Source organism: Grampus griseus, assembly GCF_964374135.1.
Source record: "Grampus griseus genome assembly, chromosome: 19".
Classification (NCBI taxonomy): domain Eukaryota; kingdom Metazoa; phylum Chordata; class Mammalia; order Artiodactyla; family Delphinidae; genus Grampus; species Grampus griseus.
This window is the reverse complement of record NC_139013.1, coordinates 30,146,136-30,202,527: the sequence shown is the minus strand read 5'-3', so window position 1 is coordinate 30,202,527 and position 56,392 is coordinate 30,146,136. Positions and strand designations below refer to the sequence as shown.

At 44.4% G+C, this 56,392-nt stretch overlaps 1 protein-coding gene and 1 long non-coding RNA gene across 3 annotated transcripts; both read right to left on the bottom strand.

The window, feature by feature from the left end:
- Nucleotides 1-5,038: 5,038 nt before the first annotated feature.
- On the bottom strand, nt 5,039-7,767 carry LOC309836429. Of its 2 annotated transcripts, XR_014298146.1 has the most exons (4): nt 7,640-7,767; nt 7,059-7,256; nt 6,052-6,216; nt 5,440-5,542 (listed from the first exon to the last, which is right to left on the bottom strand). It is a non-coding gene; the product is annotated as an uncharacterized lncRNA (long non-coding RNA). The 2 variants fall into 2 exon arrangements; XR_014298147.1 differs by having other exon boundaries at nt 5,039-5,542; nt 7,059-7,717.
- A 1,769-nt stretch (nt 7,768-9,536) lies between these two features.
- On the bottom strand, nt 9,537-50,911 carry AMFR (autocrine motility factor receptor). Its single transcript, XM_082676418.1, has 14 exons — nt 50,557-50,911; nt 43,168-43,260; nt 39,711-39,875; nt 38,198-38,350; nt 35,436-35,476; nt 35,138-35,270; nt 32,993-33,126; nt 32,036-32,146; nt 24,515-24,705; nt 22,598-22,701; nt 16,640-16,774; nt 14,867-14,950; nt 11,418-11,602; nt 9,537-10,645 (listed from the first exon to the last, which is right to left on the bottom strand). Exons 1-14 carry the CDS (start codon nt 50,821-50,823, stop codon nt 10,498-10,500), a joined length of 1,944 nt encoding a protein of 647 aa, XP_082532544.1. The 5' UTR covers nt 50,824-50,911; the 3' UTR covers nt 9,537-10,497.
- Nucleotides 50,912-56,392: the final 5,481 nt, after the last annotated feature.

The following is a 56,392-nucleotide window of genomic DNA, read 5'->3' as shown; positions in this document are numbered from 1 at the left end:
GAACAGCTCTCCCTTCCCCCAGAGAGCTATATCACGAGGGAGCCACCTTCCTGTGCAGAAACGGGTTTGTACACAGAGAACAAACTGCCAAGGAACAGACTGCCCAAGTTCATGTGCCTGGCATCCCACAGTAGGATAAGTCCGTCCTTGCCCCGGACAGAGGGCTGTCCCCTGGGATCCTGCTTGATTTGGAGTGCCCATTGTGTTCACTCATTTGCTAAATGAACTCCTGTGCGCAAAGCAGTTCTCCACGTCTGCGGTGCTTAAAGCTCCTCGCGTGACCAGTCGTGGTTGAGTTTGACCCAGCCCGAGGGGGTATGGCCAGAGCCCCAGGCACTCCTGCAGGAGCCTGGCGTGACTTCCCCTCAGACCACAGGAGGGGCCTAGAGGCCCTCACCACTCCCAGAGTACACCCCAACCCACAGGTTAGGCCCAACAGGACAGGTCTGGACAGGAAGGGCCAAAGCCCGGCTCTCAGGCTCCCATCCAGCAACCCCCACCCCCCGCCAACACGCACGGAGACCTTCCCGTGGCTGGAGACTGCAGACTGGAGAGCTCGTCCTCAGCCTCACTCAGGGAGCCCGGGTTGGCTCCCAGTCCAGTCTCTGCCACCAGCCCTGAGACAGGGGTGTTGGTTGCTCTGAACGCTGGAGATGCGAAGCTCCATGCTGTGCGAGAACGTTCTGTCAGCCTTCCGAGGAGCTGAGGAGCCGTGGGGGCCCGGGAGCCCTGCCTGAGCTGCCGAGTAGACCACTTCCTCCCTCTCAAGCCTAACTTCCATCTTCTCTTTCCCTGTCTCCGTGTCTGTCCCTCTCGCTGTCTGTCTGGCTCTCTCCCTCCCCGCCTGGGGCTGCAGAACCGCATGCACGAGTCTCTCATGCTCTTCGACTCCATCTGTAACAACAAGTTCTTCATCGATACCTCCATCATTCTCTTCCTCAACAAGAAAGATCTCTTTGGTGAGAAGATCAAGAAGTCACCTCTGACCATCTGCTTTCCTGAGTACACAGGTAGGTGTCGCGCGGACCTGCCAGGGACCTGTGTCTCCCCTGCGGGCACGGGTACCCCTGCAGGCAGCTGGCAGAGGGTAGAGGAAGAGGCAAGGGAGTGACCAGGTCTGGCCCCTCCCAGGGCACTGCCCTGGGCGTGGTGGGGAATGGACCCTCGTGACGCGTGTGGGTTGTGAGCAGGCGACTCCGGAGAGACGTGGCAGGATCAGGAGGCAGGACAGGCGCACAGCTTCCCCCTCTTCTTCCGTCCTGGTCCCCTGCCTCCCTGGTCTCCCCCCCCTCAACCCCTGCCTGGGCTGCCTCAGCCCCGCCCGCTTTCTCTGCTCCTGCTTCGGTAGCCCTGCTCGTGCCAGCAGAGCAGTTCCCCCGCCCCACGGCATGGGGCCTGCTCTCCCCACCTCCACCCCCATCCCGCCTGCTCTTTCCCTGCTCTTCTCCGCCCCTGTGCTTTTCCCCCAAACCACCCCTACTTTCTGCAGGCCTTCTCCATCTCCGCTTGCCTCTTTTCTGCCTTCTCCAGGGCTTTTCCTCTCCTTCTGGCTCCAGGGGAGTGTGCCCCCCCCCCCAATGGGAAGCTGTCTCTGGCAGCGGATGGAGGCTGGCTGTGTAGGGTGGCCCGGCTCTGGGCTGCTGCTGAAGGCTAGGGCAGCGCTGACGGGAGGCCGGAGCCCAGCCTTTGTCGCTCTGGGGACTGGGAAGCTTCTAGAGGCCCCTGGGGCGTGGCGGTAGAGAATGTGTCACAGGTGGGCTCAGTCTGGAACCCACTCCCTGACAGCCCCAGTGAACGATCAGGGCTTAGGCTCAGCTCCCAGGGTGACATGGGTCCCCAAACCCAGCCAGATTCCAGAAGAGATGGATGCTGGCCCCTCCGCCCTCCTCCACTCCTGGGGAGGGGGGGAGTCTGCCCTCACCCTTGGGTGTGGAGGGCGCATTGGCTTGTTCTGAGCGCAGCCTGTCTCCACTGTGTGAATCTGCCAGCTTCCTGCCCTCCCCAGGGTGCAGAGAGGGAGACAGGGCAGGCTCTCGGGGCTGACAGGCGTTAGGAGCATGGTGCAGGCAGGCGGGCAGACAGGCAGACAGGCAGGCTAAAGCAGCTTCTGGACCCAGACTCTGCAACTTGGGACAAGTTAATCGCCTGTGCCTTGTTTGTCATCCGGGCACCACAGCAGATAATGATGCCCACTGCTTGCGGGGCTGGAGGTGGGGGAATGAACGGAGAGAATGGTGCCTGGTGCCAGGTCTGCACCATAGGTGCCATCACTGCCCTCGTACCATCCAGAGGATGGAAACCAAGCAAGGGGGATTGGCCGTGGAGGAGGCGCCCTCTGCGGGTGGGGTGGAGCGAGTCCATGCAGGCACAGGACAGGCCAGGGAGGGCCCTGCCTGTGGGTGGAGCCGGGCGTTAGCCCCCTTGGCAGCCATCTCTCCCAGCCTCAGCAGAGGCCCTTCAGGACCAATTCGGGTCTTTAGATAAAGTTGCGGTGACCGGATGGGGCTCGGAAGTCTGCAAGCTCCAGCAGGCCCTCAGGCCAGTGCCACCTCAGGGGGCCGGCCTGAGCCTAGGGCTCTTCCTTGTCCCCAGGGACCTGGCCTCACTGGAGCCCGATTTGGGATGTGGCCCAAGGAGCGGTCAGTCTCACTGTCGTGTTGTATGGCGCGCCGGATGCACCCAGGGAAAGTCGGTCTGAGATTGGGAAACATTTGCATTCTTCAGGGCCTCCAGAGGGATCCAGTTTGAGTTCAGAGAACACGCTGGATGACAAATGGTCACCAGTGAGGTGGCCCCTGGGGGTACCTAGGCTTGTGGGGACAGAACAGGCTGGAGGGGCTGGGGCGTGCAGGTGGCTGTCTGGACGTCCACGGGGAGCTCTGCAGGACCGCCAGGCCGTGTAAGGGCGCGGACTGAGCAGACGCTGAGAAGGCGGGAACTGGACGTCCCGAGTTACTCCTGGGCGCTTTTCACCTCCATCGGTGCCGTCTTAGCACCCTCTGGGCAAGAAGCTCCTTGATGGAGTCCACTGTGGGGTTGTGTCTAGTCTGCGAGCTGCCACTAACTTGATGGCTTCACCGTGTTGGTGGCCAGCCAACGGTGGCATGGAGGAGGCTCTGCCCCGTGGGCTGTCAGAGCTGCTCTCCGCCCTGTCCCCACCCACCCAGTAGCCCTGACCCCGCACACTTATCTGGCTGCGGACGCCTTCCGGCACCCAAGCCCCAGCCCCACTGTGGCTCACACCCAGCCATTGGAGGATGGCTGGAGGATGGCGCAGGCCGGGAGGGGGCATGGCCCACCCCCTCAGCATAAGACCGTGTCATTTCCATATTGGCCAGCTCCCAGGGGCACTGCAGAAAATGGGGCAGCCTAACTTGGATGGGCTTTTAGGCAGTTCTCTGTTGGTCCACGTTTTATGATAATTGAAAACTACAGGACAGAGCCACAGGGTTTGGGTTACAGCTGGTGGGCAAACTGTCCTTACATCATGCACAGATACCCCCACCAGACCCCGGCCAGGATCAAGGGAACACTCAAGGAATTGCGGGGGGGGCCGCGGGGCTCCAGTTGGCATTACAACACTGCCAGCCCCTTAAACGGCCCACCTGGAGGTTCCCAATGCCCCCTGTCCTGGCCACTCACCCAAGAACGGGGACGGCTTAGAGACAGTCCCAGCCCTTCTCATTAAGAGGAAGCATCCAGGAAGGAGTGTAGGCGCAGCGCCCCGCGGCCACCACCCCGCAGGGAACTCATGCATCAGAAGCAGTAGGACCGGTTTAGACCAGGGGTGAGTGTTGTGAATGGCGGACTGGCCAGCCTCAGTCAGTGTGCTCATCTAGAAAGCAAAACAGACAGCCTGTGGCTGCTGTCCGCCCAGGGCTCCTGGGGGGACCCTGTGTGAACACAGAAGGAAAGACCTGGGCAAGTCAGAAGCCAGGCCAGTGCTCAGCTGCATGTGGTTTCCAGTGTAAGATGCGACTCCACCTTGGAGAAGGGCCCCAGGCAGCCTCCTGGAGAAGGTCACGGCCCACATCTCCAGCCCACCCACCCCCTCTCACCAGGGCCTCCCCCCAACTCTTCTGCTCTGTTTCGTTACAGGCCCCAACACCTATGAAGATGCCGCCGCCTACATCCAAGCACAATTTGAAAGCAAAAACCGCTCACCCAACAAAGAAATTTATTGTCACATGACTTGTGCCACAGACACGAATAATATCCAGGTGGTATTCGACGCCGTCACTGACATCATCATTGCCAACAACCTCCGGGGCTGCGGCTTGTACTGACCTCTTGTCCTGTATAGCAACCTATTTGGTAATGATTCCAGCATTCACAGAAAAGCTTGCACACATACACACTCCACTAACAAACAAATGCAAGTTGGTAAATTAACTTCAAAAAGGCATAACAAACCTTATATATAGACAGACAAATATATATTAAGTTTTTTTTTAGTTTGTACTAGAAGGAGCTTCAGACAGAACTGACCAACATTCCATTGATCATTAAGGTTTTCCTGGGACAGCACCTGAGCATGCACTTACACACACACACACACACGCACGCACGCGCGCGCGCGCGCGCGCACGTCACGATGGCAGTCCTGATTTGGGAGTCCATCCTTTTAAGAACAGCCACATGATTTTACACTCTGAGACCCATTTCTGTGAGCAGGGAGAGGGCAAGGAAAGGCCTGGCCTTAGTCCAGCCTTTTCCTCTGCATCCACACGCTGAGGCTGTGTGCTGTCAGTTCTGTCCTGCTCTTGTGCGAATTCCAAAACCCTTTAAAAAATGGCCAGCATCCCAAATGTCTCCCTGCCCTATACTCCCGACAGAAAAATTAAGGATGCTTCTCTTTTGGGTGGTAGAGGTGGTTAACTTCAAGAATTTAGAAGAGTCACTGCTCTGCCCAATCCACTCTCTGTCTCCTGAGTTTTCTTTATTCATGTTAACAAGGCAAGAGTCAGAGAAAAGGGAGACTCTGGCTGCTTTCTGCAAGCAGCTGAGAGGGCGGGCCGTGCAAAGCACAAGGTCACCTGCAGAGCTGAAGCTGCTCCTCCCTCCAAAAGGGCTCCCCCTCCAAGAGGGCTGGCAAGAGAAGGGGAGTGATGTGGAGAACGGGCAGGAGTGGCTGAGGGGAGGGCAGATCTGCAGACCTGGCTGGGTCAGGGTCCTGAGGGGTGAGGCCTCCCAGGAGGCCCAGGCTAGACTTCCCCTGGATTCCTGATCCCCCTGCGATGCTGCCCCATCTTGCCCCACCTCAACATTATTAAACATGTTGGAGGGTTGGTTGGTTGGTTGGGTGGTTGGTGTTTTAAATCAAGGAAAATGGTCAGACTGGACCCCTTATCTCTCTCTCTACAGACTGCTTCACGGACTCTTTGCTGTTGACGTTGATCTCCTGGTAGCATGACCTTTTGGCCTTTGTAAGACACACAGCCTTTCTGTATCAAGCCCCTGTCTAACCTACAACCCAGAGTGACTGACGGCTGTGTATTTCTGTAGAATGCTGTAGAATCCGGTTTTAGTTGAGTCTTTACATCTAGAATTTGAAAGGAAAAGAAGAACATTTCCCATGTGCTTTGTAGCTTAAAAAAAAAAAAAAAAGAAAAGGATAAAGGAAAACTCAGCATCTCATCCATCTTTTTTTCTTTCTGAAATAAACACCCACAGCTGCACCCATGCCCACCCCATCCTACCTGCAGAGGTGCCGCCTGTCCGCACCCGGGGCACCGGTTCCCGGGAGTGTGCTCAGGCCACGCTTTCCAGACGCGGCCTCACCGTCCACAGCCCTCCCCCCGCCCAGGCCCGAGCCACTCCAACCACACGCTCACTCCAGGTTTGCATAGAAAAAGCACAGCTCTCACGGGCCAGTAGCTGCCCCAAAAGAATATGGAACATATATATATATATATATATATATATATATAAATAGAGCCCTATAGGAAACAGTTTCCCCCAGCTCCCTTTCTAGAGAGTACCTTTATCATTTTTTTTTAGTTTTAGATTTTGGTTTTATTTTTGTCCTGATGAGAACTATGTATTACATACCAGATCAGCTTTCATAGTCTTTGGGAACCGGGTTGTGGTTTTTCCCGCTGACATTCTGCTTCTCCGTCTCTCAGATGGATGCTCCCTTTGTGTGCGTGCGCCCCTCCACCTTTTCCTTTGTTTCAGTAACCTGTGTTCGCTCTTTCTCATGTGGGGATGTTTGTGCTGCAGATAAAAACAAAAATTTTTAAATACTACAAGATGGAAAAAACACAAAAAAAATTAAAAAGATGGAATGTAATGTTTACAAGAAAGCCACAGTTCTCATGATCAGTCCAATGTCATTTCTACTTTGACTAGTATCCAAACTCCTTCATGGTTTCACTTTTAAGACTTAATATTTGCTGAAGACCAGTCACAGCCATTTCAGATAAAGAGGCAAAAAGACAAAACACAAAATATTTAAAATGCAGAAAAAAAAAAACTTGGGAAAAAAAATAGCCCACGGGTCTTTCTAAGCCTTTCTATTCCCAATCGGTGAGGTTTCTGTGATATCTTACACACTGCCAGTCTACTTCTCTGACTAATGGAAAATTCATGTGTAGCTCAATAAAGAGAATGTTTGTCTGTATTGCTGAGTCTCGCCCTCGGGCTTCATTCTGACAGGAAAGGGAAGGAGGGATTTGACTGGGTCGCAGATGCTGGGAGGCTGGTGGGTAGGGCTGTAGGTGCCGGATAAGGATCCCCCGCACCCCCACCCCCACCCACCATCAAGGGGAGCCAGCTGGGTGCAGCCACCTGGGAGCAGGGCGGGCAGAGGAATGGGTCTCTCGGGCCTGCAGGTGCCCTCTTCCTCCCAGCTCCGGCATCTCCTCATGCTCGGCTGGTTTGGTTTTCGAGGGTAGGATGGAATGGAGCATGGGGAAGGGGGGGAGGGCAGGTGATCCCAAATCTCCTGCTAATACGGGATCCTGTACCCAGTTGCTCCACCACAGCAGAATGGGTGGTCCCGAGAATGAGGCCAAATTGCCCCAGCCCTCTGTACCCAAGGGGTCTCGTGCACTCACTTGGACAGCTTTAAAAGCCTCTCCTGTTGCACCTGGATGCCAGAAGTCCCCGGCAGGCTGAACACACACGGAGCAGCTGAGCACAGCGTGGTGTACGGAATCTGGTTCTCAATTCCTCCAGGTGGCAGGTCTCATTACCTCTCCACTGGGTTGCCAGGTTTCTACTGCAGTTAGTTGCACATCAGTTGAGACTGAGACCTGGAGGTAACACAGCTCATCAAAATCATTGCATCATGTCCATGGATCGCTTACTAGCCAAGCAGTCGAGTGCTCCACCTAGGAGATGGCGGGGTCTGGGCAAGGGCAGTTAATTGTAATCCTCCGCACACCAAGAGCCCAGAAGTCCTCTCCTTGACAATTCCAGTGGCCTTTTGAATCTAGTGAGGATGGAAAGTGGGGGTTGATACTGCTGCAGAGACCGTGGCGTAACAAGAGGCTAGTCCCCTCCTGTTAACAAAGAACAGATCCGGGAGCTCCTCAGCCAGGACAAGCCTGCTGGTGAGCCAGCCAGGCCCACCCCTCCCCCAGCACTGCTCCCACCAGCTCCCCTCGCCCCAACTTATCTGCAGAGGGAGGCTCACAGCCATCTCTGTTGATGGGAAGCCTGCGCTCCTGGCCACAGCTTGACTTCAGGACACTGGTCTGGGGGGATGCAGACGAAAGGCTGCAGGATGCCGTGACTTCTACATATGGCGTACCTGAACTTCTCTTAAAAAAAATGAGCCATAGAATAACAGTTCTTGCATATGAATTTTGTAGATAAAAACAACGGAAGCTTCTTTGCCTTATCTTCCTTAAAATGGGATCCAGAAGCATTTTCTTGGGAAAGGGTGCAGGGAAAGACCAATTCAATTAGATGAGACACGTGGCGGCACAGCCTACGCATCATAGTCTCTAGGGACTCCACAAGCGAGTCTAAGGTGCAGTCAGGGGCACCGAGAGATGGAGACATTCAGGTGACGGAGGGCCTTCAGGGCAGGCAGGCGTTGTTCCCTGACCAGCTTGGCGGCAGGGCCACGGCTCCTCCTGCAGGTGAGGCCCTGCTCCACAGAGCTCTCCGCTTCCTCCCCGTAGTGGGGAAAGGCGCACCCAGAGAGGACCACGTCTGCCGGCTAAAGATAAAAAAGCATATTGTCTGCACAGCTCAAGTGGGAAACCAGGTCCAAGTGGCCACCTGGGCACCCTGGATTTATATCAACACAAGAAATACATCCACAAGGACCATCGATCTCTACAGTACATAAAAGCCTCAAAATTAGGGGGAGAAAAAAAAACAAAGCAAGAACCCAAGATGTCAGCAGAGCCAAAAGAAAATGGAGGGAGTGAGGGAGAGCACTTCCAAAAGAGCCCAGAGAGGGCAAGGGCACCTCCACCACCATTCACAGAGCACCCAAACACTCAGTTTACAAACGTGAACCAGCAGCCTGGCCTCCGCTTTGGGCTACGTGGCGGAGCACGAGGACAGGCTCCCTTCCTGGAGACGGCCAGCACAGTGAAGGGGCCATGGGATGGGGACCACCTGATGGAACGGGACACTGGTCTAGCCTCCTGCCCTTGCCCTTGGCATCTGTCGCAGATGCCCTCAAGAAGTGACCAAACTCAAGAGACAATACAATTAGTGCCCAGAACCCTTTACTATCCAGGTGTAAAATCTATGGGTGAATTTAGGACTTCTCTTTTGGGGTCATTTTAAAGGCATGGCTCCACTTTGATCACTGTCATATTGCTGTATTCCAATGTCTCAGGACCCTCTAAAATTGACTCCAAAACATTTTCTCTTTTCACACATCTGAAACATAAGAACACATGGAATTGGTATCATCTTTAAATGTGCACAACATGCACACATATATAATTATAAGGATGAAAAAACCCTCCAACCAGAACGGAACACACAAAATCAAAACGCGCTCTAATCTCCGCACCTCCGAAAAAAACTGCCTTACCTCCCAGCCACACACAACACACTAGGAGAGTTTGCTTTTTATTATCATTATTATTGTTTTACAATAAAAACAAATAGCTATGCTCTCAGCAAAACCAATTTAAAAAGAAAAATAATCACAGAAATTTACTAACAGCGTTTCAAGATAAGGCTTTTGAAAGATGTATTGAAATAAATTACCTCAGCCTAAACATCACTCTATTTTCAGTTACTTCTCAACATTCTAAAAACTTTGTTACGTAAAATACATTTAACTTTGCCAATAATTTTAGATAATACTGGATTCTTCCCAGAAGGACTACCATAAAACTATGCTTTCAAACATTAAAAAAAAAACTCAATCCAGTAGGACATAAAACTGAACTAGGTAACCTATGATTGTGTGTTTCAAATCCTTCAAGTTAAATGTGTCAAGGATTTGAAAAAGTTCAGACCTGGGTCTGCTCCAAGGCAGGTGGACTCAACATCTTACCTTTCTATGTTTAATTAAACCAACAGGAACACAGTTACAAAAATGAAGGGCTCCGGGGAAGAAAGATACAAAAGATGTCTTTTATTTCTTCAATAAAGCCCTCCAAAATTTACTCTCCCATCTTTAAGGCCCACGTTTTTTCCAAGGACCAAACCCACAGCCTTTGGCATTGCCTAATTTACTTTAACAAGGAATTAAAACGTTCATGAACCAAGGCTTGCTGCTCAACCCTTTCCCCGTGTCTGGGGGTGTGGGGGGGATAATGAAATGCAGAGAGGAGAGGACACAGCGTGTACTCGTGAGATGCGGGAGCACCAGTGTTAACGGAAATAAAGCCAACTTTGGATAGGGGGCTCAGAAAGCTAGTCCCGGATGTACTGGGACACGATGGATCACCTCCTCACGCTACGTCCCTGGGCTTTCCTCCCCTCTGCTGCAGGTATCAAACCAAGCACTGTTCTTCCAAGATGCCCTGCCGGCCCAGGGGTCCAGGAGCCCGTAGGTCTGGCCTCTGTGACATTCTGAATGCCTCCGCGCCAAGAACAGCAGTGTGACAACATAAATTACCCAGTGGCGTGAAGTCAGGCTCAGGCTGTACACCTCCACACCGCTTTTTATGGATCCCGCCCCCTGCGCCTCCCGATTCCCCCCCCCCCGACCCCCCCACGCCCACTTCCTGCCACATTTGGAGCTAAAGACACCAGCATTTGTTATGACTTCTGCATAAAGCTGTCATGGAAGCAGCCCCCTTCAGGGTCTCTGGCTGCCCACTTCCTCTTGATCCTCCCCCACCCCTACGAAGTCCAGTCAACGCACAAGAGATCATGCTTAGAGTTAAAATGTGCAGTGTTTCTAAAGGGAAGAGAAATGTCACATAGAAAGTATTACAAAAAAGGATTAAATCTGTCAGCTGTCCACACACTATTAAGACCACGTGCTTTACACAGCGCAATGCAGTTGAGCCCACTCCTTCACTCAGCAGGCAGAGCTGGGGACAGGCCTCTTCGGCTCGGGAGGAGGCGCTAGGAGCTCTGCTGCTTCTGAAGTCTCCGCTCCGCGGCAGCAGCCAGCATCCTTCGACGCAGGGTCATGGGGTCAGAGGTCGTGCCTTCTGAGGGGAGGCAGCTGTCCGAGGCTGAGTCATCTTCAGAACTTCTGTTCAAGAAACGCCTACAAAAAACAAAGGACTTGAATGAGGAATCAGGGAAGCTCTGGAACATGCACACACAGAGAAACATACAATGTGCTTCTTTAATTCCCCCACTTTCCCGGCACCGTCATGAAGCTGTCACTCAGCACCACCCCGTGAAAAAGACACCTGTCCCTGAACAGAGGGGCAGAAGTTCTCCACATCAGGCGGCCGCTCCACTTACACACACAGTGCGAAGTCCCCACTCACAAGGCCTGTGCTGGGCACGGAACCCACCCACGGGAACAGAACACCGGCCCCGTCCCCGAGAGTTTAAGTAACGAGCACCTGCGCAGCGACAGAACAGTCCCGCTCCGGCGGCTCCCGCCTGGGGCTGGGGGTCGGCACTTCGAGGCCGGCTGCACGCAGAGTGGCCAAGACGGAGGACTCAAGAGCTGGACATCAGGCCAGTGTTAGCCTCTCTAGGCCTCAGTTTCTTCAGCTTTAAGTCTGTCTAATGGGTGTAATTACCATGCTCCCTCTTAGAGTTAAGGGAATTAGAGTAATTAACATAAAGGGTCTAGAACACACTGGCACAGAAGTGCTAACCGTGTAAGTGTGGCGGAGAGCGTCCACAAGGAGACGCCAGCAGCACCAGCCAGAGGTTACTACCTGGGCCCAGTATTACCAGATCCTCAGGTTTTTCAACAGAGGTTTGAAACCTGAAGTTTTAGCTCACAGGTGATAGGTTTTCAGCGTTGGCATCCATGACAAGGGCCTTCAGGCCTGGCGGGGGCTGTGGAACCCGCTCACCTCCGCGCCTGCTGCAGGAGGTCATCCTTGCGCTGCACCAGCATGCGCTGTCTCTCGTCAGCGGACTTGGAGAAGCGGCTCCCCCGGGCCTCAAAGTCCTCCCCTTCACTGGGCTCCGCTTCCAGCTCGCCAAAGTCCAGTGCCTCCTCCAGCCGAGGACTGAGGTCCAGCGGCACCCGCTCGGTCTGGACACGCAGGAAGCAAGGGACCACCGTGAGCAGGGGCTGCCCTGCCAGGCAGATTCCCCATCTGACCGGTGCCCCAAATAATGCTCTTCTGGACCCCAAAGGAGGCGGGCTGCCCGGCAGGGAACCGCGGGCACATGTGTAACGGCAGACATGGGCTCCTGAAGGGCAGGACCTGACTCACATGGCATGTTCAACATTACGGAATAAGTGAATGATTACCATTATGAAAACAGAAGCACCTCGAAACTGTACTCTCAGAAGATAACAAAGTTAACTGCTTATTTGCATTCTGGGAATTTTCTGTTCAATGCTACTTATTGCTCTAAAATTTAAACAAGTCTTATCACATATACTGCACTAATTTTATACCCTTACTTGACTCTGAGAACAGTTAGGCAGATAAAAAATGGTAAATTCTGGGCTTCCCTGGTGGCGCAGTGTTTGAGAGTCCGCCTGCCGATGCAGGGGACGCGGGTTCGTGCCCCGCTCCGGGAGGATCCCACATGCCGCGGAGCGGCTGGGCCCGTGAGCCATGGCTGCTGAGCCTGCGCTTCCGGAGCCTGTGCTCCGCAACGGGAGAGGCCACAACAGTGAGAGGCCCGCGTACCGCAAAAAAAAAAAAAAAAAAAAAAAAAGTAAATTCTAAGTATCTTTGTTAAAACCGATATAATATCATGTGGTTCCTCGCGTAGCAGGATATAATAATGGGACTGTCTCTGTCCTGGCTGCAGCTGTGAAGGCCAACACGATGCCCAGGAGCCCCCAAAGGCTCAGGCAGCTGCCTGGCCATCTACTGCTCACGCTCCCAGACTCAGGCCCAGACCCAGGCTGGCCAGCGTCAGTCCAGCACCCACCTCCAGGCGACAGCAGAGTTGAGGAGGAAGAGGCTGAGAGGCTATTTTTAAGAGTTCCTGGTGTGTGCGCTTTTCTCTCCCCACCCTCGCCACCTCTCCTTGCCCTCAGGCAAGCGAGTGAGGGACTTCAAGAGAACCATGTGGGGACTTTCCTGGTGGCGCAGTGGTTAAGAATCCGCCTGCCAATGCAGGGGACATGGATTCGAGTCCTGGTCTGGGAACTAAGATCCCACATGTCACAGAACAACTAAGCCCGTGCACCACAACTACTGAGCCTGCGCGCCACAACTACTGAAGCCTGCGTGCCTAGAGCCCATGCTCCGCAACGAGAAGCCACCGCAATGAGAAACCCGTGCACCACAACGAAGAGTAGCCTCCACTCGCCGCAACTAGAGAACGCCCGCGCTCAGCAACGAACACCCAATAGCCAAAAAATTTAAAAAATAATAATAATTTAAAAAAAGAGAACCATGTGGCCTGACTCATGTGCCCTAGAGTTTGGGGGACACACAGACTGGTGGTGACTAACACACACCTGAGAAATCTAAGAGGAAGAAACTGGCTTGTAGCAGATTTTAAAAACGCTTCGCTGGGAGCCAGTTCAACTTCCACTGACTGTAAGGCACTGCTGTGTGTGTCCTGGGGGAGGGGACATAGGTCCTGCGGGAGAACCAGCCTGAGGCTGTTGAAATTGACTTTGCCCAAGAGGACCACTGGGAGGGGTGAAGGGAGCCTCATGAAGGAAGGGGTGGTCATAAAAAGCCAGCCCAAGCTCAAACTAAGTATAGTCGAGGCTTCTGGCGCTAGACAGGACAGGGAGAGCTCTACAATAACAGCTGTAACACATATATATACAGCTGTGCACATGCGCGCGCGCGCACACACACACACACACACACACACACACACACACACACACACACACACACACACACACACACACACACACACACACACACACACACACACACACGCTGGGGTCACATGGCCCATCTTAACCCTGAGTCCGACCCTAGAGGAAGTTAGAAAGAAGAGCTGGTGAGTGGAGGTGGAGGTGGAGGTGGAAGGAAGGGAATGGAAGGCCACCCTCAAAGCCTGATTCATGTAGGCCTGAGCTTGGGCAGAGGGGAGACCCCGAATTAAGCAACGGGCAGATCTGATCTGATGACTGGGATAAACTGTTTATTAACTGTTATCCAAGAACTTTTTATTTCCTGAGAACGGCCAAAAGTGTTATATAGCAAGCTTCTTTGTGAAGCAAGTGCTTTCCTTCCACTATGTTAAAAAAAATTCAGAAACCTTCATGCTCACTCTAAAAATAGAGATGGGGAATCAAGACAGAAATCGAACGTGCTGTACCCAAAAGGCCCCCAAGCCAGCCTAGTATCCAAATCTGAGCTAAGCCAGCTACGAAAACTGGAAACACAATGAGCCCCTTCTTCAGAAGCCAGATGCCATTTTACAAATGCTGCACGACCCAATTACAGATTTGGATACGAAAATTTTAACTCAGCAACAGATCTGAAGAATTCTTAGGAGTTTTTACTGTTTCCTATTTGCAGGGAAAGGCACGTGAGGTGAAAGCAGCCTGCATGTCACTCGTCAGTGAAAGCAGCTGCTTCCAGCAGAGCCCTGACCAACGCTGGCAGAGACGGCGGCGCCATCCTCAGGCCCCAGCTCCTGTGTGGGAAGCCCCACGTGTCACACCAACAAGGAAACACAAAAATAGGGCTGCCTGGGGCTTCTTCAGTCTCTTAAGAAAACTTCTGCAAAGCACGGTAATTGAATAAGCAAATGGGAATTCCAGAAAAGGGACACGAACCGGAACCCCAGGCTGCGTGGGGCAGAGCATGGGGCGGGGCTGAGGCACCTCTGCCCTGGAAGCCAGACCCGGGAGCTTCCTCCGGGTGCACGCAGCTACCCCGGGTCACCCAGCGTGGCTATCTAGGCAAACCTGGTTCCCAGGAGAACCACACTTCCCCCCACCCCAGGGGTCTCGTTTTTGTGAAATGCATGAAGTCCCTGCAAATGCTGAGGTGGACAAGCGAGGCGTGGGGGGAGAATAAGCTGAGGATTTCGGCCCTAGAGAGCGGAGCCCAGCGCAGTCACCCCGGGTCCTGGGCCCAGCCTCACGCCGCCACTCAAGTCCACAGCGGCAGGGCCAGCCCGGCAGAGCATGACTCTTTTCTCCTCCAGGTCCTGAGACCAGTCCCCAGGGAGGGGGCTGCAGGCCACGCCCAGGCACAGCAAGGTCTGTTACCCTTGGACACTGAGACGACGCTGGCATACGGCCTCCTCCCTACTCTCGCCCTCAGCCGTACAAACGTCAGAGGCAGGGTGCAGACCCCCGCCAGGTCCCCCGCTGCTCCCCATCCCGGACACGCTCTCTCTAGTATGCAGGCCTTACCTGGGTGGAAGCTTCTCCGTCCTCCTGCTCGCCGTTTGGCCTCTCCATAGGACCGTTCAATGCAGGCCTAATGCTCTCTGACCGCTGAAAGAGAGACAGCAGCACCGACGGTGCAGAGCCATTCTGAGCTCAGCGAACGGGTACGGGGGGGACCTGGAGCATGGGGGAGCTACGACCCCAACCGTCTGAGTTCAGCAAATCCCACAGCATCGAAGACATGAGAGTGCTACTGAGCTTAAAGACACAGCAAAGGAGCCTGAGGCCTAAATCTGAGAGTCATCAGTGGGCCCACGTTTAATTTCCTTTTCAGTAACAGTAACTGCACAACAATAACAAAACGACAACAGCAGTTAACACCGACAGGACACTTTGGAAAAGCACTGACACCATCATCGCATTCATCTCCTTAACATCCTGTGAACTAGGTACTGCTGTTCTCACTTTCGTCCAGGCTGAGATCCCGGCCCACGCTGCAGACACCTCGGGGCCCTGCGCCTGTCCCTGAAGGTCTGCCCGCTGCATGCTGGCTGCCCAATTTCTGTATTGCATCACCCAAGGACACACTCTGGCTGTGTGAAAGAACCTGGCCCCCGCTGGAGGCAGCCCTCAACCAACAACTGATGGGAACTGGTGTATAAGCACCCCAGCTCCTCCCCGCTCAGGAGGAACAATGCATTCTACACTGGACCCCAGAGGCCTCCAGTGGGCTCAAGCTCTAGCTGCCCACGATGGTAACTGCTGGATAACAAACCCTTTATCCACTTTACAGCCCCACCTGCTGCCTGTGTTTCCTGGAATACTTCCCATGTCTCCTGGAACACCTCCCAAATTAACTACTGGCAACTGGATCCCTGTCTCAGGGTCTGCTCCTGGGGAAACCCAAAGTCACAGCCAGGTCAAACAGGTAAGGACCACTGAGCCACCTCTAATACCTCAGCCCCTTTGACTCCCAAGTTGAGGCTCATTCCCTCTTCCAAGATTCTCATGCTTGAAGATTTTATTAACAGATTTCCATGTTTTTGCATACCTAAGTTGAGTAATTTCTTGGTATATGATTCCCTAATCACATATATCCTTTAGTCCTGCCAGAAAGCTTTCTTTAAAATGTCAATACTTTTGTACCCATCAAAGAGGTTACATGATGGGCCAGGAAATAGGATCTTTAAAAAAAAAAAAAAAAGAAAGTCAAAAATATAAGCCTCACAGATAGAAATTATACCCAATGGAAAGCCACACCAATGTGCAAAGCCAGGGACAGAGGGCGATACCTCCTATAGCCGGGGTTAGCAAACTAGAGCCTGTGGGCCAAGCACTCCAACAGTTTTTGTAAACAAAGTTTTACTGGAACACAGTCATGCACATTCATTTACATATTGTCCATGGCTCCTTCAGTGCTACTGCAGGAATTGAGAAGTTACAACAGATATGCATGGCTTGCAGGGCCTAAAATATTTCAATCTGTTCTTTATAGGGAAAGACTGCCAATCCTTTTCCGAAAGGAACCGATGCTAGGACCTCCTGGACTGGCAAGGGCAGGCTGGTTTGGGGTGTATATCTGCACAAAAAATTAGGCAAATAGTTTTGTCCTTGTCTTAATCCAAGCCTCTTGGATGGGTCTGTTCTCAGTCATAATCTGGAAAGTTAGGGAATTCACAGAAACCCTTCATCAAATCATAAATGATATTCAGCTGTTAAGTAACTAGAACGTTAATCTAGAAGATAAAACCTTTGTGAGGACAGAATTCATTTGTCACGTCTGAAACCTCAGTTTACCTGTGTGGGAAAAGGTACTTGAATCCGTCCTTCTAAAATGTTGTCTGTTGTTATTTCGACTGAGCGTGTCAGCTGGAGGTCCTGCAGTACTAGGTGGTATGGAACCTGGGGAAACATCTCTTGAATCTGATGAGCCTATAGGAATACAAACAAAGAAGCCATGAAATGTTCACTCTCAACAGTTACTCACTGAGGTCATGGGGTAAGGCAGCCTCTGGGCACTGAACCTGGTGACCTGCCTTGCAAACACAAGTAAGGGGCCACCTCTATGCCACAGATCACCGTCAAACTGCAGGTTTTTTTAGTATTTTTCCAGAATGCCAAACAGAAAACTTGGGGACAACATCAACTTCAAATAAAAAAGCCCTGAAATCCACTGAAGCCTGAGACAGGCTGAACTAGAATATTCCAGTTTTAAAAAGCATTCATTTTAAAGCTCAGTAAAATTCAGGTATATAAACGTGTTCTGCTTAAAGATTTAATTCCTAAAAGGAACAAACTTCTGATACACACTACATGGGTGAAATTCAAATGCATTAAGTGAAAGAAGCTCAACTCAAAAGGCTATGTACCCTATGATTCCATTTATATGACATTCTAGAATAAGCAAAATTACAGAGACAGAAAACTGATAAGTGGTTGCTACAGGCTGGGGGTGGGAGAGGAAGTGATTACAAAGGGGCATAATGGAATCTGGGGGGAGGCGGAAAGGAACTGTCCTATATTTTGATTATTGTGGTGGTCACATGACTGAATGAGTTTGACAAAACTCAGAGATGGAAACTAAAAAAGGTGAATTTATTGTATATAAATTTTACTTCAACGTAAAAAAAAAAAAAAGACTACAAAAAATGTAATTGCTAGGACTTCCCTGGTGATCCAGTGGTTAAGAATCTGCCTTCCAATGCAGGGGACGCAGGTTCGATCCCTAGTCGTGCCACAACCAGAGAGCCTGCATGCTGCAGCTACTGAGCCGGTGCACTCTGCAGCCCACACGCCACAACTAGAGAAAGCCATGCGCCGCAGCGAAGATCCTGCATGCTGCAACTAAGACCCGATGCAGCCAAATAAATTAAATAAATAAATAAAAGTAAAAAATAAAAAAATAAATGTAATTGCTAATGTTGCTCTGGAGCTGCAGTTTTCAAACTGTACTCTAGAAACGTCTCGGAGGCCATCAGGGCTCTACGGTGGGTGCGTGTACAGAGGGGAGCAGGCAGAGATCTCGGCGCACCACCACCGGTACGTTCATCCGAGCAGCTCCAGACTTTTTTCTCATACGTGTATATTTATTTTGCAAATGCTTATGTTCAAGGTTTTATTTGTGGAAAAGTCCCAATGATCAAAAGAAAAAATGACAAGGAAACATATAATTCCTTTGGGGGCACAATAAAGTCTACTGTTGGGATAGTGGCTCCCAAGGAATATGTTGTCATGTAGAAAAAGAGGAACGTGTCCCAGTGTCAGGCCTAGAGAGAAAAGACCGGGGTGAAACCTGTGCAAAGCTTCGCTTTGGGTCATCGTTGGGGCAGGGAGGACAAGACAAGTGTGTAGGACAGAAGGACCCGGAGCTCCATGGACCTGGGATCCCCTCTTTGTTTCTATGAAGGTGAGTTGATCATTTTTAAAAACCCAGGTCAAGTCAAAGCTAACTGGGCAAGAGTCCAAAACAACCTCAATAATCAGATAACATTCTCCTCTCTTCTTAAAAAGGTCCCCTCTTATTTCCCAAATAAAATAAGTCCAAGATTCAGTTCACTGGGCCAAAGCTTTTCTTCCTGAAAATCCAGCAAGTTATATATTAGACTTTTATAAAAAATGTATTGTGACAGGGCTTCCCTGGTGGCGCAGTGGTTGGGAGTCTGCCTGCTGATGCAGGGAACATGGGTTCGTGCCCCGGTCCGGGAAGATCCCACATGCTGCGGAGCGGCTGGGCCCGTGAGCCATGGCCGCTGAGCCTGCGCGTCCGGAGCCTGTGCTCTGCAATGGGAGAGGCCACAACAGTGAGCGGCCAGCGTACCGCAAAAAAAAAAAAAAAAAAGTATTGTGACAGTAAATTAGTTGTGCTAAAAATAGGCTATCCCAATCCACCATGCAACGGGAGGAAGAACACCAGGGCCTGCCTGAGAATTCTAAACACACCAACTCCAAGAAGGTAATTCTCATTCCTGGGAGGGTTACATGTCCATGAATTCTGATTTTTTTAAGGGGGCAGGTGAGGTGATCCACCTGAAGAGCTTCAACAGCTGCCCGACCCTGAAGTACCGATGCAGAGCCTGACCTGAGCCAGTCGTCGGCCACGCAGGGCTGCGCACTCCCAGTCCATCCGCCCTCACAACGTCACTCTCACTCTCTGCTGATGACCTGGCTGAGTGCTTCACTGAGGAAGCAGAAGCCCGCGGGAAGCCAGGTCTTTTTTTTTTTTAATGGTCAAAATCATATAACATAAAATTGCCCATCTTAATCATTTTTAAGTGTACAGCAATGTTAACTATACACACACTGCTGTGCAACAGGTCTCCAGAACGCTTTCATCTTGCAAAACCGAAACTCTACACCCACTGAACAGCGACCCCCCCACTCCCCCTCCCCCTCCCCCAGCCCCTGGCAACCACCATTCTGCTTTCTAAGAGTCTGAGTAATTTAGATGGCCCATGTAAGTGGAATCACACAGTATTTGTCTTTTTGTGACTAGCTTATTTCACTTAGCATAGTATCCTCAAAGTTCTTCTTTTTCAGGCTGAATAATATTCCACTGTGTGGACAGAGCATTTTCATAATCTATTCATCTCTGATGGACACTTAGGCTGCTTCTACCTAAATGGTTATTATGAGCCATGCCTTCTTTTTAAACCGTATCTCAAAACGACACGCCTGTAGCTACGTCCATCCCGCCTCCCAACAAAGGTGAGAATGCTCCTCTCCTGGCTCCGGCTCCCAAGCCCACCCTCCACCTCAGGTCTTTGCCTTCAGTTAACTTTTCTGTTTGTTCTGTACCATCAATCTCTCCCCCTCCAGTGATCATTCCTATTCGCACACCAAGCATGTTTTAGAATCTTTTTAAGAAGACTCTTGGGTACTCAAAAGAACTGAAAGCAGGGTCTCCAAGAGATATTTGTACACCCATGTTCATAGTGCCATTACTCACGATAGCTAAAACATGGAAGCAACCCAAGTGTCCACCGACAGATAAACGGATAAGCAAAATGTGGTTTATACATACAATGGGATATTATCTAGCCTTAAGAAGGAAGGAAATTCTGACACATGCTACAACATAGTTGAACCCTGAGGACATTAAGCTCAGTAAAATAAGCCAGTCACAAAAAGATAAATACCGTATGATTCTGCTTATATGAGGTACCTAAAGTAGTCAAATCCACAGAGAAAGAAAGGAGAATGGTGGCTGCCAGGGGCTAGGGAGGAGGGGATGCGGAGTTATTGTTTACTGGGTATATAGGGCTTCAGTTTTGCAAGATGAAAAGAGTTCTGGAGATGGATTGTGGCTGATAGTTGCACAAGAATATGAATATACTTAATACCACTGAACTGTACACTTAAAAATGGTTAAGATCATAAATTTTGTGGTACGTGTATTTTATCACACTTTAAAGAATAGAAAAAAAGAAGACCCGTGGAGAAAAGAAAAAGAATACATACTTAGCATTTGCTTATATGTGTATGTAAACATTCTGGAAAAGCACAACACAGAAGAAACTAATTGAAGTTGTTATTGCAAGAGAGGAGGGTGTCTGGGCGGATGGAGGAAAAGACTTCACTGGATACTCTCTACAGGTTTTGAAATTTGTGGATAAATGGCCTGCCCAAAAATCTTTAAAAAAACATGTTAACAAATTCCTCTGACGGCACACCCCTACCAAGCCACCTCCTTACTTCTCCACTCCCTCTTATAACACATTGCCAGCTACTGGGTATCTTCAGCTCCCACTCATTTTCCAATCCAACAATCTAGTACTCAGCACCTCGAGCAATGGAAACTTCTTGCTCCTCTCCAGCTGATTAACCACCTCCACTCTGCCAAACCCAACATGCACTTCTCTGACCTCATCTTCTAAGAATTCCCACATGGCTGACTTGACGCTTCTCCTGGTTTCCCTCCTTCTCAATCGCTGCCATGGCTCCTCCCATTCAGCCAGACCTCAGTCCTGAGCCCTCTTCTCCTTCTGAGCTACCTTCTTTCCCTCGAAGAGATCCAGTCCCCTACAGACTAAAGCTCCCAAATGTCTCTCTCCAGCTGGATCTCTTTGCTGAGGTCCAGAACTGTCTACATGACATCTCTACTTGGATGTCTCATAGACACCCCAACTTCCCCAGCCAAACAGAAGGCTGAGTCCCTGTCCTTCATCTGTTCCTCCTCCCGTCCTGCCCATCTCATACATGATACCACTGCTCATCTGCCTGACTGAAAACCAGCACTCCCCTCACCCCACTACCCCACATCCAAATCAAAGCACTGTCAAGTCCATCAGTTCATCTTCGAAAGGCATCTGAAATCCGCCACTTCTTTTCATCTTTATTTCCAATGCCCTGGTCCAAGCCACCATCTTTTTTTTTGCCTGAACTACTGCAACAGTCTCCTAACTGGTCTCACTGGTTCCATTTTTGCCCCTCTAAAATTCATTCTCTCAGAAGTAAATTATTCTCTATTAACTGTCCTGTCAGTCCCCTGGGGGAGGAAAAAAAAAGCCCTGAATGGTCTTCTCATACTTTCATTACAGTATCTAAACTGGACTGTAGCCTACAAATCCCTGCATGACCGGGCCCTGCAACCTCAATTTATGTCACAATCTTGGTTCCGACTCGCAGGCTCCAACCACAATCACCTCTCTGTTTTCAGAACATTCTCACCTCATGGCCTTTGTACCTACTGTTTCCACTGCCTCTTTCCCCCGATCTGCCTCCTTCTCTTCTCAGCCTTCATGTCTCAGCTTAAATATGACCTCTTGAGACTTCTCTGAATGTCTCCTCTGGAACAGCCTTTACCCACCCCTCCACCACATCCCCTGCCCTACTGCCTGCAGAGTCCTCATCCCCATCCGCAACGATCTTATCTGTTGGTGTTTATAATCAGCCTCCTCCCCCCCCCCACCCCATGTAGAATTCACACTTCTTAAGAGAAGGGCTCCTGTCCACCTTGTTGACACTACAGGTGCTACGCAATTTGTTGACACTGCACAGTGCCCGTCTTGGGAACAGGCTTTCAGTACACGTTTGTTGGACTAACACAGGTTGCATTTTTAAGACCCCTGCATTTATCATCACAATGAACACTACATTTCAAAAACGGTGAACCATGTTTCTCCAACACTGTAAAATAAAAATATACACCATATGACAAAGCTTTAGAAAAATACGAAGAATCTTGAAGTGTGTGGAGAACATCCTTGAACCAAGAGCATGCTTGAATATCTCAAGGGGCGTGTGTGTATATATTTATATTTATATATGTATATCCACAGGCATGTATGTATGTATAAGTGTGTATGTGAAGGTATACTCATTTATTTACTTTGGGAAGGGGGGAGAGGGCGTTAAAATAACACATTCAGTAGGCCTACGACAATTTTTAATAAAAGTCACATCATTCACTCCAGCCAGTAACTCCCCAAATATTTTTTGGTGAAAATCAAGAGGTGTCCCAACACTAGCCTAGATCATGAGAGTGAACTTAGTAGTGCTCAGAAAAGGTTAGATTATCTGCCACACAAGTAAAATGAAAGCTGGTTTCCAAACCAGTTTCAAATTTTAAAGCGCAGGGATTGAAGTCATCCCAGTGAATAAGATGCTCCTGAAAATCCTGCCGCATTTTTTTTTAAATCCCACCGTTCTGCCAGAGCAGAGTGAGACCAACTGAGTCATGCACACTGCACACGTTCTCCAGCTTTTCCTTCCCTCCCGATTATTAATCACCTTTTCAAAGCAGTGAGCGGTCCTTACCATTGCATTAAGCTGGGAGTTGCTTGCCTGAGTAATTCCTAGAATGTTGGTGGTGTGCATCACTTCGACTGAAAAACTTGGCAGCCAACTCGCAATCCGGGACCCTAAAACAAACAAGAAGCCAGCACAAGTCTTAGAGACCTCTTTCCCCTGTCAGTTGCTCTGCAGTCGGCCACTCTATGGTACCAGCCGGCACTCACTGAGGGCTTACTTTACACCAGGCCTTTTGACCAAGTGTCCCATGTGGATTAGCTCATTCAATCCCCACTAAAACCCCACATGGGTTTATTATTATTATTATTATTCCCATTTTACTCTTCTCAGAGATTTGACTCTAGTGCTCTTGTTGGTTCCCCAAGGCACTCGGAACTGAGGTAACTTGCCTAAGATCACAGCATTTAATTATGGTGGCCAGGACTTGAAGCCAGAGAGTCAGGTTCCAGAACACTTCACCAGGGGGCTTTCCTACTTTCCAGTGGCCCTGGATCCACACGAACTCAATCCCTCTCTCAGGCTACACGGTAAGAAGGTTTTCAGGGCTCTAAAGCTGCTACAGTAGATGAGAATCTGCCCCTCTCTTTCACGCTACACACAAATACTACGCGTTTGGAGACATCATTTTCATGAAGTATTTTTTACTTAATAATCTGATTTAAAGACTTTAGTTTTCTGATTCGAAATTCTTTTCAAAGAGTTCTATAACATAGGTTTGCGGACTAATGGTACCAAGAAGTCTGCTGCTTCTGCCATTTCACTAAGGAAAGGGGATCCTAAGATATACCACCACCAGGTGTCAGCAGTAAACAACTCCATTATCAAGCACACATTTAAGGAGGACTTCCCTTTCCTTCACAAAGAAGCACTGAGGCCTGGAATGTAAAACAAGTTCAATGGCCATCTCAAAGATCTTGCCTGGATAGATTGTACCCAATAAAAAGCTGGGTACTTAGTTCATGTACTTACTAGGGAGAAATAAAGTTACCTTTATCTATTTTGACTAAGTTTTCAGTAATAATTCATAAAATAATAGCTTACATAACCATGTCCAAGATCTGCTAGTCTATTTCAGAAGTCTTACGTGGTAGAGGCCGTAATTAGCAGCCACAAAGCCACAAAGCAGCCCCTCTACACCTGCCCAGCATCCCTGCCCAGCCAGCCAAGCAGCCATCATCCCCTCCTCTCAGAGACTCCACTATACTCCTTCGGTCCTTCCTATCAGGGATTTCAATGTGTTGCCACTCCCACCATGCTCTACCCTTAGAAACTCAAATCAGAGACCTGAAGAGCACTCCTCTTAAACAAACAGTCCAGGGATACCTACTTTAGAGTAGGAAATATGAACCCACAGAATTTAATGGTATTGGAATTGATGAAAATCAACAACAGCCTGATGTAATGTGAATCAAAGGATGATCAACCAGCCCCTGACATGGTGCCCATGACCTCAGAATTTTAAGTGTGGTTTTTATTATAACTCCTTTCAATATTCTGGAAAATGGAATATTCGTATTTTATGGGCAAAGAAACAGGGTTCTAGTTCTGATTCTCCTTCTGGTACCCACTGGAAAGGCTGCTCAATGACCCTTCATTATATGCTTAAGTATCACACGGATTCAATAAACTACTAGCAGTGGTTTAACTACTAAGCTGATTCAGCATGCTCCTTGCGGTCACGACTGATTCAACTGTAACTACTTTCACCTCCTCGCACCCCCCGTCCCCCCAATTCACACAGAATCTAGCAAAATGCCTGGCACAGAATAACCCCTCGGTGCTGTCTATACTTACCGAACATTTTCAATTAAAACTGAAATATAACATTGAACTTGCCCATACAGGGCAAGTTATAATTAAAACATCATCCCCTAAGGGGAGAAAACCCCTGGCGGATGGTTTTAGAGGTTGAAACCAACTAACCATCGAAGTGGAAGAAGTGATTGTGTTGGTTTAAGCGAGGTCTGCCTTCAGCTGCTGCTACAGGAACCAAATTCTCATCCAAATTCTCTCCTTGATGCTCTTCCCTGACACGATTATTGTCGGCAATATTAAGAGACATTCTGCATGTTGGGCAGGAGGTGTCTTGTTCTAGCCACGAACGAAGACAGGAGCTACCAGAAAGTCCAAAATAAGATATCCTTAGCATATTTTGTGAGAATTCACCATAAGTACTCTGAATGTATCAATGAGTTGCAATTTTACTTTCTATTTACCATTAGCAAGATTTAAACGTTGAGAAACACTTGCTGACATTACCTCTTTGCCCTGCTTCACTCTAATGTACTTCTGGTGTATCTTGCTCTGAACGTTAATTTGTTAACATACGTGGTCATCTACCAAGCTCCTGGACATGACCCTTCTTCAGTAAGACTTCGTCACCTGGCTCACCATCCTCCTCTCCAGCTCTATTTGACTAACTTAAGATCCATGTGGCTGAACCATCCAACACCGTTGCCTCTCATGTCTTTGAATCCTCTCTTCCAATGATCTGTTCTCTCACTCTACTTTAGCCTCCACTAACCTTGGCCTTCTCTTCAAAATCACGACTTCAAAGATCTCACTCTCCAACTAAAGCTCCTCTCCTTCCAGCTTGCCTCTTATTTGCTAAGATCTCCCATCCATTTTTCATCAAGCATCACACCCCCCCAGAGCCTTACTTCTGTCTTCACCCAGCATACCTACAACCTTACGTCCATAATCCCAACTTCTTCAACCCTCTTATATTTGTATTCTGCTTTCCCAACCAGGCTGAAAAGCTTCTTGTGCCCTTTTTCAGGAGATGATAATGCCCTATTTAAGGTAGTCTCTCAATAAATACTGCCCATTAAAGGAAGTATACTAAAAAAAAAAAAAAATGAGAAGGTTGGATGAAGTGATCTCCAAGGTCCCTTCCCAATTTATAATAATACTTATCTTTCTCCTAAGATTTCAAGGGGCCTTCCATTCCATAATAATATATTATCTTTCTTCTAAGAGTTCAACGAGGCACTGAATAAAAATGCTCACTTCCTCTGTGCCTTTTTTTTTTTTAGTATCTGGGAACATGTGCACACATAAGGTTACACAGGAGAACCTCACTAAAACGTGATGATCCTCAGCGTCTCTAGCAACCAAATGGTACTTAAGTACCAAAACTTTCCCAGAGGCCAAGATGAAGCTACTTCTTACTCTCTCTCTGCTGGAACAATGTATGACAGTAATGTTCCAAAATAATGAATGTGTACATTCAACTCTATCACATTTTGAAACAATAAAGTACCTGTAATTTCTGTTTGTGATCATGTAACTATTAGCCAAATAAATGATTATATTTTTTAAAGTTCATTTCCCCTTAATGAACACCCTTAAATCACACCTCTAGTAAAATCAGCCTTGTGGGAGACTACCAAAATGTGTAAAATCTTTGCCTTCCAATAATGCTACCTGTGACACACTTTTCATAAGCAAATCTAATTTTACTTCATACTTTGCAAAAACCTCCCACATTATGTACAATAGCCTAAAAACTCCAAGTGAGTACAACTGGTCAGATATAGTTGCCTTCCTTGGGGAAAAAAAAAAGCCAAACTTACACAGCTAAAGAAACCAAACTTCAGAGAAAACAGTTGTATTTCTATATAACTATAATATTCTATTGAAGGATTCTTTCTTCTCTAAGTATGACACTTCAATGTAATTAAATATTTACTGGACTCTGAAATCTTGCAAAGACATCTCCTACAGCAACAAATTATCTAGCTATAATCTGTTGAAATCTAGACATTTAGCTTTATGGCAAATGAATCTGTCATAGATTATTATCATACAATCCTGCCCCAATCTATTAACCAAAGCTATAAAGTAAAGCAAACCAAGAAGAGATCCTAACAATTGTTTGCTCACTCAACCCCAGGCAGACAGGTGTTTTAAAAATTAAATCCTAACTCTTAAACAACCACTAGGTCAAGAGAAAATCACTTGGGCAGTTAGAAAATACTTTGAGACAAAAGAAAACAGAAGCAAAAGCACAATATACCAAAACTTATGAGATACAGCAAAAGCAATGCTCAGAGGCAAATTTATAGCTAAAAACGCCTAAAAAGAAAACAGATTTCAAAACGACAACCTAACTTTATAACTTATGGAACTAGAAAAAGAGCAAATGAAACCCAAAGCCAGCAGAAGGAAGCAAATAATAAAGATTCAAGCAGCAATAAATGAAATAGAGAATAGAAAAACAATAGAGCAAATCAATGAAACCAAAAGTTGGTTCTTTGAAAACATCAAAGCTAAACTGACAAATTTTAGCTAGACTGAGAGAAGATATAAATAACTAAAATCAGAAATGAAAGTGTGACTACTACTACCAACCTTACAGAAATTTAAAGGATTAAAACAGAATACTAGAAATAATTGTACTCCAACAAATTAGATAATACAGATAAATTAGATAATACAGATTAGATAATACAGATTAGACAAATTAGATAATACAGATAAAACGGACAAATTCCTAAGCAACACAAACCCTAAACAATACACACACAAAAAAACTACCATAAGACTAATAAACAAATTCAGTAAAGCAGCACAGTAGAAGAGCAACATGGGGTTTCCCTGGTGGCGCAGTGGTTGAGAGTCTGCCTGCTGATGCAGGGGACACGGGTTTGTGCCCCGGTCTGGGAAGATCCCACGCGCCGCGGAGCGGCTGGGCCCGTGAACCATGGCCGCTGAGCCTGCGCGTCCGGAGCCTGTGCTCCGCAACGGGAGAGGCCACAACAGTGAGAGGTCCGCGTACCACAAAAAAAAAAAAAAAAGCAACATGAAAAATCAGTTATGTTTCTATACACCAGCAAGGAACAATCCAAAATATAAATTAAGAAAACAATTCCATGTACAACAGTATCCAGAAGAATAAAATGCCTAGGAATAAATGTAACCAAGGAGATGAAAGACTTGACACTAAAAACTATAAAAGATTGCTGAAAGAAATTAAAGAAGACCTACATAAAAGGAAAGGAATCCCATGTTCATGAACTGGAAAACAATATTGTTAAGATAGCAATCTTCCCCCCAAGTAATCTACAGTTGCAATGCAATCCCTATTCAATTTCAATGGCCTTTTTTGCAAAAATGGAAAAGCGGCTCCTCACTCAAATTCATATAGAATTGCAAAGAGCCCCAAATAACCAAAACATATAAAAAAAGAAAAAGTTGGAAGATGCACCATTTCCCAATTTCAACTTACTACAAAGCTACAGTAATCAAAACAGCATAGTACTGGAATAAAGATAGACATATAGACCAATGGAACAGAATTGAGAGTCCAGAAATAAACTCAAACGTCTATGGCCAAATGATTTTGCCAAGGATGCCAAGACCATTCAATGGGGAAAAAAAGAGATTCTTCAACAGATGGTGCTGGGACAACTGGACAGCCACAAGCAAAATAATGAAGTTGGACCCTTACCCTCACTTCATGTACAAAATTTAACTCAAAATGGATCAATGACCTAAATGTAAGAGCTAACACCATAAAACTATTAGAAAAAAACTATCATGATCCCAGATTTGGCAATGGATTTAGATTTGACAGTGAAAGTATGACCTACCAAAGAAAGAATAGGTAAACCGGATTTCATTAAAAATTTAAAACGTGTGCATCAGAGGACATTACCAAGAAAAAAGTGAAAGGACTTTATAGAATGGGAGAAAATATTCACAAATCATACATCTGATAAGGGTTTAGTAACCAGAATACATAAAGAACTCTTACAACTCATCAACAGAAAGACAACCCAAATAAAATAGGATAATTTGGCTTGAATAGATATTCTCCAAAGATGATACACAAATGGTCAACAAGCATGTGAAAAAATGATCAGCATTACTGGTCATTAAAGAAATGCAAATCAAAACCACAATGAAAGATCATTTTACACCTCAGGATGGCTATTATCTAGTGTAAAATGTAAAATGGTGTACTCGCTATGGAAAACCATATGATGGTTCCTCAAAAAATTAAACATAGAATTACCATATGATCCAGCAATTCCACCTCTGGGTATATACCCAAAAGAATTGAAAGCAGGGTCTTGAAAAGAAATTTGTACACCCACGTTCGCAGCAGTATTATTCACGATAGCCATAAGGTAGAAACCACCCAAGTGTCCATCAACAGAGGAATGGATAAACAAAATGTGATATATACACACAATGGAATATTTTTCAGCTTTAGAAAGGAAAGAAATTCTGACACATGCTACAACATGGATGGACATTGAAGACATCATACTAAGTGAAACAGCCAGACATAAAAGGACAAATATTGTACGATGTGCTACTGTGTGAGAGCAGTCAAATTCATAGAGACAGAAAATAGAATGTAGCTGCCAAGGGCTGGGGAGAAGGGGAGATTGAGGAGTTACTGTTATATGGGTACAGAGTTTCAGTTTCAGAAGATGAAAAAGTTCTGGAAATGGATGGTGGTGAAGGTTGTACAACAATGTGAATGTACTTAACGCCACTGAACTGCACACTTTAAAATGGTTAAAAAAAAATGGTTAAAAGCTAAATTTTATGTTATGTATTTTATGTTATGTATGTATTTTTTTTACCACAATTAAAGCATAACATTTGAGAATTATCATTTTAAAAAACCCACCATAGTGCGTCCCTGGTGGCACAGTGGTTAAGAATCCACCTGCCAATGCAAGGGACACGGGTTCGAGCCCTGGTCCAGGAAGATCCCACATGCCGCGGAGCAACAAAGCCCATGAGCCACAACTACCGACGCTTGCGCGTCTAGAGCCCGTGCTCCACAAGAGAAGCCACCGCGATGAGAAGCCCACGCACCACAACGAAGAGAAGCTCCCAATCGCCGTAACTAGAGAAAGCCCACGCGCAGCAACGAAGACCCAACGCAGCCAAAAATAAATTAATTAATTAAAAAATAAAAAATAAAAAACCCACCATAATGAAACACCACTTCCTACCAACTAGGTTGGCTATAATAAGAAAAACAGAAATACATATTGGTGAGGATGTGAAGAAATTGGAACCTTCATACATTGTTGATGGGACATAAAATGGTGCAGCTGCTGTGGCTAAGTCTGGTGGTTCTTCAAGAAGTTAAACATAGAATTACCCTGTGACTCAGCAATTCCACTCCTAAGTATATACCTAAAAGAAAATCAGGTACTCAAACAGATACCCGTTCACAAATGTTTATAGCAGCATTATTTGCAATAGCTAAAAAGTGGAAATAACCCAAATATCCATCAATGGAAGAACGGATAAACAAATTGTTTATTATTTTAAAAAATTTAAATTCAGCCATAAAAAGAAATGAAGTACTGATACATGCTACAACTTGGATGACTTTGAAAACTCTATGCTCAGTAAAAGAAGCCAGTCACAAAAAAGTCACATATTATATGATTTCCTTCACATGAACTGTCCAGAAGAGGCAAAGCCACAGAGACAGAAAGCAGATTAGTGACTGCCAGGTAACACGGGGAGGGAGGAGTGGGTAGTGACTTACCTTAATGACTATGAGGTACTACTCTGGAGTGATGAAAAGGTTTCGAAACTAGAGAAGAGCGGTGGCCTGCACCACACTGTGACTGCACGAAATGCCACTGAATTGTATACTTTAAGATGGTTAATTGTATGTCATGTGAATTTTGCCTCAACCAAAAACATTAAATCCTAAAATTAATCTAATCATGTGATTGAAAACATTTCTTCTGGGGTGAAATACACTCTTTTGAGTTAGTCTTCCAAACTGTCCCCAAGCTCCTTAGGAACTACCTGAAAGTTTTTTCAGAAATGTGTGTGAATTCTCTGGTCTTCCAACCTCATCAATCAGCACCACTACCCATCCAATCACACAGCTGCAAAACTAGGAGAATCCCCAACACCTCATATTCCTCGTTTTCTCACAGCCAATCTAGCACCACGTGCTTCCTAATCCTTCTCACGTCTGTCCACCCTCCTCCAGCTCCACTTCCACCACACCAATCCACACTCCTCTCAGCACATACCCGAACCACTGCAGCCCTTACTAACTAGTCCCCCTGATCTTTTCAAACTGCATCCCTGACCCCGAGCCCCCACTTTAACCCCGTCAAGTGGCCCTCAAGCCCCTGCAGGGTCGCTCATGCCTGCTTCTCCTGCCTCAGCAAACACCACTCCTCCTCTGACATTCTGAGCTCCAGCCACATGGGTTGTCTTTAATTCCTTGGATACGCCACACTCCCTCCTGCTACAGACATGTTCCCTCTGTCTCAACTGCTCTTCCACCTGATCCCTTCTTCTGCTGACTTAACTCCTACTCATCATCAAGAGTCACTTTCTCCAGGTGGGAGTCAGGTTCCTTTGTTACAAGCTCTCAAGGACCATGTTCCTTTTCTTTAGAGCACTTATCTCAATTCATCATTACATGCTCATAAACGCGTGTGGTTAATTCATGTCAGTCTCCTCCATTAAGCTGAAAGCTTCGTGAAAGCAAAGACCACATCTGTCATTTTAATTTAATTCCCCAGAACCCAACACAGCACCCAGCACATTAAAAAAGAAAGAAAGAAAGAAAGAAATGTGTTGAGTTACTGATACTCCAGCTCCAAAGTCCTTGTAATATTAAAAAGGAAAAGAAAAACCATTTGGGAATACAAAATAAGGAAAGGAAGATTAAAGATGTAAAGATTATAACTTTCTCAATATGCAAAATTGACCACAGAACAAAAGGCCAAAAGATACCTCAAGGTCCATCAACACCAAAAACATCCAATCTATAAACAGAATGATCTAGGTTAGACAGACACAGTTCCTGTGAGATCTCTAAAAATGAATAATATAAGGCAGTGAGGACTACAATAGAGACAACAGGACCCTGTGAGAACGGAACAGCCTGTACCACACACAGATCTAGTCCAGTCATGAAGGTTTGCAGAAGATCCCATTTTCTAATTCCTGATAACACAGTCACAGTTCTGGACTGCTTAGTGCTTCTCATCTGATCCCCATCTCAGCACACTTCCCTGGTGTGTTTTTTTATGTTGCCTTAGGGCATGTGCAAAATGCAAAGATGTATATTCTCACCAGGGTAAGAATAGGGAATAAGCTGTCAGAAAGCAAGGATCCCCCCACCTCTTTAAGTCTTACAGGCGTATTTGCTATATCTCAGAACTTAAATGGAGAAGGAATATGAAGATAGCTAACACACCCAGAAACTAAGATGGCAACCTGTGAGTGGGGAACAGTCCTGCCGTGTAGGGAAGAGGCTGAGGAATAAGGAAGACACACCCAAGCTCCCCATCCCATTCAGTACCAGCACCACGGCCAGTCTGAGGGAACGTCCCCACTCCTTGGCTAAGGCTGGTCTTAAGCCCCAGCACAAAAAGCACCCACATGCCCCTGGACAGAACACCAGTCCCATGTGACCCTTTGCAAAGCTCCTACTTGTGGAAAAGATGTCCACAGGGCAGTTTCCTCGCAGCCTGCATGGAGTCCCAGCAGATGGCACAGTCATCGTTATTGACAGCCAGCTCCTCTGGAGTTGCAACCGCAAACCTGCAAAAAACAAAGTGCAACTGGCAGGGATCTCCGTCAATTCCACGCACAAATACCGAGCACCACTTACTTCATAGACTTCACCTTTAACAGCACAGTTACAGAGGAATCATGTTCAGTAAAAATTCTCCACCCACGCAAAACACTACACCTGCATTCTCTTCATAGCCCACCAAAGAGCAAGAAATCTATACACAGAAACTGACTCTGTCTTAACAATGGCTCCTGTTAGTGATGACTTAAGCGAACATTTCTGGGTAAATCAGAGGAGTTAAGACCCCTTGGAGAGCCAAACTGTTCCCTTGGACACAAAAAGGATACCCATTGATCTCACACTTTCAGGCTTGGTTTAGCCTCAGGATAAAGGAGTGAGTACCTCCTCCACTGAGGTTAAAAGTATGAGAGAGAGTATGTGTGTGTGAGCACGCATGAGTAAGGAAGAAAAAGGGCAGAAGCCAAACGAAACATCCATTTAATAATAATGATGATAAAAATAATGACCTAATAAAAGAACCTAATCTTTACTGAGCACGTACTATGTACCCAGTACTGTTCTAAGTAATATTACTTTCATTATCCCATTGAATCCTCCCAACAGTTCCAGGAAGAAGGTTCTGCTCTCATCCCTAGACTTAAGCAACTGAGGCACAGGGAGGTAAGTAAATTGCCCAAAATCACACGGCAACTAAGTGGGGCTTCAAACCCAGGCAGTCTGACTCCAGAGCCTATACTCTTCACCATTCCGTTAACAGTTTACAAAAGCACGTTCTCGTATAATCTGGGATCCATTATTATTAAAGATCTCAAATGAGTCAACATGAGCAACGTCAACTTGTGCTTACTTACCTGGCTTCCATGTTTCCAACCACTCGCAAATAGTTCTTGTGCCGGCGGATTCGACGTTGTACCTCATGAAACAGGTAACGCAGCTGCATAAAGATGACCAAGCTGGCCATGGATAACCAGATGTTGCCAAATAACTTAACAAGAGGGAAAGAGAATAAAATATACAATAAAAGTGAATGTGAACTTGCTACTGCTGAGAGTGAGGTATGCAACAGACGCTCTGAATTGTGGACGAAGGTGAACTGGAGCAGTCATTCAGAAAGCAAATGCGCATATTTCTCTCACTACCCTGAACAATGTACAAGCTCTTTGGCCTCGTCATTCCATCAACAGCAATCTTTCCTGAGGAACTAATCAGAAATTTTAAAGTTTTATGAAAATAATGCCCCTCCATACAATTATAAAACAGAAAATCAGGAAATGGACACAATGCCCAGTAGGGGAATAATTATACTGTAAACTCATACAATGTAACATTATATACTCATTATATTTATTATAAAATATAATTATATCCTATTATTGTATTTTATATATAACATTTTGAAGACTAATTACATGGGAAAATAATATTTAAGTGAAAAAGGATAAAAGTACTTTAAAAAAACTAATACGTGACAAAAAAAGGTATGTGCAAAGATGTGAAGTAGCAAACAACTGAATACAATCTAAATATTCTATTATGGGAGCAGGCTGTTCAATGGCTGGGGGTGGGGGAATAGGAGGAAGGTGGTCAAAAGGTACAAACTTCCAGTTATAAGATAAATACATAGTGGGGATAGACGTACAACATGATGACTATAGTTTTAACAGTGCTGTATGGTATATTCCAATTAAATCATCGCACCTCTATGCCGTGGAAGTTTTATCTTAAAGGTATTAAAATGATTTAGAAGAATTTTGTTGCTAGGGCTTCCCTGGTGGCACAGTGGTTGAGAGTATGCCTGCCGATGCAGGGGACACGGGTTTGTGCCCCAGTCCGGGAAGATCCCACATGCCGTGAAGCGGCTGGGCCCGTGAGCCATGGCCGCTGAGCCTGCGCGTCCGGAGCCTGTGCTCCGCAACGGGAGAGGCCACAACAGTGAGAGGCCCGCGTACCGCAAAAAAAAAAAAAAGAATTGTTGCTAGCATAGGAAGATGTACATAATATACTAGCTACAAAAAGCCAAAACTATATGCCCAATACACGATCTCCATTGATGAATGTATGGATTTGAATATATAAAGAAGCAGTAAACACAACAAAATGTCAACAGTTATCTCTGGATATTTGTTTGGGGGGGCCTTGTTTTTTTAAAGTATGTTTTGAAAGTTACTTTTATTTTATTTTTTATTTTTTTTAAGTTTTTATTTTTTTGCGGAATACGGGCCTCTAACTGTTGCGGCCTCTCCCGTTGCAGAGCACAGGCTCCGGAGGTTCAGGCCCAGCGGCCATGGCTCACGGGCGCAGCCGCTCCGCGGCATGTGGGCCACCAGGGAAGCCCTGAAAGTTACTTTTAAAAAGTAGACTTATAGAAATGCTCTACGTTTAACCCAAAAATTTTTAAATTCTACTTTGATAGGCTTACAATTTAAATAAATTGCCCACCAAATATGTTGATTCTCGCCATTCACAGATCACTGAAGTGCTAAACCAATGAAGCAGGTTTTCAGCATGGTGATTTCTTGCACACCAAAGTAAAATGTAAACAATGAAGTAGGAGGAATTAAGAATAAAGACTTTGTTTTTAATTACAAAGATAGAAAATTTATGAATCCATGAAGTAGCTAACACTGTGGGAATTCCCTTTACCACCTACAAAGTAACTGTTAAATATTAGAAGCCACGGAAACTATGAGGAGAGGAATTCCCCTAATTTCATGCTAAAAACATTATCTACTGACTTGGTCAGCAGAGTCACCTACGTCTCCTAGACAGCAAACACCTCCTGAGCTGGGCACCAAACTCATTCCACACTGCTTTATACCTGTTGGCCAGAAAAAAAAAAAAAAAAAGGGAAAAAAAGGGAGGGGAACAGCTGCGTCGTTTTTACAGTCTTTAAGTGGGTCATCCACAAATGTTTCACCTGTTAAACGCTGTACTAAACAGGGTTCCTGATTCTAAAAAACTTAGCTGTCTGTTAGAGCTCCCTCTGGGAAACTTACCAACATGTGAATATGATGCATGAGGTCCAGGGACAACAGAGTGAGCTCCATGACAAAATCTGTGTAATAGACATACGTTCCCTTTCCTTCCCACGTTCCTTCGTGGTTGAGGTCCCAGAGGTGAATTACATATCTGCAGTGAATAGAGAAGAATCATGTTAATGATTTACTGTTACAATTGAATTTGTTTTAAACATGATATACTACAGTCACATTTTTATAAATTTTTTATATGCTGTATCTTAAAATCAACTGTATGAGTAGACCTCCGTCACCACCCTCCCAAATTGCTACTCACCGTAAAATCACATGAGCAGTCCTCACTGTCACAAGAAGAGACTATTTAAAAAAAGAGAGATTTTTTTTCTTTTTAGTAAAATTTAGGATTGCTCAGACCAAATTTACTTTTACAAAGTGATAAAAGTTCTCAGTTCAATTAAAAATCAGGTTGGGGGGCTTCCCTGGTGGCACAGTGGTTGAGAGTCTGCCTGCTAATGCAGGGGACACGGGTTCAAGCCCTGGTCTGGGAGGATCCCACGTGCCGCGGAGCAACTAGGCTCGTGAGCCACAACTACTGAGCCTGAGCGTCTAGAGCCTGTACTCCGCAACAAGAGAGGCCGCGATAGTGAGAGGCCCGCGCACCGCGATGAAGAGTGGCCCCCGCTTGCCACAAGTAGAGAAAGCCCTCGCACAGAAATGAAGACCCAACACAGCAAAAATAAATAAATTAATAAACTCCTACTCCCAACATCTTCTTTAAAAAAAAAAAAAATCAGGTTGGAGGTCGGGGACTTGAAGGAGGGTAGTCACAAGGTACCAGTTATAAGATAAATAAGTCCTGGGGATGTAATGTACAACATGATGACTCTAGTTAACCGTGCTGTATGGTATAATTCAAAGTTGTGAAGAGAGTAAATCCTAAGAGTTTCCATCACAGGGTAAAAAACATTTTTGGGGGTATGAATATGCGATGATACTTATCATGGTAATCATTTCACAACAAATGTAAGTCAAGTCATTACGCTGTACACCTTAAACTTATGCAGTGCTGTATGTCAATTATATCTCATTAAAACTGAAAGAAAAAAAAAGCAAGTTACCGACCATTTTATTTCATGTGCTTCAAATTTCCATGGAATATTTTCATGACCTAGAAACAACTTATATTGAGCATTTTCCTGTTAATAGGTGGCAACCAATTACACCTGTCCATCTCCTGGGCATGCCTTCTACAATCTTGAGGTCACTGAGTTTGACAATCATTTTTTTATACTGCATTAAGTAACCATAATTGATTATCCTAAGAGGGTGTCTGAATACTTGGTGACCCTATACCCAAGGTACAGCTTAGGTACTACTATCCTAGATATGAATCCCTGCTCTCTATATAATGCTTTCTGCACCTCCTTCACCCACACAGAAGAAAACAGATGAAGGAAATCAATAACAAAATAAGACCCTCATAGTATTCTGTATTAAAGAAACTGATACTAAGAAAAATTTCTTCTTAATCTAGCAGAATAAAACTGTTAACATTCTTTATGTTTGAGATCAGGAAACTCCCGTTTACAAATGGAAAATATTTTACATAGAAGAGAAACACTGTAAACATAAAAATATGATTTAGTTCAAAATATCAAATCTGTAACATAAATTATCTTAAAAAAATTAATGAGCTAAAATTAAAATATGCCCTATGACCCAACAGACCTATTTCAAATGTCTTTAATTTTAGGTATACCTTTTTTCAAACTTTGGCCTAATACTAATTAAAAGTTAGAGAAACAAAAAAGGAAAACCCAGTATCATTCAAATGGTGATTTACAGTAAAATATATCTAAAGCAAACTAATTAACATCAGAGTAAATAAAATTTTAAACATATTTTTTTACATTTGTATACCTTTCATATACAGAAAGTATTCAACTAGGATTGCAAATGTTTTTATTAAGTACTTAAATGTTCTTTCCTTATTTTTCTTACACTACTATATTATACTCTGAAGTGAATGCTATTAAGCAAAATAAATTTTAACCCTATTCTAACAATTCCCAATTAGTAGTTCAAACTCAGTATTTTGATATTAGCTATCTACTGATATTGATATTAGATATCTATTATTTCATTTTTTCCATTAATAATAGCAATTATGGACAAGTTAAAAGTACTTTGCCTTTGGCCTGAGGAAAAAAGCAAATATAGCCACTGAATATAAAGAACATACGAAAAATTTGATTTCTATTGAACAGAAATTAGTATTCTCAGAAAGGGTTTAAAAGTAAATTTTAAAATATACATGAATATCTCAGATTATTCTTTCAAAACAATGAATACAGTTTGCATATACATTGTATTATTCTATAAAATCTTAATTTATGGCCTATCTAAAATAACCAATTACAGGATATTTCCCTACTAATTGTTACCAATCATTGTTTACAATATCTTAAGGAGAAAACTCTTCCCACTTGGAAGTCACAGAACTTGGATTGTGCTACTTTTGCCACTTTGGAACTTTAAGCAATTCACTTCACCCTCCATGCCCGTTTCCCCATTAATAAACAGGAATAATAAAATGAGTCAATATATGTAAGGTATTTAGAACAATACCCAGCATATAGTAAGCACTATATAAATGTCGGCAAAAATAATTACAGTTGACCCTTGGGCAATATGGGAGTTCATCCCCATATGATTTATAGTCGGGCCTCCGTATCCAGTTCCTTTGCATCTGTGGATTCAACCAACCAGGGACCATGTAGTACTGTAGAATTTACTACTGAAAAATATCCATGTATAAGTGGACCCACAAAGTTCAAACTCACGTTGTTCAAGGGTCAACTGTACTTTTTATTATGTTGTAGCAAGGATTATGTGAAATAACATATGTAAAAGCAATCAGTACCAATACCCAACCCCAAACGAAGGAACTCAAAAAATGCTTGTTAAAATGAAGACCAGATATCCACCCTGGGTGAAAATAATCTGTCAATAATCCTCTAGCTTCCTTGAAAACACATAGGAACATAATCAGAGCAAAAGCCCGTCTCTGCATCTTACCTCTGCAGCCATGAAAGCCAATGTGTGCATCCCATGGGTGTAGCCTGTGACACAACAGACAACTGCTAATCCACAGCAGGAAAGCAGCATAGCAATCAGTAGAGACAGAACTCGACCATGGCTACTCATCGGTGTGGTGGGAGAAAAGGAAAGCTAAAAATGCAAAACAGGAGAAGGAAGCTCACTCTTCAGCATGGCAGTGTTAATTAAACCTGACTAAGCATGGCAGTGTTAATTAAACTCAAGGTTAACCTTGGTGTCTTTGCTTGGAGATCTGTGCGTAGCCGCACGGCCAAATGGAAGCCGAAAAGTATCCCATTACCAGATGGTCAAAATTCTCCAACCAACCTAAATATGAGTATGAGCTGATATTTTGAGATCTTTATCATTTAATTTATGGAATATACATTATATTTGCATCTCAAATTCTCAAGGATCCTCCTACCAGTGGGATTATAAACCTCTAGAAACAATTTGCCAAAGGAATGTAATTCTCTCTTCTGGCTTCAACAGGACTCAACTTCAACAGGGCAGCACCACATTCTGTTGTGTTCTTTCACAATTTTGTTCTAGTCCTAATCCCTCAAAGTCACTTGGGAGGACATTCCTAGCCCGTTCACGGCTAGGACAACTGAAGTGTAATCCAGGTGCAGACTGACTACTACCATAATGCTATGTTAACAGTATACAGCTTGGCAAGGAAGGCCTGGAGCTGTGACTCCTGAGCAGGAAGGTGTAGATACCAAACCAGTCGGGGAGGTCAGAAGCGCCTGTCCATGGCCTGGGATGGGGGCTGAATTATGAAACAGCTGAAGGCTTTGGAACTGAGATTAACTCACACAGACGTGCAAGGACCACCATGGTCCATGAGGACTGGGTAAAGAAAGGGGCAAGCAGGGTTGTGGAGTGGGTTTAATGGAGGGGCAGGATTGTAGGCGTCCATTTACTGGGGATCCACGAGATTAGTTCGGGACTACTAACAAATGAAGATTCACCCACACAACTCTGAAGCCAACAGGCAGATCTTGTACCCAGACAGAAAAGGTTCACTTCTCCAGGGACCAAGGAAGCCAAGAGAGCTAATTCAGTCCTGGCCCAGGGTGGAAACAATGCAAGCTAGTCAGAAAGAAGGGCTCCAAGAACCAGAGTAAGAAGGGGGAAAATGGAAGGAGATTAGAACAGAAAACGTCTGGAAGAGACCAGCTTTTTTTCAGTTTATATATTAAAGTTTCCTTGCACTGTGATCAAAACAGTTTGTGTAGGTGATTTGACCTCACGTGGGCTGTAATGCAACACTACTGGGGAGGGGAAGGAAACCTCCCTAGGGGACACTGCTCCTGCATTCCTTGGCTGCTGCAGAAAGTTCCTCAAGAAACAGGTAGGAGGTACCTGATCCAGGAGCCTTCCCTGGGAGAGCTATCCTGCACATGTGTGTCACGGCTCATTCATATTACACAATTCAGACCTGGCAAATGTGTGCCTAAGCAGGAAAAGAGCTTGGCTAAAAACTTACATATTCAAACCGGTCCTTGCAGAGCTGAACCATCAGATGCAGAAATACCAGTCCAGCAAACCAGAGGCACCACATGACCACTTCTTCCACTGTCTGGACATTCAGCACACCAAAAATGAAAATGAACTTGTAGAAAATGAAATTCCAAAACTTGTCTTTGAGGTGCTAAAAAGAAAAATATTTATAAAGGTGATTACCATTATACCTAACCCATTCAAGGAGAAGGTAACATAACAAAAGCTGGCTTCTAAGGAGAAAATAGTCTATTCTCAGTTTTCTAACACTTGTCCACAAGAAAATATCCATAGAAGGCAAAGAAAAAATGAGCCCTCTGAAGAATAAAGGGAAGACACCTAGAAAGTAATCTATAGATTTTGGATTGAATTCCTTAGTTATGAAATTTTAGCCATTAAAAGGGGAGTGATATTAGTTTAGTACCTTATGTATTAATAATACATATACTTCTAACACAAAATAAAAAAGAATGGTGAGAGCTACAAGTATCATTTTTAATACTTCTACTCTCTAGATTTTTAAAACAAACAAAAGAAAAAGACTGGACATTCTTCTTCCTTTTTTTTTTAAACATCCTTCAGATTCAAAAATAACATATGCTCATTTGCCAGCCATAATCAATAATGTATGAAAAAGTACAAAGAAAATTAAAACAAAAATGATGCCTTAACATTTTTATGCATTTTTCTTCCTAAATGTAAAACATTGATTTTTGTATACTTTTATTTCACTTATATTGTGAGAACCTTACCAGTGCCAATGAATACTGTCTGAATAAGACCACTTTAGTGGTTACACATGGACACCGAAATGTTTTTTTCACCATTCAGAAAATGTTACAATGAATATCTTTGTACAAGTTTCTATTTTTTCAGCATTACAGAATCAAAGCTTACGGATATTGTTATGGTTTCTAATAAGTAACATCCATCTGATTTCCAAAGAAGTTATATAAATGTACACTCCCACAGAAGTATATCTGCTTCACTGTACTCTTTCTTACACTGAGGATGTCCAGTTTTAAAAATCTTTACTATCCTGAAAAAGAGGGCAATGAGGGGCGTCTAGCCAACAGATACTAAAAGATACCTCAAGCCATCTGTGGGAGTGGTGGCAACTGAGTGCAGAGGATAAGGATGAAAATATGGCTCCTAAGTATACTTTTATGTATAGTTTTGAACCATGTGAATGTTTCACAAATTCAAAAACTTAGAAAGAAAAGCAAAATTGAATAAAAACAGAAATAATTGAACCTACATGTGGAACAAATTGATAATGTGACTATTTAAAGATAAGAGTTATTTTGAGAACTTTAAAACACTGTACTCTGACTGTACACCCTTTGTTCAGAGAACAAAATGAACTAGGAATCCTTGGTGAATGTCTGTTTCCAGATCTGGGGCAGGAAAGCATGAGTGAACCTAGAACATTTTGTGTCCTGGTTCTGAACCTTCACTCCACCATCTATCTGCTGTGTGGCTTTGGGCAAGTTACTTACAATCCCCAGGCTTTGGTTTCCCCATCTATAAGACGGGTCTTATAACAACAGCGTATATCTCATAAAATAGCTGGGGTAACTCAGTAAGTTAATATATGTACGGTGCTTAGATAAGTGCCATAGTAGGCAGTAAGTGCATTTAAAAAATTCTTTGTTCTACACTGCCACTTAACCGTTGAATATTTGTCCAATTTTAGGTAGTCAATGTCTTTGCCTCTAGCATTACTCTATTTCTTCAAGTTTAAGCACCCAGAGAGTAAACCCATGTCAATTCTGTAGCATTCTAACTCAAAACGGTGCTTAAGGGCTTCCCTGGTGATGCAGTGGTTGAGAGTCCGCCTGCCAATGCAGGAGACACGGGTTCGTGCCCCGGTCCGGGAAGATCCCATGTGCCACGGAGCGGCTGGGCCTGTGAGCCGTGGCCGCTGAGGCTGCGCGTCCAGAGCCTGTGCTCCGCAACGGGAGAGGCCACAACAGTGAGAGGTCCGCGTACCGCAAAAAAAAAAAAAACGGCGCTTAATAAATGCTACTGGATGACACTGGTCAAAAAACTGTCATCACTGAACCACATGAAAGATGTGATCTATACTGAAAAAACTGAAAGTAGAGTTGAGTGACAAATGTGCCCATTATGATTACCTCCAGGTATTTGAAAAATCTCTATAATACTCCAAGGTTATGTTTTCTGTAAATTTTGAACTGATATTTAACATTTTAGGAAAAAGAAAGCAGTATGTAAGGCCCACTGGTGCCAGATCAATCCACCAGCAATTAGGTTGCTTGCCTGGCCTGACCAATTTCTGGCCCACAAGTCAAAAGTTTTTCTTGAAAACGAAAGAAGCATCAAAAAAAAGCTTCTGTATCCTACCAAAAAACCCTCTATGTTCTACTGATCCCATCTGGGAGACCTCTGGAGTCGATATTTTGGAGAAAGTACTGAATACTCACTAATGAAAAATTTCTGGGAAAACAAAGAGTCCTGCCCTTAATAGCATCCAAAGGCTCAATCACACAGTAAATGCATTTCAACTCTAAACTAGGACCTCAGCTGATTTAATAACAAGAGATTTGGGTTGAAAAGGATACGTAAGGGGTGAGGCCACTGTTGTACTTTTAATGTAGTAGGTTCCTGTGTCTTACCACTGGGATAAGATAAAGTACAATATAGTTCTGTTTCTATGTTATTGTTTTAAAGGCCAGTTCTAAATTCTTACTTTAAAACACACTATTCTACACTCCATCCACTAAATCCTTGGGGAACTGCCAATCTGTACAGTATGCTTGTGACATTAATTCTTTAATGAAAGCACCTCCTGCTCATACATGCATTCTGAGAGTAATGTTCAAATGTCAGACTATCTCACCTGAACGCTGCTTGTAGAATGATGAATCTTAATACACTTTTCCAAAGGGAAAACACAAAATCTCTCGGTAAATTCCTTTGGAAAAGAACCCATATTCTAAAGAATGATATATACAATTACTCAAACTAAAACAAGTCTGAGATTCTTTTAAAACTACTTCATAAAATTCATGAGGAAATAGCTATAAAGAACAATATTGGGACAACTTGGATACATTAAATATGGATTGTGGGCTATATAAAGTATTTCATCAATGCTGAATTTCCTGATTTTGATCACTGTGCTATGGTTACATAAGAAAATGTCCTTGCTCTTAGGAAACACATATTAAAGCACTTGAGGTTAAAGGGGTATGATGTCCCCAGTTTACTCTCAAAAGGATCACAAAAAATATGTATATATAAATAAAAGGCAACTGTTAGAGTAAATGGGGAAAAATGTTAATAACTCTGAATCTGGATGAAGTCTATATAGGAGTTTTTCATATTATTTGTACAACTCTTCTGTAAGTTTGAAATTATACCAAAATTTTTTTTCTTTAATCTGGTCACAAGAATGCATCCTTGCTATCTGGACTTACCTGTCTTTCGCTCACTCGAAGAGGGCCAAACACAATACACTGGATTAGCTTAGCCACCAACATCAAAACACAGCAAGCAGTATTTACTAGAACCTGTACACAAACCAAAGAAAGGAAGTTTATTTCCAGTTGAAAAATAAAAGCAGCTCTAAAAATTTTATATTAGGAATTCAGCCAACATTTCTAATAACTGAGACTTTCCAGTTTTCTACCAGTACAAGATAAGTAATATTTGAAGGGGCACATTTTTATGGGTGGCAGGGTACGGATGAGGAGTGGGGAGGAAGGTACCAACTCAGCAGTTAATTCACAGAGCCCTGTCCCAACATGTACCCCCCAGAAGGCCATCTTCCCCTTCAGTCTTAACTGAATTGTGTGTAAACTTTGTACTGTATGCACCTTAAAAAACCATAAGTGTCTCCTAGGTACATCATTTCCTACATTAAGATTTTGACAGCCTAGAAGAAAACTTTTCCAGAAAATGCAGTTATCATGAACAGTGAAGTCCACCACCCAAACATCCTGCCCTGCCCTGTCAGAAAAATAGGACACGTGGAGAAGAGTGTGGATGGTCATAAAAAATTCACAAGATCATGAAGAACTGAGAATCAAAAACATACACATTTTCAAATGTATTGCAATGGGACAAAAGATATCTGTGGCTGGTGTTGGCCTTAAAGGTTCTGGGGCATTCGAGGGGAGTGGAATCAAGAAAGCAGGAAGAGCTGAGAACTGAAAGGCAACCATGAAACAGCAATGACAATCCAAAGCCTTCTTCACCAGCAAGTGGAAAACTTTCTTGGTAATTAAGAGAGGGCTCGCCTTACACTTAAACAACAAATGTAATGCTTACAAAATGAAAATGTGGGCCGCCCCTGACTCAAAGGCTAGTGTGGCACATCACATTACTGATGTTCAAATGATTTCTAAAACCACAGAACCTGAAAAAGCCAAAAGGACCTTGATGAAGACGGTAAAGAGGACTTTTATTAAGAGCAAATGAAAACAAACACCAACAACGTAAAGGCTGCTTCAATCTTTGATTCACTAAGTTTACAGGAAGGTGGCCATATTCCTCTTTCCAGGTCATTCTTCCATCTACTTTTAAAAGAAGCAAATGATATTTTAAGAATAAGTAAATAAAAGGAAGGTGACGGAAGAGAGTAAGATAAGAAAGCAAACTCCCTAAGATCTCTTCAGGTTCCCCTTAGTGCTTCACACCATCCAGCCCTGTGGTAGCCCTGACACATTACATACAATGAATGGTAGCCCTGATTCATTACAAAAGATTAAATTATGTTTAGTTACATTCTGCCTGTCTAATGGGGCAAGGAAGTATGTGATGTATTTTCAAAGAACTGAAACAAAAATAGTGCTGAAAAATGAAACTCTTCTGGTAATTAACTCCTTCAAATAGCCAGGAAAAAACCCAAATTAGTTATCCAAAACATCCCACCTCCCTAACATGACTCCCTGTGGAGCAGCCCTCTTCAAAACATTCCAACAAATAGTGTAGAATACTAAATTTTAAGGAGATGAAATAGACGTTTAAAAGGCTAATCTTCATTGTGCTCTAAACCAGTTAATGGGAACCCCAATCATGTTAATTAAGAAAAAATGTCATAAGACAAAACTACAGCCCCCATCCTTCATGCCATATCCCCCAGCTGAAGAGGATTTTTAAAATCAGCCAAACATTCCAAGCCTAATTACAAAGCAGTTTTTTAAAATTCTTCCTGATTTTGCAGGTAGGCTTACAAAGTAAAGAAATAAATTCAACACATTTAGCACCTACTTGCTCAAGGCACGTAGGACATTAAGAGAAATGAGGGTGATCTGGACCCTGCACTCAAAGAACTTTTAGGATCTACAAGACACAGAACTTGGTAAGCATCTAACAGACCAAGCCAGCTGCTGTGAGAACAACAGAGGAGAAATCAAATTTAGGGTTGCTTAATCATTTCTCTACCTTAAACAGCATTCTCATACACCTTGGGTTACAAAATAAGAAATAAAGTATTACTTCTCAGGTAAAACTTTTCTTAAGTTTTTCTAAGTTCAAAAATGAGGTATAGGGCTTCCCTGGCGGCGCAGTGGTTGAGAGCCCGCCTGCCGATGCAGGCGACACGGGTTTGTGCCCCGGTGCAGGAAGATCAGCTGGGCCCGTGAGCCATGGCCACTGAGCCTGCGCATCCAGAGCCTGTGCTCCTCAATGGGAGAGGCCACAACAGTGAGGCCCGCGTACCACAAGAAAAAAAAAAAAAGAGGTATAAAAATTTTGTTTCTTTGATTTACCAAAAAAAAACAAGTGGAAGTCCCTCATAAGTCCATCACCAGTAGATAAACATTTCCTATTGTAATATAAATGGAAGATTTAAAAATCAGCACAGCTAAGAATAGAAAAAGAGATTGAGAAAGTAAACTGATATGAGAAAGGGATTTTATGTAAAAGGAAAGAGATAACCTTTTGTGAACTTTATGAAACTGAAAGCTATACAGGATAGGAAGCAACTAAATTATTTTAAGATCATGAATGAAGTGTTTTTAAAAACATCTCAATAATTATTAACTATTTATTCTATTCTACTTACAGAAAAATGTCTTAATTTCACAAATATCATCATTCCAGTAAATTCTCAATTTTAAAATTGACAAAGGCTTGAAAAATTGCAGATACAGAAAGAAACATAATTACCATTCCTCATTTAAAAGCAAATCCCAGGATTACCATATACACGTTACTATATATAAAATAGATAATCAATAAGGACCTATCGTATAGCACAGGGAACTCTACTCAATATTCTGTAATAACCTATATGGGAAAAGAATCTGAAAAAGAATGGCTATATGTATATGTATAACTGAATCACTTAGCCGTACACGTGAAACTAACACAACACTGTAAATCAACTATACTCCATTATAAAATAAAAATTAAAATAAATTTCCAAATCAGATCCCACTAGGTCATCAGTGATATCCTTACAGAAACAACACTTCAGTCCATATTTAAACCAACGGAATTGGGACAAACTTTCTCACCTCACTTTATCCTTGCAGACCACAGTAAAAGTACTAACCTCATTCTGCTGTACACAGCTAACTAATCTTTCTTTGTGAGCAGAATCCAAACTTAAATGTAAGTAAATCTAAGTACAAGGGGTTCACTGGAGCACTGTTTATAATAGCAGAAAAATGAAAACCAATTAAATGTCCATCAGTGAGGTTAGTTCAATAAACCGTAAAACAGCCATTCAACAGAATACAATGAAGCCAGGAAAACTAAGTCAGCAGTTCTGCATTTACTAGCATTATACAGAACCTTCAAGATAACTTGCTCACTGAAAAAAAAGCAAAGTGTAGAAATGTGATTACTACGCTACCTTCTGTGTATGAAAAAGAAAGAATACATATACATACCATATATATTTGTATAATATGTAGATGTGAACTGTGTCGACTTGATCAATCTGGGTATTTCTTAGTCTTCTACTTAACACCAGCACTAACTATCTCCTCCCCCCCCAAACACACCTTTTATCAGTCTCCTCCTTTAAGGACAACTGGAATGTTACTTTTCTGTAGGCTCCCAGTGACAAGTATAAAATGCCAGTAATGCAAACTCCCCCTTATTATACTGATGCTTGTGCTCCTCTTTGCACAACATTAGGGAAATAAATGAGATTACGTATACAAAGCATGCAGCATACATCTAGCGAGCAATCAAACAGCAATCTGCTTCCCCCCCACTATAAAGATTTTTCCTATATTTTTAAGTTGTTTATCTAGGTTTATATCCTATTATTTACAAGTTTAGTCTTTTTCTTCAGCTGCCCCAACATTTCTGGAGCTAACATTTTTCTCTAATCATCTTTGGAATATTCATCTCATAAAGACTCAAACCGAGTAAATTACTTTCAGTTCTCAAGTTGTATAATTATGTGAAGATGGGCTCTTTGAAGCAGGAGTCAGAAACTTTTTCTCTAATGGGCTATCAGACAGTAAATATTTTTAGACTCTGTAGGCCACATGCTCTCAGTCACATATTCTTCCTTTCGGAAAAAAAAAAAACTTTAAAAATGTAAAAAACATTATTAGCTAATAGGCCAAATTGGCAACACGGTTTGCCAATCCCTGCTCTCAACCGTCAGTTCACTTTTATCCATTTTCGTTTTTGGTGACTTTTTCCCTTGACACTTCTATTTAAATGACTTCATTTGCATATAATTAAGTCATCAGAACCTTAAAACTTGTTTCATATGTCTATTTCTCCATTTTATCATGTCCAGCTCTTACAGTTTTAAAAGCAAATACATAAAAAAGAAAAAAACCAGAACTGAAAAAAAACCAGGAGAAAGTAATGAAACTAATGAGTAAGATTAATTGAAGTTGAAAAGCCAAAAACACCTGAACAATTCGAAACAATGATGGAAACTGATCAGGAGGTACTTTAATGGAAGTGACATCTGAACAATGTAAAATTACCCGAGAAATGAGTAACAAAATAAAACCTAATCTGGAATGAAAGTTCTAGAAAGACATGAAGAAACAAATAATCATGACAAACCTGGGTATTTGTTAGTGCAACAACCCTGGGAACCTCCCCTCACACCTGTTCTCAATGTCAGTGCCAGAGGGCCACCTGGAGAACTTCCTTTGGGGACTGGAGTCTTAGGTCACTACATCTCCTGGCCGCTTCCCTGTCTACATAAATCCACCTTCCCCACTGCAGTTATAGGTCTGCCCCTGAAAAGATCATCTCATTATGACAGCCCCTCCTCCCCTTCACTCCCACTTAAACCCTCTGGCCCATGAAATAATGTTCACACTCCTTAACAGAGCAGGCAAGGTTTACAACATCTGACCTTCACCCCATACCCCATCCTCTCCCTCATCAGTTTCTCAACCATTAACATGCCTAAAATCACCTAGGACATTAATCAAAATGAAGACATTATATCAGTATCTATATTCATCTAAACTGTGCCCTACAAAGACAAGTTTTAGAGATTCCAATATGCAAAATAATAGCTAGCAGGATTTGCAAACTGGCAGAAAGATCAATTGATTGTTTCATCTTGCCTTTTTTATTTTTTAATATTTATTTGGTTGCACCGGGTCCTCGTTGCAGCAGGTGGGCTCCTTAGTTGGGCTCCTTAGTTGTGGCAGGTGAACTCTTAGTTGCGGCACACATGTGGGATCTAGTTTCCCGACCAGGGATCGAAGCCGGGCCCCCTGCACTGGGAGCGAGGAGTCTTATCCACTGCGTCACTAGGGAAGTCCTTTGTTTGGTTTTTAAAAAATTGAATCTGAGTGTCCTTGGGCAGGGCAAGAAAGGATCCATTCTGACAAAGGCCCCGCCATATATTCACCTAATAATGCGATCTGTCAGGCCTCAGAGGAAGGCATCTGAGATTTTGACTCCCACTAGTCTACCAAAGCAGAAACTTAAGTAATGAGTGATGAGGAAAACTGACAATGCATACATGGAGGGTCTGAGGAACCAAGGAAGACCAAGATAAGTGTGAAAACCACAGAGGAAAGATGGAAGATAAACAGCAAGATCAACTGAGAAAGGAAAAAAATCATCAGCAGATAGGAAGAAACTACAAACTCGCATGAGGCAAGACCTCTGTTGAAAAAGCTGGGAAGAAAAGGAAATTTTCTTAAAAGTAATAATTTTCACAGAAAATCAACAGGCTTTATGTAATGTTTTATGAAGAGATGTTAACCTTGGAATTTGAACGTGAGTTTTGTAAAAAGAAACTCTGGGGAGGGGTAGGGAGATCATTAAACAATACTAGTAGTTGTTAAATACTATAGAAGTTCCATTTCAAAGGCTTATTTATATCATATACTTAAATATATATATATATAAGACTACATTATATTCTCAACATTTGGCAAAATCACTCTCCACATCAGTTTACCTGCCAACTGAAATGCAAAAATAGATTTTTTAAATCTATGTGTAATAGAAATTAAACAAGAGACGTGTGGCTGAGTTCTTTCTCTTCTCCCTTCTTCTGTACTGTAAGGTTCAGCTTTACACAGCAGTGGAGGAATGGAACTTCACCCTTCACTGCCTTCTACTCACCTCTTCGTCAGAAGGACCAAGAGACTTGACCCACATCCACAATTCATAAATCCCACTGCTTCCTGATGAAGCACAGTGGGATTAATTATAACAAATGAGTTGTGTATCATTCTGTATACTTTGAATATTAATCCCAGTCACTTACAGCCGTCTCTCACCCCAAAACGGGAATTTACAGGAGAAGACAAGACTCTGGACCCAAGACACCACAGCAAATCCAAGGGACAGACTTCAGTCCTGGAACAACTTTTCTGATCGCTGTGGGGTTTCCGTGAGGCATTCAAAGGCTAAGGTATAAGCCAAGCTCTTAAGCGAAAATACTGTTGATCTACCCGCCTGAAATTATCTGTTCTAATAAGTGAAACCAGCATTTATGCCTTGTAAATGCTGCTTATCTTACACTGGCAGACAAACTGGAAACCGTGTTTTAAAATGTATCACTAAAAGGAAAAATCCTGAGTTCAAATGGAGAGACACCTCTTGACTCCGAATGTTTTGGCTGCCTTCAGACATCAAAGGAAACTTTCATGAATCACCAGGTAAAAGCAGCAGGAAAGGAAGCACAGTTTGTGTGTTTGTTCTACCCAAACAGGACAATCACATAATAAATAGAAAAAAAAAAAGGCCTCTCTCCAAACAGGAATGTCCGAACACACCCAGATGCCTAAAATTCTCCTATTCTCAACATCCGAATTGTCTCTTCCCTCTCTTCGTGGGAAACCTGTTAACATTTCCGGGTCTGACAGAGTCCGAAAAGCCTTCCAACTTCCCTCCACAGTTTAATAAAATAGCCGGGGTAATTGACTGGCCGGTCCCAGCCAGGTCAAGCCGCTCTTTGAGGGCTCCTTGTTTCCTTCCCGGTGGTCCCTCAGAACCCCAACTCTGCTCCGCCATCGTTTACTTCTCCCCCCAACCCACCCCAGCACCTCCCCACTACACCCCGGCCCTGACCCTCCCCGGCCGACCACGTCCCCTCGCGCCCCGACCCCTGCGCCTCCCCAACCGCGTCCCAAAGTCCCTTCCTCAGGCCCTCAAAGGCGAGCCTGCCCTCGGGACGCGCCCCTCCTCACGACCCGAAAGCCACCCCACCCCAACCCCTCACCGGGTCCTCCAGTGGCGCGCACGCGGGCGGGGCCCCGCCCCCCGGGCCTCGCACTCGGGGGTCCCGGGGGGAGGGGACCCCGGCCCCAGCCACGCCCCCCACAGATAACGGGTGACATGGCGGTCCCCACAATCCCCCGCCCGGCTCCTCTCCGCTCCTCCTCGGCGGGCCCGGCAGCCTCGCTCACCCACACGAATAGGCTGTCCGAGAGCAGGTACTGGGCCACGTCGCGGGCACGGGGTCCTCCGGTGCTCGGCCGGACGAGCGCGGCCGGGTCTGGCTGCACCGGGGCCGTTACCGGCTCCGCCTCGGCGGGCCCAGGCCCGGGCCTGGCCTCGGGCTGGCTGAGAGCGCGGTAGGCGCTGACGATGGTGCCGAGCAGGGCCAGGCCGCTGAGGCCCGTGTAGGTGCGGAGGCTGGGCCAGGGGAAGCGCTCGAGGAAGAGCAGCGGCATGGCGGCAGCGGCGGCTTCCAGCCCCCAGGCCTCCCCGCGCTGCGGCCGGGCCACGACGGCCTCGCGAACGGCGCCCACGGGCTCTGGCGTCGCCGTTGCCGTCGCCGCTGCCGCCGCCTCCTCGCCGGGCCGGGCCGGGCCGCTCCTGGCCGCTCGCGCCGCTCCGCCCCGCGCCGCTCCCGCTGCTGCCCCTGCCGGCGCGGAAGAGCCTTGGCTGGCTAGGGGCGGGCCGCCGCCCCCAGCAGGGTGCGGGCGGGACGGGCGCGGGGGCGCGGCCTCCGTCCCCCGCCCCCATCGGTCGCACCGCCGCCCGGCTGGCGAAGGCCACGGCCGCAGGCCCTGAGGCCCAGAACCCAGCATTATCCTCCGCCGAAACCCCAGCTCGGTCCGGCCCGCGGACGCACGGGGCACCCGACCGGGGCCGAGCCCAAGCGTCACTCAGGCCCGACGGCGCTGACAAGCGGTCAAGCCCTGGCCGCGTGGCCGATCCGCGGGACTCGGGGACCCCCACCACCGGGCGTCTGGCCACTTGTCCCTTCCCTTGCTTCCTTAAACGCCCCCTTAAGCAGGTTACCCCGGAGCACCCCCTGCGGGCCTAGGAGCTTCCTAGGTGGCTGAAAGAGGAGATGGTGCTTAGGGAATAATAGAGGCCCTGACCCCATAGAAAGAAAATTAACCAACGGTCTTAAATTCCTCGCAAATAAAGTTTCTGCTGTTTACTCCTAACCTCCAGCAGAGTCTAAAACGAATCTGATTAAGCAGGAAATAAAAATGTGTTCCCTCATACAGCAGGTAGGAATGTAAAATGGTGCAACTATTTTGGAAAGTGGTCTGTCAGCTCCTCAAAAAGTTTTAACCTAAGAGTGACCATTTGACCTTGCAATTCCACTCCTAAGTAAATAACCAAGAGAAATGAAAACACACCACCACACAAAATGTGCACACAAATGTCAGTAGCAACGTTATTCTTTTTTTTTTTTTTTTTTTTTTCTGGTACGCGGGCCTCTCACTGCTGTGGCCTCTCCCGTTGCGGAGCACAGGCTCCGGACGCGCAGGCTCAGCGGCCATGGCTCACGGGCCCAGCCGCTCCGCGGCATGTGGGATCCTCCCGGACCGGGGCACGAACCCGCGTCCCCTGCATCGGTAGGCGGACTTGCAAACACTGTGCCACCAGGGAAGCCCAGCAACGTTATTCTTAATAGCCAAAGGTAGAAACAACCCTAATGTCCCTCAAGCGATGAATGGATACCTAAGTTATACCCCCTACAATGGAATAGTATTCAGCCATGAAAATGAAGTACTGATACATGCTGCAACATGGACAAACCTTGACAACATGCTAAGTGACAGGAGCCACACAAATGCCACATAGCGTGATTCCATTTATTTGAAATGTCCAGCACAAGCAAAAACATAGGTAGACAGAGAAAGTAGATTATTTGGTTGCTTAGGGAGATGAGGGAACTGAAGTATAAAAGCTAAACATGGATTACTTTTTGAGGTGATGAAAGTGTTCTAAAATTGTGGTGACTGTGGCACAACTCTGAATATACTAAAAATCTTTAATTGTATATATTATGAAATATGTAAAGTATAGCTCAATAAGGCTGTTAAAAAAAGAAAGAAAGAAAGAAAAGCACTACCAAAGAAAAGTGCTATCTTGGAGGTCTTATTCCTCATTGTATCCCCAAGGCCTGTACTAGTGCCTGATGCAGAGTAGGTATTCAGCAAATATTTGTTGAATTTTACAAACTTTCAAAAGAAAAGGACTAAAATATATTCAAGGTCTCTTTCATACCTAATATTCTAATTCTAAAAGTTTGTTAGAAAACAAAAGATCGCTCAGCTCAACGTTATTACTATCCAATTTGTAATTTTTAGAAACATCCTATTAAAGGGCCTGTGATGAACACAACAGTTTGGCTTTTACTGGGGAGGGAGGATGAGCGTACACACACACACACACACACACTTTTTTATATGAGATCTATATGATTAAACTTTCAGTTCCCTTTGGTTCTCTACCTGCAGACATTTGATTAAAATGCTAAACTTTCAACTTTATTGGTAAATTAAGTTTTATATGGAAAAAAAGGATAGTGATTTTCCACAAGTAACTGTTCTACTTTATCCAAGCCCCCATAAATTTTAAACCACACTATGCAACTATCCAAATTCAATCCAAGCCACAATAGTCATAAAATATCATATACCAAACTTGTCCTGTCACCATAAGGGGCTACTGTTAATAAATCTGTCCTTATTAAGGTACAGTATTCCACCATCTTGAATTCAAAGTGTTATACTGAGTTATATTTTGAGAGAACCACTACTTTCTAAGTGTTAAAACTTCAGGCAACCTGTTTCCTGGAATGACTTTGTGTTTAATAGCAACTTTTAACATTTGATTCTGACTACATAAAAACTATAGTCTAAATATTATACTTTTAGAAGCTTGTAATTTCTGAAGATTCAATATGAGAATAGGTGACATTAACCTAACTATATAAGGTTATTTTTTATTTGCATTTTAAAAGATCTTAAAGGTTTGCATCTGGACATCTCACTGGGATAATTAGTATTTGTTCTGCCAACATTTTGTCCTCACCCATTCCAAGAAGGTAGCCAGGCTTTTGCACATCCTTCCCTCAAGGATTTTTTTTTTCAAGGACAGAACCCACCTTCTAAAGTCAACCAATGCTCCTGGTTCTTTGTACTGCGTCCTACATCATGATAGGAGTGGGAAAGGAGACCAGACTCAGGGAGATGAATACTAGTGTGGCCAGGAAGGCTGGACCATAGGCATAGGGGCCACCTGCATCATTTGCATCCTAAGGCCCAAGTGTGGCAGGGAGGCAATGGATCCAGACTTAAGAAGCTAGTTCAGCTTGCACAAATATCCATGGAGTCCATGATGGAAGCTAGAGGTCTCCCCACCCCCACCTTCATTTCAGAGTACCATTTATGCTTTCTGGATTCGTATGACTTTGGGTAGGTCCCCTATTCCCAATAATGACTGAGACTGAATTCCCTGCCATTTTGTGAGACGGGGGCTCTGATTTGGTTTGATTTAAAGGAAATAAATATAACATTTCAGACAAACCAGAGTTGTGAAGATTCATATCTAAATACATTATTGCTCTTTTCATTTTTAAAAATATCCAAAAGCCTTCTATATTCATGACCTCATTTGATTTTCACCATCCCGTGAGAAATGCTGAGTAGTCTGGGTGTTGTTTAAGGTTCTCAGCAGCCTAGGAACTGAACTTCATCATCTAATCCAGTAGCCTTCATTGTGCTCCCATGGAATTCTGCTTGTGTTTTCATTAGCTGGACCAATGTGTTCCATTACTAAATCTAGCAGAGGGGAAAAAATAATCAAGTTCACAGGGAAAAAAGTAAGTTAATGGGAACATTTCAGTTTTTAGCTTTTCTTTCATAATTTTTCATAGCTCTTTGGTGCCTGCTATAAACTAGTAAAATTTTCAGAAAAACTCTGCAATAACTGTATCAAGTTTTGTTCAATTTTTGTTCAGATATAAAGTCTCAAGACTATGGTTTTATTACACATATATTCTCACGTTTTGAGTAAACCATTTCTATTACAATAATGAAATTAAATTGCAAAGTACTGGGTTGGCCAAAAAGTTCATTCGGTTAACGAATACATCGTTCAATAAATTTCTTGGTGAAAATGAAAATTTTTTACTTAAAACCAAGTGAACTTTTTGGCCAACCCAATATTACAAAAGTAGCAAGCATGGTGTCACAGCACATCATGACCACCAAGCAAGTTTGATTAAAAAAAAACTAAAGTCAATACTCTCTTTGGAAACTGAGTCCCCAATGATATAACACAGTTAACAAAATTGCATGGCAACTTCTAAATGCCAGTCTTCAGGTTCCAAATCCAATGACCCTTTCACATTGCAGGAAACCGCATCTGCCTAAGACAACTGCCAACACACAATGGAGGAATGCAAGGGGAGGGCAACATGGATGTCCCAGGTCTTCAAGCCCTTGCTGTTATGCAAGTTGTGTCTTACCTAATGTAATGGCCTCTGGCCAATGATACTGAAAAAGAACCGTGCAGGATTTCTAATGGCACGCTAAGATTAGTAGCCACACACAAAATCACAGAGTCATTCTAATTTTTTTTATTGAAATGACAATAAAATAAAAAAAGAACAGTGACCATTTTAATCAAACTTTTACTTTACAAATATAAAAATATAACCAAAACTTGTTTCTTTTATACATTTTTCTATAAACTTAATGCCAGAGAAATTCTCAAAGCCAAATTATAAATGATGCTTGTACATTATGATGTTAACACAGCAACCAAAGTTTAAGTTTTTAAATGCGCTGATCTTTCCCTTAACAGAACATAATACATTTTCTCAATTTAGCTCTAGTCTTAACGATACAATCTATCACTAAAATACAAATTACATCTAAACTGGCTTAATCTAGATTTACTTAGGTTTTAGTCAGTTTTTTCACAAAAACAAGCTAGATAAATATAAGCTAATATTAAAATGTGTTTTATGGCTCAAGTCAAATTACAGTATTATACTTTTCATTACATATTTAGCAAAGGCAAACTGCTTCAAATGAGTCCAGTTTAACCCAAATAATGAGTAATGTAAAACATGTGGAATAATTATAGGAAATCAAACCTCATGCTTATATAAGCTGACTTGTATTACATTAAAACCCACTAGGCCTTCTCTGACAATGGGACATACAAAATTTTGCACTCTCTGAAGCAGTCTTAGTGATGGGCACATACTGTTCCAAACACTATGAACTAGTGAAAACATCAGGTTTGAAGAACTCAAACATGGAAAAGGTACTCCACGAATTTCATCTCAAAAAATGAAGTCATTAAAAACCTGAGAGTGTAAGAGTCGCACCATTTAAGAAAGGGAATTTTAAGCTGATTGCCTTAAAGGAGGACCTCTACCTCTCACTTCTAATTAACCATGTAAGAAAACAGACTGGCTAGTTTGGGTATGTTTTATCCAAATAAAATGCTAACTTAACAGAACCCTTAAATATACAAAATAGGGCTTCCCTGGTGGTGCAGTGGTTGAGAGTCCGCCTGCCGATGCAGGGGACACGGGTTCGTGCCCCAGTCCGGGAAGATCCCACATGCCGCGGAGCCATGGCTGCTGAGCCTGTGCGTCCGGAGCCTGTGCTCCGCAACAGGAGAGGCCACAACAGTGAGAGGCCCGCGTACCGCAAAAAAAATAATAATAATAACTGAACCATACAATGCTAATTACAAGGGAAGACAATGATAAAAAGAAGTCTTAACTACTGTTAAAAGTACAAATTCATACACAGAATTATCATAATGCTATTTTAAGTATTATCTAGTTTTAAAAAATCACAAGTCTTCATCACATAGAAAAAAAATAGATTTCACTTTTCTTCAAAGGGATGTCAATACTAAATATGATTTAAAACATTTGAGTAAAACTTTTTAGTTTTTCCCTCAACCTACTGAATATTTTCCAATGACATTTAGTAGTCTTATATAGAGTATTCACTACTCAGATTACTC

Coding starts and splice junctions, on each gene's coding strand:
- AMFR (XM_082676418.1), bottom strand. CDS start 50,823: ATGCCGCTGCTCTTCCTCGAGCGCTTCCCCTGGCCCAGCCTCCGCACC. Junction 39,876..43,167: donor TTCGAGTGAGCGAAAGACAG/GTAAGTCCAGAT, acceptor TTTTCTTTTTAG/CACCTCAAAGACAAGTTTTG. Junction 24,706..32,035: donor TGTGGACATCTTTTCCACAA/GTAGGAGCTTTG, acceptor ACTTTCTGGTAG/CTCCTGTCTTCGTTCGTGGC.